General features: G+C 46.1%; 1 protein-coding gene and 1 pseudogene across 1 annotated transcript; both read right to left on the bottom strand.

Moving 5' to 3' along the window:
• Nucleotides 1-3,289: 3,289 nt before the first annotated feature.
• LOC147957835 (aspartyl protease family protein At5g10770-like) lies at nucleotides 3,290-4,760 on the bottom strand. The gene is made up of 2 exons (XM_087537839.1): nucleotides 4,610-4,760; nucleotides 3,290-4,548 (listed from the first exon to the last, which is right to left on the bottom strand). Exons 1-2 carry the CDS (start codon nucleotides 4,758-4,760, stop codon nucleotides 3,290-3,292), a joined length of 1,410 nt encoding a protein of 469 aa, XP_087393965.1.
• A 22,754-nt stretch (nucleotides 4,761-27,514) lies between these two features.
• LOC147957834 (uncharacterized) lies at nucleotides 27,515-65,717 on the bottom strand (annotated as a pseudogene).
• Nucleotides 65,718-72,089: the final 6,372 nt, after the last annotated feature.

Here is a 72,089-nt window from a genome sequence, read left to right as displayed (position 1 = left end):
CACTGTGGTCACGTCTAGGGGAATCAGCTAGAGCAGAGCTGTTTGGGAGGTCTAAGCAGAAGGGTCACATCCTACAGGGTGTTGTTGATGTAGCAGTTCCCGCTCAAGTAGTAAGTGATCACTGTCTTCCCGATACCTCTCAATCTTACGACTCAAGGAAACCTTTTTGGTTCCAGTCAAAATCAATGTTCAAAACATGGTGATGAACTTCTATTTGTCTTGCTTCCTTGCTTCTTCATTTGCATTAGCCTCAGTGCATGTTTTCGCGAAGCCTCATGTTATACCGTTGTCTGGTTGGGTATAGTGTATAAATGGTCCAGAATTTAAATGTTGCTGAAGTTTGAAGGTAGTTTAGAAAATAAAGACTCATACTGATTATCTTGTTTTGTTGTGGCAGGGCCGGCCTTGAGGGGGGGGGGGGGGGGGGGGGGGGGGGGGGGGGCGCCCCGGGCCCCCGATAGCTAGCCCAGCCTCGCGGTAACAGGCTAAGCAGCCTTGATTTTGTCTATGCAAAACAGTCTAGCTGGCAGGTACATTAGGAAGCCTACAATCCATCCCGAGAATCCCGTCTACTACTCCCGGGGCAATTGTCAATTTTGTTTTCTTCCCATCATGAGTTCCCATATCTGGTTCTTTTCTACGATCCCTAATTCCCCTAGTATACTCGTCTGAGCCCCGATCGGTAGTTCCGGCCTCGCAGGCGCTCGACGGTTTTCGCCGAGGTCTTGAGGACCTGACCGCCGACCGCCGTAGTTCACCGACAAACTCCGATCCCCTGTCCCTAGGCGCTGAAGCACACGCACATCGTTGAGGGTGTTCGGCAGACGACAGTCCACATCGCACCATTGCCGTGCCGAGCGTCCAATGAGTGGTCGCCGACGCCGATCTGAACTATTTCAGGTATATCACATAACTATTCCCTAGACGTATACTGTAAACTAAGTAGTAATTTACAAGACTGTGCAACCTTTTGATGCCAAAAAAATAATATTCCTAGCCCTTCTGTTATCATGTCGTCTACAAAGTATGCTTCTGGTAGAATTTTTTTTAAAGGGAATGGAACAGCGTGTGGATCATTGGTGCTTCGAAGAACCATAATAATGAGTTCAGTATTGTGGATACTTCCTGCGAAGGAAGAGAAACCAACTATGTAATTGAAATTCTGAATTTTAACAAGATGAAAATACTGACATCAACATTGGCAATAACAATGTATGCATCTTTTTTTTTGTTTGCGCGGGGGGAATGCATACATCAGTAATAAGAATCTTTACCGGTAACATCGTAGACATAGATTTTGCCTATAATTGTCATGTGACATTTATACTAGGGGCCCCGAGGTTTGGGTTCGCCCCGGGCCCCTGAAATCACAGGACCGGCCCTGTGTTGTGGCCACAAGGAGAGAGCACGTGGTTGATCACTTCTCTTCTCACCTAAAATTCCACGTTATTTTTATTTTCATAAAAATCATTTTGCTGCGGGCAGATGGTTCATGTTCCTTCTTCATGGTCTGACATGTCCATGGTGTTAAATTAACATCCTGTGTAAATCAAGTTAAGAACAACTGCTTCCGATCTCAGAGTGTTAGTTTGTACTAGTGTTGTGCATCTTGATTAAGAGAACGAATGATCTTGCACCCCCTTCATCTAGTTGACCAATAGAGATAATGTTGTCGCGGAGGCTTGGGATGAAGTAAACTTCTGACAGTGCCCGTTGGTTGCTGCTCTATTCTCTGAAGATGACTTATCCCCTTCCTCGGATCGTGACGTGTGGCCCGTCTCTAAACATGATAGTGCCCTGCACTGATTAATCAAGTGTACTAAACATGCGACGCTCGCCCCTCGTGGTGCCCCATTCCCTTCGCGGACAAGATGTGCTTGGCCCGCTCTTCCCGGTCCTTAATCCTGGTGCGGCAATCCTTTTTCCAATGCCCTGGTTAACCATAATAGCGGCATTTCCCTTTATCTTCTCGCTAGAGCTGCCCACACCACCATTCCCCGTTGTAGCTCTTTCAACGGCGCCCAGTTTGGGTGTGCCCTACTTTTGCTGCCGCCACTCGAAGAGGATCCACAGGTGTGTTGCTGTTGACTGTCAGCCCACTCCTCCTCCGTGAGAAGAAGACGCCTGGTGGAGTGGCTCAGCTCGTCAAGGTCATAATGGTCCTCGCACGCCGAGAGATGCCCAGCGAGCTCCTCTATCGTCCTGGTCTTCAGATCCAGGAGCGACTCGATCACCACGGCCATCTAATGATACTTGCACGACACAGCTCGAAGGAACTTTTGCACAACCATGTGGTCATTCACGGGGGTCATCGTTCAGCTCCAGGTCGGTGACGATCCTGCCAGGCGCGGCACGAAGTCCCCAATGGACTCGTCGTCTACCTACACCTTTGCTTCATGGACGTCCTCGTTGCCCATTCACAGGGACTTGATCATTTCCCAGGCGGTCTTGGTTGTGTCCTTGGCCGCCGACATGCGCAACAACTTCGGCGGCATGCTGATGAGGATGACATAGAGTGCACGGTGATCCTCACGCTCATTATGAACAAGAACCCGCCCGCCTGCACCTTGACCTGCATGAACAAGAACTGCTCTATGTAGTTGGTGCGGGTGAGCATCATGGACGCCGATGAATCTGTCTCGCACACCACCGGCTCCACCACGCAGATTTCCCCACTGTCGCCAGCAGTAAGTCGTGCAACCGGTGCCGTAGTGGTTTGACCTCCTTTCTTCTTCTCCTTCCCCGTCTCCGAGTCCAACATGACTGTAGTGGGTCAGACACCACTCGATCAACCAGGCGTACGATCGGACACCCATGACTCTGATGCCAATTGTTGTTCCCGGAATCGCCGAGATGATTAGAGAGAGAGAGAGAGAGAGAATGTTTTGCGTCGCCTAACTTCGCAACCTTTTCTGTTATTCTTTCCCCTGTATATGTTGATTACAAAGGGTCTCAAGTAACTGCTAACAAACTCCGGTCTAACTGCCCCACGATTCATGTAATGTCGCGCCATCCCATGACAGCTTCCTGTGTGCCTTGCTAGACGGAGAGTAAAAGAAAAATGCAAATGAAAAAGTACGTGCATAAAGCACTACGAAGGGTATCGTCACATTGGCATGCACTACATTATTCAAAGCATAAAGAGCGCATGAGCTTATTTCCTACAGCGACGGGACGATCGGATGGGCCATCCACTGTGTGGAGCTGTCGAGCAGTTAACACTTAACACCAAACCGATCTTATTTTTTTGTAAGCTAGCTCCCGATCCATTAAGGCATAGCTTAAGGAGTCAACAGGCACCTGCCCGGAATCCGAGTCTACCACCCCTAACGTCGTACAACATCTCCGACGTTCTCATTTGGACGTTGCCGATGGTCCCGCCGTAACCATCTGGCCCGGACTCGGCGAAGGCCAGACAGCCGTCCAACAGAACCCCGTTGGGGACATCGAGGTCGATCGTGACGCCGCCGCTGAACGTGAGAGCGACCTTCGGCACGGTGACATTGCTGTATCCGGTGAAGTTGTAGCATGTATCGCCCGGGTCGCTTGGGACGAGCGGATAAGCCGCCATGGCCGCCCGGAACGCGGACTGCAGTTTCGCGTGGGGTGTCGTTGGTAGCTGCGTGATGATATTGCCGCAGTCTACGATCATGCCCCCCTCCAACGCCTTCCGTGGGATGTGGAGCTGCTTCCCGCCGACGCTGATACCGGTGAGCTCGACCACGTAGAACGTGGCGTAATCCATTAAGGGGGTCATGGGCGTGAATGAGAAGGCCGAGGTGTTGCTGGGCGCGCCAAGGGCGAGGAACCCGGTGCCGCTGCTCACCGGCGGGAGGCAGTAGGAGAAAGAGCCGCCGTATGCTGCGGAGGTCTGAATCGGGAGCGACTCGGGCGCGCGGCCGAGTCCGAGCAGGCCGTCGAACTTGTCATTCGGGCCACCCTGCTTGTATCCGCAGCCGAAATGGAAGTCCTTGATGACGATGCCGGGCGCCAGCGTGAGCGCCTCGTTGCTGTACACGCCACTGGTCTTTGACCCTCCTCCGTACTCGACTCGATACCCGCACTGGGACTGGGTGCCATTGCCGTTCATGCTGCAGCCATTGTTCAACTTGTCGTCGGACTGGAGGATCTTGCAGACGTCGGAGCCGCAGGAGATGGGAGCGTAGGTGGAGGACTTGCGCGGGTCGAACAAGGGGTCCTTCTGAGGGTAGCAGTCGCTGGAGTTGCATGGCGCGCACTGCACCCACGACAGGTAACTACCGGTGTCCAGGAGGACGACCTGCTCCACGGGCGGCGTGCCCAGGCCCAAGGTGACCACGTACTCCTGCGAGTCGACGGAGGTGCCCAGGTACGCCGGGATGCTCACCTTGCCCTCGTCCTGCTCCTGCACCGTGGTGCCCCTAAGCGCTTTGCTCATGATGTAGTCTGCGCGGACGCGGCTTCTGTGAAGCGCCTCCCTGAAAGATGGCTTGTCGGTGGACTGCGACTTCGCGCAGGGTCCGTGCCTGTGCACCATCGGCGCAGCGGCACGGTTTGGCCACGACGTCACTGAAACATCCAAGTGTCATACTGCTGAATTATACCATCCTCAATTCATGTACAGATGTACACGTACCTGTCGATGTGGAGCAGACATCTTCTGTCTGAAATGATCTGGTAGACACCACAACGAAGCTTTGCTTACCGTCGCCTGCAGCACAAATGGAAAGGTAGCTGCCAAATATGACCAGGAGGATGCACAAGAACACGGGAGAAGCCATTGGAAGTTAGTTTACACCAGGGCTTAACCCAGTCTAAGACGCCCTAATTTATACGCCAGCTACGCAGGAATCTATGTGGGACTGAACAATCACGGGAAATGAAAATGGGAAGATTATACCAAGAATGGGGTGGTGCCGTGCATATGTTTAAGGTACACCGGTCTTATTAGCAGTGAGTAGACAAAACAAGGATAGTTTCTGTCCTCGAGTTAACCCGCACTCCTTTGTCATGTACGTTCACTGCCCGCTTCTAACCTTGTAACTGGCGTGCAATATATTCTTAGAGTAAAATCATGTCCCAGTCTCTTGACGTACCAAATTAATGAATACCATGAAAGAGAAGAGTTTCATGAATACCATGAAAGAAAAGTAGTAATACAGAGTTATACCAGTGTACTACTAGTAGGGAGGGCATTGGAGTTAGTAGGAACTAGTCATCGACCCGTGCACCAGCACGGGCTAGTTCTATGTTGTAGCGATTACATACTAAAGTATAGATTACATACTAAATTTATCTCCTATGTTTATTAAACACACGAAATATACAATTTCAAGTTGTTTGACATTATGATTACAGATGTAAAATATTACCACCAAAATATTTTATGGTTTACATTGATTTTCACAGGTAGAATATCAACGAATATTATCTATTAGTACCCCAGCGAGTTGATGGTAGCGGTTGGAGCATTTGAAACCAAAAGAGACTTCAAACATGATGGATGGTGCTCGTGCCATTCATGCTGCTTTAGTGCTACTAAACATATGTATTGAAAAGAAATGTTAGATGCAAGTGTGAATAAAAAAATTGCAGCCATCTTCTCTATTTTGGTCTTCTTATGTACTCCAAACTAAGGTGCAAATCATGTGTACTATTACTTCTTATTATCATAATGATAAAAGAATGCTAATTTATATAACTATAAGAATCCACAACATCTTACTGTATCTAACTTAAGTTAGTTGGAAATTTGCAGACATACTCTAGTGCCAACATAATTCTTTGACATAAGATACCTAGCACTGCAGAGTGATACCAATAATAAACTGCTGTCCCAGCTTCATCTATATATTTACTATGGGAGGTGACCCCATATTGGAGGCAGTGATAATGTTTTGATATTGTTTTCGTATGGAGACATCAGATATTTTTTGTCTCCGGTTAACTAATGTGAATCAGTACATCTTCAACAACAACAAAATTCATAAAGGTCACTTTATGGTGTCCGTATCTGTGGTAGAAGGTCAAACGTGTGTTGGGCTAGAAAATTCTACACCAAGCAGTGACAAACTGTGATAATGTATGTAATATCGAACAGCAGAAACGATCTATAAGCCCTGGGTCCAATTTTCAGATTAAAAAAATACAACATTTTCCTGCAGCCGATCAGGCAAATCAAAGTCTTTCACTTGTTGCATCTCTCAAACTTTCATGCCATTCAGTCTGTATTCTCAATGTTGGGCTTCTAGGGTAATTTTTATCCACAGGTACATTCATGTGCATATTTCGCAAGCCAATATAACAACGGCATAAGCATTGAAGGCATGCAATTCGTATAACTGTAGTTGTTCATCTAGCTAACTGAATCGAATAACCATAAGAAGGTATTGAAAAGGAAAAATACTCACCATATATTACCGTATATATTTTCAGGTTAGGCTCATAAACAACAGAAATAGCTTTGAAAAGGATAGAAACTGCAGAGGAAAATGGGTAAAGAATTAAGAGAATTTGAAGATAGAAACTGCAGAGGAAAAAAGGTAACTAATTCTGAGAATTTGAAGAGAAGCATGCTCCAGCAATTTGCAACCTCACGATCATATGCACATCTCTTGAAGTTAGCGACAATTCACCATGGCTGGCACTTGTTCACTTCTGGCCCAGCCACCTGTTGGGGAACGTAGTATTTCAAAAAATTTGCCTACGGACACGCAATATCTATCTAGGAGAAGCATAGCAACGAGCGGGGAGAGTGTGTCCACGTACCCTCGTAGACCGAAAGCGGAAGCGTTTAGTAACGAGGTTGATGTAGTCGAATGTCTTCGCGATCCAACCGATCCAAATACCGACACCCGACCACCGCGATCTGCACACGTTCAGCTCGGTGATGTCCCTCGAACTCTTGATCCAGTTGAGGCCAAGGGAGAGTTTCGTCAGCACGACGGCGTGGTGATGGTGATGATGAAGTTACCGGTGCAGGGCTTCGCCTAAGCACTACGACGATATGACTGAGGTGTGTTTCTGTGGAGGGGAGCACTGCACACGGCTAAATGATCAACTTGTGTATTCTAGGGTGCCCCCCTCCCCACGTATATAAAGGAGGGAGGGAGGAGGAGGCCGGCCAAGGGTGGCGCGCCCAAGGGGGGGGATTCCTACTCCAATTAATATTTGCCCTCCCTTTCCTATTCCTACAAGGAGAAGAGGGAAATAGGAGGAGGAGAGAAAGGAAAGGGGGCCTGCCCCCAACCCCTAGTCCAATTCGGTTTGGGCTTGGGGGGGGGGCCTCCGCCTGGTTGCTGCCTTCTCTCATCCACTAGGGCCCATGAAGGGCCATTAACCCCTCCTGGGGGTTCCGGGAACCCCCCAGTAATTTGGAAAATACCAGATACACTTCGGAACCATTCCGGTGTCCAGATATAAGCTTCCAATATATCAATCTTTATGTCTCGACCATTTCAAGACTACTCGTTGTGTCCGTGATCTCATCTGGGACTCCGAACAACCTTCGGTACATCAAATCACATAAACTCATAATATGAATCGTCATCAAACATTAAGCGTGCGGACCCTACGATCTCGGTCATGTCTACATAGTTCTCGAACCAGTAGGGTCCGCACGCTTAACGTTCGATGACGACCGGTATTATGAGTTTATGTGTTTTTATGTACCGAAGGTAGTTCGGAGTCCCGGATATGATCACGGACATGACGAAGAGTCTCGAAATGGTCGAGACATAAAGATCGATATATTGGAAGGCTATGTTTGGACATCGGCATGGTTCCGGATGAGTTCGGGCATTTATCGGAGTACCGGGGGGGGGGGGGGAGTTATCGGAACCCCCGGGGAGTGTATGGGCCTTATTGGGCCTTAGTGGGAGAGAGGAGGAGGCGGCCAAGGTGGAGGGCGCGCCCCTAAGCCCAATACGAATTGGGTTGGGGACCGGCCCCGCATTCCTTCCCTCTCTCTCCCCCTTCCTTTCTCTCCTACTCCAACAAGGGAAGGGGGAATCCTACTCCCACCGAGAGTAGGACTCCCCCCTTGAGACGCGCCATAGAGGGCCGGACCTCCCCCTCCTCCACTCCTTTATATACGAGGGAGGGGGGCACACCATAGACACACAAGTTGATTGTTTAGCCATGTGCGGTGCCCCTCGCCACATATTTCCACCTTGTTCATATCGTTGTAGTGCTTAGGCGAAGCCCTGCGTCAGTAACTTCATCATCACCGTCATCATGCCGTCGTGCTGACGAAACTCTCCTTCGACCTCAGCTGGATCTAGAGTTCGTGGGACGTCACCGAGCTGAACGTGTGCAGATCGCGGAGGTGCCGTACCTTCGGTCAGGATCGGTCGGATCGTGAAGACGTACGACTACATCAACCGTGTTGTCATAACGCTTCCGCTTATGGTCTACGAGGGTACATGGACAACACTCACCCCTCTCGTTGCTATGCATCACCTAGATGGATCTTGCGTGTGCGTAGGAATTTTTTTGAAATTACGGCGTTCCCCAACAGTGGCATCCGAGCCAGGTCTATGCGTAGATGTTATATGCACGAGTAGAACACAAAGGAGATGTGGGCGTGGGTATATACATATTGCTTGTCGTCACTAGTTGATTCTTGATTCAGCGGTATTGTTGGATGAAGCGGCTCAGACCAACATTACGCGTACGCTTACGCGAGACTGGTTCTACCGACGTGCTTGGCACACAGGTGGCTAGTGGGTGTCAGTTTCTCCAACTTTACTTGAATCGGATTCAATGAACAGGGTTCTTTCTGAAGATCAAAAAGCAATCACTACACAGTGTTGTGGTTTTTGATGCGTAGGTACGAACGGTTCTTGCTAGAAACCCATAGCAGCCACGTAAAACTTGTAACAACAAAGTAGATGACGTCTAACTTGTTTTTGCAGGGCATGTTGTGATGTGATATGGTCAAGACATGATGCTAAATTTTATTGTATGAGATGATCATGTTTTGTAACAGAGTTATCGGCAACTAGCAGGAGCCATATGGTTGTCACTTTATTGTATGAAATGCAATCGCCATGGAATTGCTTTACTTTATCACTAAGCGGTAGCGATAGTCGTAGAAGCAATAGTTGGCGAGACAACAACGATGCTTCGATGGAGATCAAGGTGTCAAGCCGATGACGATGGTGATCATGACTATGCTTTGAAGATGGAGATCAAAGGCACAAGATGATGATGGCCATATCATATCACTTATATTGATTGCATGTGATGTTTATCCTTTATGCATTTTATTTTGCTTAGTTTGGCAGTAACATTATAAGATGATCTCTCACTAAATTTCAAGGTACAAGTGTCTCCCTGAGTATGTACCGTTGCTACAGTTCGTCGTGCCAAGACACCACGTGATGATCGGGTGTGATAAGCTCTACGTTCACATACAACGGGTGCAAGCCAGTTTTGCACACGCATAATACTCGGGTTAAACTTGACGAGCCTAGCATATGCAGATATGGCCTCGGAACACTGAGACCGAAAGGTCGAGCATGAATCATATAGTAGATATGATCAATATAGTGATGTTCAACATTGAAAACTACTCCATCCCACGTGATGATTGGACATGGTTTAGTTGATATGGATCACGTGATCACTTAGATGATTAGAGGGATGTCTATCTAAGTGGGAGTTCTTAAGTAATATGATTAATTGAACTTTAATTTATCATGAACTTAGTACCTGATAGTATTTTGCATGTCTATGTTGTTGTAGATAGATGGCCCATGCTGTTGTTCCGTTCAATTTTAAAGTGTTCCTAGAGAAAGCTAAGTTGAAAGATGATGGTAGAAACTACACGGACTAGGTCCGTAACTTGAGGATTATCCTCATTGCTGCATAGAAGAATTACGTTCTGGAAGCACCGCTAGGTGACAAACCCGCTGCAGGCGCAACACCAGATGTTATGAACGTCTGGCAGAGCAAAGCTGATGACTACTCGATAGTTCAGTGTGCCATGCTTTATGGCTTAGAACCGGGACTTCAACGACGTTTTCAACGTCATGGAGCATATGAGATGTTCGAGGAGTTGAAGTTAATATTTCAAGCAAATGCCCAGATTGAGAGATATGAAGTCTCCAATAAGTTCTATAGCTGCAAAATGGAGGAGAATAGTTCTGTCAGTGAACATATACTTGGAATGTCTGGGTACCACAACCACTTGACTCAGCTGGGAGTTAATCTTCCTGATGATAGTGTCATTGACAGAATTCTTCAATCACTGCCACCAAACTACAAGAGCTTCGTGAAGAACTATAATATGCAAGGGATGGATAAGACAATTCCCGAGCTCTTCGCAATGCTAAAGGCCGCGGAGGTGGAAATCAAGAAGGAGAATCAAGTGTTGATGGTCAACATGACCACCAGTTTCAAGAAAAAGGGTAAAGGGAAGAAGGGGAACTTTAAGAAGAACAGCACGCAAGTTGCTGCTCAAGTGAAGAAGCCCAAGTCTGGACCTAATTAAGCCTGAGACTAAGTGCTTCTACTGCAAAGGGACGGGTCACTGGAAGCAGAACTGCCCCAAGTATTTGGCAGAGAAGAAGGATGGCGAAGTGAAAGGTATATTTGATATACATGTTATTGATGTGTACCTTACTAATGCTCGCAGTAGCGCCTGGGTATTTGATACTGGTTCTGTTGCTAATATTTGCAACTCGAAACAGGGGCTATGGATTAAGCGGAGATTGGCTAAGGAAGAGGTGACGATGCGCGTGGGAAATGATTCCAAAGTCGATGTGATCGCCGTCGACACGCTACCTCGACATCTACCTTCGTGATTAGTTTTAGACCTAAATAATTGTTATTTGGTGCCAGTGTTGAGCATGAACATTATATATGGATCTTGTTTTATGCGAGACGATTATTCATTTAAATCAAAGAATAATGGTTGTTCTATTTATGTGAGTAATATCTTTTATGGTCATGCACCCTTCATGAGTGGTCTACTTTTACTAAATCTTGATAGTAGTGATACACATGTTCATAGTATTGAAGCCAAGAGATATAAGTTTAATAATGATAGTGCAACTTATTTGTGGCACTGCCGTTTAGGTCATATTGGTTTAAAGCGCATGAAGAAACTCCATGCTGATGGGCTTTTGGAATCACTTGATGCTTGCGAGCCATGCCTCATGGGAAAGATGACTAAGACTCCGTTCTCCAGAACAATGGAGCGAGCAAAAAAAACTTGTTGGAAATAATACATACTGATGCATGCGGTCCGATGAGTGTTGATGCTCGCGACGGGTATCGTTATTTTCTTACCTTCACAGATGATTTGAGCAGATATGGGTATATTTACTTGATGAAACATAAGTCTGAAACCTTTGAAAAGTTCAAAGAATTTCAGAGTGAAGTGGAAAATCATCGTAACAAGAAAATTAAGTTTCTACAATCTGATCGTGGAGGTGAATATTTGAGTTACGAGTTTGGTATTCATTTGAAACAATGCGGAATAGTTTCGCAACTCACGTCACCTGGAACACCACAACATAATTGTGTGTCCGAACGTCATAAACGCACTTTATTAGATATGGTGCGATCTATGATGTCTCTTACTGATATACCAAACGCTTTTTGGGGTTATGCTTTAGAGACGGCTGCATTCACGTTAAATAGGGCACCATCGAAATCTGTTGAGACGACACCTTATGAACTGTGGTTTGATAAAAAAACCCAAGTTGTTGTTTCTTAAAGTTTGGGGCTGCGATGCTTATGTGAAAAAGCTTCAACCTAATAAGCTCGAACCCAAATTGGAGAAATGTGTCTTCATAGGATACCAAAGGAGACTATTGGGTACACTTTCTATCACAGACCTCAAGGCAAGATATTCGTTGCTAAGAATGGATCCTTTCTAGAAAAGGAGTTTCTCTCGTAAGAAGTGAGTGGGAGGAAAGTAGAACTTGATGAGGTAACTGAACCTGCTCCCTTATTGGAAAGTAGTTCATCACAGAAATCAGTTCCAGTGATTCCTACACCAGTAAGTGAGGAAGCTAATGATGATGATCATGAAACTTCTGATCAAGTTGCCACCGAACCTCGTAGGTCAACCAGAATAAGATCCGCACGAGAGTGGTATGGTAGTCCTGTTCTGGAGGTCATGTTACTTGACCATGATGAACCTACGAACTATGAGGAAGCGATGATGAGCCCAGATTCCGCAAAATGGCCTGAGGACATGAAATCTGAGATGGGATCCATGTATGAGAACAAAGTGTGGATTTTGGTTGACTTGCCCGATGATCGGGAAGCCACAGAGAATAAATGGATCTTCAAGAAGAAGACTGATGCTGGCAGTAATGTTACTGTCTACAAAGCTCGACTTGTTGCAAAAGATTTTCGACAAGTTCAAGGAGTTGACTACGATGAGACCTTCTCACCCGTAGCGATGCTTAAGTCCGTTCGAATCATGTTAGCAATTTCCACATTTTATGATTATGAAATTTGGCAAATGGATGTCAAAACTGCATTCCTTAATGGATATCTTAAAGAAGAGTTGTATATGATGCAACCAGAAGGTTTTGTCGATCCAAAAGGTGCTAACAAAGTATGCAAGCTCCAGCGATCCATTTATGGACTGGTGCAAGCCTCTCAGAGTTGGAATATACGATTTGATAATGTGATCAAAGCATATGGTTTTATACAGACTTTTGGAGAAGCCTGTATTTACAAGAAAGTGAGTGGGAGCTCTGCTGATATTATATGTGGATGACATATTGTTGATCGGAAATGATACTGAATTTCTGAATAGCATAAAGGATACTTGAATAAGAATTTTTCAATGAAAGACCTTGGTGAAGCTGCTCATATATTGGGCATCAAGATCTATAGAGATAGATCAAGACACTTAATTGGACTTCCACAAAGCACATACCTTGATAAAGTTTTGAAGAAGTTCAAAATGGATCAAGCAAAGAAAGGGTTCTTGCCTGTGTTACAAGGTGTGAAGTTGAGTTAGATTCAATTCCCGACCACTTCAAAAGATAGAGAGAAAATGAAAGTCATTCCCTATGCTTCAGCCATAGGTTCTTTCATGTATGCAATGCTGTGTACCAGACCTGATGTGTGCCTCGATATTAGTTTAGCAGGGAGGTACCAAAGTAATCCAGGAGTGGATCACTGGACAACGGTCAATAACATCCTGAAATACCTAAAAAGGACTAAGGATATGTTTCTCGTTTATGGAGGTGACAAAGAGCTCGTCGTAAACGGTTACGTCGATGCAAGCTTTGACACTGATCCGGATGACTCTAAGTCACAAACCGGATACGTATTTTTATTGAATGGTGGAGTTGTCAGTTGGTGCAGTTCCAAGCAGAGCGTCGTGGCGGGATCTACGTGTGAAGCAGAGTACATAGCTGCTTCGGATGCAGCAAATGAAGGAGTCTGGATGAAGGAGTTCATATCCGATCTAGGTGTCATACCTAGTGCATCGGGTCCAATGAAAATCTTTTGTGACAATACTGGTGCAATTGCCTTGGCAAAGGAATCCAGATTTCACAAGAGAACCAAGCACATCAAGAGACGCTTCAATTCCATCTGCGATAAAGTCAAGGAGGGAGACATAGAGATTTGCAAGATACATACGGATCTGAATGTTGCAGACCCATTGACTAAGCCTCTCTCACGAGCAAAACATGATCAGCACCAAGACTCCATGGGTGTTAGAATCATTACAATGTAATCTAGATTATTGACTCTAGTGCAAGTGGGAGACTGAAGGAAATATGCCCTAGAGGCAATAATAAAGTTGTTATTTATATTTCCTTATAGCATGATAAGTGTTTATTATTCATGCTAGAATTGTATTAACCGGAAACTTAGTACATATGTGAATACATAGACAAACTGAGTGTCACTAGTATGCCTCTACTTGACTAGCTCGTTCATCAAAGATGGTTAAGTTTCCGAGCCATGGACAAATAGTTGTCATTTGATGAACGGGATCACATCATTAGAGAATGATGTGATTGACTTGACCCATCCGTTAGCTTAGCATGATGATCATTTAGTTTGTTGCTATTGCTTTCTTCATAACTTATACATGTTCCTATGACTATGAGATTACGCAACTCCCGAATACCGGAGGAACAATTAGTGTGCTATGAAACATCACAACGTAACTGGGTGACTATAAAGATTCTCTACATGTGTCTCCAATGGTGTATGTTGAGTTGGCATAGATCGAGATTAGGATTTGTCACTCCGTGTATCGGAGAGGTATCTATGGGCCCTCTCGGCAATGCACATCACTATAAGCCTTGCAAGCAATGTGACTAATGAGTTAGTTACGGGATGTTGCATTACGGAACGAGTAAAGAAACTTGCCAGTAACGAGATTGAACTAGGTATTGAGATACTGACGATCAAACCTCGGGCAAGTAACATACCGATGACAAAGGGAACAACGTATGTTGTTATGCGGTTTGACCGATAAAGATCTTCGTAGAATATGTAGGACCCAATATGAGCATCCAGGTTCCGCTATTGGTTATTGACCGGAAGTGAGTCTCGGTCATGTCTACATAGTTCTCGAACCCGTAGGGTCCGCACGCTTAACGTTTGGTGACGATCGGTATTATGAGTTTATGTGTTTTGATGTACCGCAGGTAGTTCCGAGTCCCGGATATGATCATGAACATGACGAGGAGTCTCTAAATGGTTGAGACACAAAGATCGATATATTGGAAGGCTATGTTTGGACATCGGAATGGTTCCGGGTGAGTTCGGGCATTTACCGGAGAACCGGGGGGTTACCGGAACCCCTGGGGAGTGTATGGGCCTTATTGGGCGAGGGAGTCCTGGATTAGGGGGTGTTAGGGTAGCCGGACTATACCTTCAGCCGGACTCCTGGACTATGAAGATACAAGATTGAAGACTACGTCCCATGTCCGGATGGGACTTTCCTTGGCGTGGAAGGCAAGCTTGGCGATGTGGATATTCAAGATCTCCTATCATTGTAACCGACTCTATGTAACCCTAACCCTATCCGATGTCTATATAAACCGGAGGGTTTTAGTCCGTAGGACAACTTCATCAACTCCATAGACAACAATCATACCATAGGCTAGCTTCTAGGCTTTAGCCTCCTTGATCTCGTGGTAGATCTACTCTTGTACTACCCATATCATCAATATTAATCAAGCAGGACGTAGGGTTTTACCTCCATCAAGAGGGCCCGAACCAGGGTAAAACATCGTGTTCCCTGCCTCCTGTTACCATCCGGCCTAGACGCACAGTTCGGGACCCCCTACCCGAGATCCGCCGGTTTTGACACCGACATTGGTGCTTTCATTAGAGTTCCTCTGTGTCGTTGCCGTTAGGTCCGATGGCTCCTTTGATCATCAACAACGATGCGGTCCAGGGTGAGACTTTTCTCCCCGGACAGATCTTCGTCTTCGGCGGCTTCGCTCTGCGGGCCAATTCTCTTGGCCACTTGGAGCAGATCGAGAGCTACGCCCCTGGCCATCAAGTCAGGTTTGGAAGCTTAAACTACACGGCTGACATCCGCGGAGACTTGATCTTCGATGGGTTTGAGCCACGGCCAAGCGCGCCGCACTATCTCGAGGGGCATGATCTAGCTCTGCCTCCGGGTAGTGTCCTGGAGGCCGCACACGCATCGGTTCCGACCTCTAACTCGGAGCCTATTGCGCCAATGGAGAACGAGCGGTTGGACGCCACCTCGGGGGCTGCGATCTTAAAGGCGATCGAGCCGAACGCTAGCCCCGCACTCTGCATGATCCGTGACTCCGAGGATCCGGACTCCTCCCCGGACTCCGAACCCCCCGCGCCCCTGCCAATCAAATCCGATTGGGCGCCGATAATGGAGTTCACCGCCGCAGACATCTTTCAGCACTCGCCTTTTGGCGTCATCCTAAATTCTCTAAAGTCTCTCTCTTTATCAGGGAGCCGTGGCCGGATTACGGTCAGGAGGATGGGATACAGACGACCAAGAAATTCAAAGCCCACCCACCACCCACTTTGTAGCCACTGTCGACGATTTAACCGACATGCTTGACTTCGGCTCCGAAGACATCGACGGTATGGACGACGATGTAGGAGACGAACAGGAACCAACACCTATAGGGCGCTGGAAGGCCACCTCGTCATATGACATATATATGGTGGATACTCCAAAAGATGGAGATGGCGATGGAACAGTGGGGGAGGACACCCCCAAGAAACAGCTAAAGCGCCGGCGTCAGCGGCGCCACTCTAAATCCCGCCAAAGCAAAAACGGTGATTCCGGCACGGGAGATAATACTACCCCGGACAGCGCCGAAGAACACCCACCTCAGCAAGATTTGGCACAGGAAGATGGAGAAGCCAACCCTCATGAGAGAGCGGTAGACCAAGAGGTTGAGGATGATAACTATATGCCTCCCTCCGAAGACGAGGCAAGCCTCGATGACGACGAATTCGTCATACCATCAAACCCCGCCGAACAAGAGCGTTTTAGACGCAGGCTTTTAGCCACGGCAAGCAGCTTCAAGAGAAAGCAGCAGCAGCTTAGAGCTGCCCAAGATTTGCTAGCTGACAGATGGACTGAAGTCCTTGCGGCCGAAGAGTATGAACTCGAACGCCCCTCCAAGAGTTACCCAAAGTGCAGGACGCTACCCCGATCAGAGGAGGAAGCACCTACATCACCAGCGCATGACATGGCAGACCGGCCGCCTCGCGGCCGCGACAGAGAGGTCTCTCGACCCTCCACCCAAGCCATGCCCCGACGCCACTCAACTAAGGCACAGGAAAATGCGCCAGACCTGCGAGACGTACTGGAGGACAAGGCAAGACAAACAAGATGGATCTACGGATTGCGCAGGCGCCCTACGGCACGTGACGATGATCTTCACTCCGGATACAAAAAACCCGGCCGGGCCGAACACAACAGACATAGCTCTTCCGAGCTACGTCGTGATATAGCCCAGTACAGGGGCGCCGCACACCCGCTATGCTTCACGAATGAAGTAATGGAGCATAAAATCCCAGAGGGTTTCAAACCCGTAAACATCGAATCATACGATGGCACAACAGATCCGGCGGTATGGATCAAGGATTATCTCCTTCACATCCACATGGCACGCGGCGATGATCTACACGCCATCAAATACCTCCGGCTCAAACTTAAAGGACCGGCCCGGCATTGGCTTAACAGCTTGCCAGCAGACTCAACCGGTTCTTGGGAGGACCTGGAAGCCGCATTCCTCGACAACTTCCAGGGCACTTACGTGCGACCACCGGATGCCGACGACTTAAGCCACATAATTCAGAAGCCAGAGGAATCGGCCAGACAATTCTAGACACGGTTTCTAACAAAGAAAAACCAGATAGTCGACTGTCCGGATGCAGAGGCCCTAGCAGCCTTCAAGCATAACATCCGCGACGAGTGGCTTGCCCGGCACCTGGGATAGGAAAAGCCGAAATCCATGGCAGCCCTCACGACACTCATGACCCGCCTTTGCGGGTGAAGACAGCTGGCTAGCTCGCAGTAACAACTTATCAAAGAACCCTGGTAATTCGGATACCAAGGACAAAAGTGGCAAGACACGTCGGAATAAACAAAAACGTCACGTTAACAGCGACAGCAATGAAGACACGACAGTCAATGCCGGATTCAAAGGCTATAAATCCGGTCAGCGGAAAAAGCCGTTCAAAAAGAATACTCAGGGCCCGTCCAGTTTGGACCGAATACTCGATCGCTTGTGCCAGATACATGGCACCCCTGAAAAGCCAGCCAATCACACTAACAGGGATTGTTGGGTGTTCAAGCAGGCAGGCAAGTTAAGAGCCGAAAACAACAAGGGGCTGCACAGCGACGACGAGGAGCCCAAGCCGCCGAACAACAATGGACAGAAGGGCTTTCCCCCACAAGTGCGGACGGTGAACATGATATACGCAACCCACGTTCCCAAGCGGGAGCGGAAGTGTGCGCTACGGGATGTATACGCGATGGAGCCAGTCACCCCAAAGTTCAACCCATGGTCCTCCTACCCGATCATTTTTGATCGGAGGGACCATCCCACTAGCATCCGTCATGGCGGCTTCGCTGCATTGGTTCTTGACCCAATCATCAATGGATTTCACCTCACAAGAGTCCTCATGGACGGCGGCAGTAGCCTGAACCTGCTTTATCAGGACACAGTGCGGAAAATGGGCATAGACCCCTCAAGGATCAAACCCACAAGAACGGCGTTTAAAGGCGTCATACCAGGTGTAGAAGCCAATTGTACAGGCTCAGTAACACTTGACGTGGTCTTCGGATCCCCGGATAATTTCCGAAGCAAAGAGTTAATCTTCGATATAGTCCCGTTTCATAGTGGCTATCACGCCCTGCTCGGACGAACCGCATTCGCAAAATTCAATGCGGTGCCGCACTACGCATATCTCAAACTCAAGATGCCAGGCCCTCGAGGAGTAATCACGGTCAACGGAAACACCGAACGCTCCCTCCGTATGGAGGAGCATACGGCGGCTCTCGCAGCGGAGGTACAAAGTAGCCTTCTTCGGCAATTCTCCAGTCCGGCCATTAAAAAGCCAGACACTGCCAAGCGCGCCTGGAGTAACCTACAGCAAGACCACCTGGCACACTCCGAGCAAGCGTAGTAATGCGGCCCCAACCCCAGCCTTCGCGACCTAGCGAAACTAGTACCCCGCGTACATAACTACGCCCTTGAAATACCATGCCGCATTATAACGGGGGAAGGGGCACAATAACGGCATGCCCAAAATACGGCTTAAAACGTACTAGGGGATGCCGGATTCTTTTTTCAACTTTTTCTTACTTTCAGGACTCCATACTTCGGACGACCTGTTCGGCAATTCGACTGCCGCACAAACGACGCAAGATCCTGGAGGCAGACAAGCCATGCCGCATTATGGAACTCCCAGGTGGTCTCTGTTACGAGCGGTATACCTATTTTAAATACAACTCCGCGGCCTGCCCCTGGTCAGGACATACTAAATAGTCCAATATCTTTTTGCTTATCGCACCACTTGTATCGTTCGACTTTGATAAATAGCCTCTTTATAAACAATGCATAGCTTTCTGCCTACTTTTTGCATCATCATCTTTTCATATATATGTTTATGACATGTTGCACCCGTACACTGTGGTACGGCAAAATACGCCAGGGGCTTTAGTACCCATTAATATGACGTGAGAAGTCCGCACTTTCACAAGTGCGGCACCCCGAACTTATAGCACTATATGCATCGGCTCCGAATCATGATTTGGGTCAATAGTTGGGTTTGCCCGGCTCCTATGTTTTGGTGCCTTACGTTCTGCTATATCGGCTAAGGTAGCACTAGGAGAACCACTGCGATTGTGCCCCGGTTGAGCTGGGTTAAGCACCTCAGTGGAGAAAGCTAAAACTAACTGTCATGATGAGGCGAGAGACCGGTCGCTGTTCGAGAGGTTTTTCAGTCCCTAAAGGCTTATGCCGCTTCGAGCGAGGAGCTGGATAACCCCAGCCAAGGCGTGGATAGCAACCCGAACTCGGTCCTCCGAACTAGGGGCTTCGCCGAAATTTAAAATTATAAAGTTCTATGGCTAAGTGAGAGTGTTCAAGCATTATAGTCCGGTTGCCTGGTTCGTCGTGCTGAGCGCCTCCCTCGAAGGACCCAACCATGGGAAAAAGAGCGCCCAGGTTTATCACCGAACACCCCAGCACTAGTGGCATGGGGGCAGAAGCCGACGACTGGCCATCTCTCAATTTTTGATAAATGGCCGCACAGAAAATAATATTTTAAATTCAATAAGCATTGCTTAGCGCATATGAACAAGTTTTCAGCGCACAGGATAAACACGAGCGAATTCATTCAAAAATTACATCCTTGGTGCACTCATCTGCCACAAGGCGGGCACCCGCAAGAACATCCTTATAGTAGTTCTTCAGCTTGCGATGCTCCTTCCCCGGCGGCGGCCCGCCCGTCACAAGCTTCTCACCGTCCAGCTTACCCCAGTGCACCTTTATACAGGCAAGGGCCCTATGGGCACCTTCGATGCAGGCGGAGCGCTTGATGACCTCGAGCCTTGGACAGGCCTCCACCAGCCGCCGCACCAGCCCGAAGTACCTCCCAGGCAAGGCCTCTCCGGGCCACAGCCGAACTATGAAGCCCTTCATGGCCTGTTCGGCCGCCTTGTGGAGTTCAACCAGCTGTTTCAGCTGGCGCTCAAGGGCACAGGGTGTCCGGCCTCAGCATACTGAGGCCAGAATACCTTCTCCATCGAGCTGCCCTCTTCAGCTCGGTAGAATGCGGCGGCATCGAACACGCTGCGGGGAAGATCCGCGAAGGCCCCTGGAGAACTCCGGATTCGGGTAAGTAACAGGTAGTTTACTTTTATGTTTCTGCTTTGCATAAAGAATGCCTTACCCGCTGCTATCTTCTTCATATCCTCCAACTCTCGGAGAGCCTTTTGGGCTTCGGCCTTGGCAGACTTGGCAGTCTCAAGGGCCGTCGCGAGCTGGGACGCTTGGGTCTTTGACTCCAGCTCCAAACTCTCATGTTTCTTCATGAGAGCCTGAAGCTCTTGCTGCACCTCGCCGACCTGAGACCCAAGTTTCTCTCGCTCGGTGCGCTCCGCGGCCGTTTTCTTTTCGGCCTCGGACAGCGCCTACTTGAGGGTCGCCACCTCAATCCTGGCCCCTACAATAAGCAGTGCAATCCTGTTATTTTTTGCAATCACGCCTCTCTATAGGCACCTTTTTATAAGGTATTTCTTACCTTCTTTCTCCTCGAGCTGCTGCTTGGCACGGCCGAGCTCTTGCTCGGACCGCTCGAGTCCCTATTTTAGGGTATCCACCTCCGCAGTCAGTGCGGCGGTGGCTAGCAGCGAAGCCTGCATACGCATATTGACCTCTTTATTATTAGACTCCTGCGAAATTTCATAGATCCTCTATTCGGCTTTTCTTTCCGAACACCAAACAGAGCATCAGGGGCTACTGTCTATGCGGTAATATTTTTACATATTTTTACTTACCTCGAAGCCTGTTAGGAGTCCAGCGCAAGCATCATTTAGCCCGCTCTTGGCGGACTGAACCTTCCGGATCACCGTACTCATAATAGTACGGTGCTCCTCATCGATGGAGGCACCTTCAAGCACCTCCAGCAGATTGTCCGGCGCCTCCGGTTGGACGGAGGCTGCCGGCTCAGAAGGCTTGCTCCTCTTGGAAGGAGTTCGCCTGCCGCGGTCCGGAATTGTTGAAGATTCCAGCACGGTGTCCGGCTTAAGGCCGGACTTGGAGCCCTGGGAGGTCTTGTCACCTTCACTCCTGGGGTCCGGGAGGTCGCCTTGCGGCTCTTCCAGGACCACCTCCTCCTGCCCTGGAGCTCGTTGCGACGCCACTTCGGCGTCATCCGCAGTGCGGGGGAGACAGCGGGCGGAACAGAGTTCACGTCCGATGAATCCAGGGAGCCGCTCGACGACTCGTTGAGTGCGGCCCGGGGCGGGCTGCATGATTATATTCGACATTAGGGGAAGCTGTGCAACAAAAAGAATATCATGAGTTACTCTGGTATCAGAACACTTACGATTTTGCCGGACGCTTGGCCCTATCCGGCCACTCCTATTCGCCCTCTTTGGCGTCAGGGGCATAGTCCGGCGGAGGGGTCTTCCTTTTCCTAGACCCCTCGGCCTCCCCCGTTGGGGCGACCTTCCTCTTCTCTCCTCCCTCCACTGGAGAGGGCGCCTCGGACTCGTCAGATGACGAGTCCGACACCACCACGTTGCGGGCACTCTTTCGACTCCCCGTGGTCTTCTTCTTCTTGACCTTCTTCTCCGGCACCACATAAGGCGTCGGGGCCAGCAGCTTCACCAGTAAAGCTGGGGCTGGATTTTCGGGCAGCGAAGCCGGACAGTTAATCGGCTCGGCTATCACCCGCCAAGCCTGTCAGAGGAAAGGGAGTTTAGATCCCGCATAGTGTCAAACTATGAAAAAAGGCTTAACATCCTGTGAAGGGTGTAGATGGCATACCTTGCTAGCGTGACGCTGCGAGCTGTATCCGTGGTCCTCGGAAGCGGATGCGGGAGCCTCGGCGCCCTTGAATAGCATCTTCCAGGCGTCTTCATACGTCGTGTCGAAGAGCCTGTTGAGGGTTTGGTGCTGCGCCGGGTCGAACTCCCACAAATTAAAATCCCGTTGTTGGCACGGGACACTACAAGGATTCCGGTCTATTGCAACAAAATTTATTGCCACAATTATGTTTCGTTGCAATAGAACACAATATTACCACAAATTCCTGGGTTGTGGTAATAGGAACTACGTACTGCCACAACTAAGTTTTATCGTGATAAATACTCATTTTGTTGCAATAGAGGCTCCGTATTGCAACAAACTATAGTGTCATTGCAATACGGTAGCGATATTGCGACAAACAAATTTCGTTGCGTGAGCCAGTTAGTTGGTTGCAATAGAGACTAGGTATTTCAATAGAATAACTATTCGTGGTAATATTTGGAAAGATATTGCAACATCCGTATGATGTTGCATTAGTTATAAATATTGTTGCGAAAATTGGCTAAATATTGCAACAAAATATGTATTTGTCACAATAGTATATATTTATCGCCTCAATTTCGTTGCGTTGCAATAACTATTGTTTATTGCGACAAATTGTGTATCCATGGTAATATGTAGAGCATATTGCAAAAATCCCCTATTGTTATGAAAAAGAACAAGATATTAGCAACGATATTCATATAGTTAACGACGGACCTTCACTGCGGCCTTCTGGCCTGTGGCCCACTAGCAAAATTGCATTCTTTTTAGTAGCCCTAATCCTATCATGGCCTGCCGCCCATCAGTCCATGATTGGTTGCCATCTGACCACAATGCATAGCTAGAGATAACAACCTACTCTGTAAAAAAAAATAGAGAACGACCTAGATGAACGGGACAACTTCTTCTCATCTCCATGCGGCTTCGGTAGCAGATCACTAGGTGCCTAGGTCCTCTGCCACTTTCGGTTGGCCTCCATCCTCACCCAATCCCCCTCCCCGAGTTAATTTCATCGAGATACAACACTTGAGACAGTTGTAAGAATTAGTATCACTATTCAAAATTTTGCATATCAGTACCATATTTAGGTCAAGCTGTTACAAAATGATCTAAACCGCGTGGTTTAGTTACATATAAGTACCACAATTGGTGTAGTGCAAGCGGATTGGTACCACATATAAACACGTATTGACGGAAACTGACTAGCGGGATCCCCTGTCAAGGGCTGATGTGGCATGTTCTTTTGCTTGGTTTACATTTAATGACACAAATGGCCTCATTTGCAAGGAAAACTGAAAATCCGGCACCAAAAATTAAAAGACATGCTCGCCCGCCAGGATTCAAAACTTGGACGCACAGAATGCGGTAGAAGCTCGCTGACCACTACTCCTCACAATTGCATGTGATAAAGTTGAGGCTTTCTTGTTTTTATACTCTAACTTATACCCTGTTTCTTTTATGGACGACTGTTTCGTTTTTAATATGTTTTTGGGTTTCTTTTATCTTTTTAGACACAAAAAAAATGGCGCCTAAGTGATTCGAACACAGGAGCTCGCGCATATTTCTAACTCATATTTGTATATATAAAATTTGAGGCACACATATTTCTATCTCATATAAGTACTCCCTCCAGGACAGTAATTTTGGTTTTTCTTCAAACTGAAGATTAATCTACATTCTGGAACAAAAAATACGTGATTCACATAGCTATCATACCCGCGACCTAAAGCGTGTTAGGCCACCTGTAGGAAGTAGTATATTTACCTGCAGACATCTTTGTTGCCATGTATAGTAAGTAATATATTTATCTGCTTCTACTAAAAAATTGGAAAATTTGATGCATCTTTATTTTCTGGCAAATTTTAAAAATGTTGAGAACGCTTTTGGAAAATGTTGAACGTGTATTTGTTTTTAAATGTTCATCATGCATTCAGAAAATTGAAATGTGTATTCCAAATAAGGTTAGACGTGTATTAAAAAAATATTATGTAAAATCATTCTTATATTTCTTTTATCTTTTTTCAGATCTTGGGTATTCTTCGGGTTTTCCATTTTTTTATGCACACTTCTTTTTTATATAAGTTTTGTAATAAACAGTATATGTTTTTTCAATACTGTCGACATATTTTTAATTTATACTGAACTTTTTATTATGTCACATTTTTTGAAAATACACACCAAAAATTATTTTATAAATACCACTGAAGACTATTGTATAATATATGAACAATTTTGTTACATATACATTGAACATTTTCTAATAGAGTTTTAGGATCAATCTCAAAAGACAAACAAGTAGTTACAATTTAACGTGGCAATTTTAATCTGCTTGCTTCTCAAAAGACAACAGCACGTCAATACTAAAGAAACACAAGACGAAGCAACTAAATCAGATAAAAACCAAACTAACAAGTCGCGTACTCGCGCCAGTAACATTTGTAGCAAGTCTGTAAGGATTACCCTACACCAAATAGCGCACTTGTGACAATGACAGAGAGGCAGTTAGCAGGCTAAGTGGCTAACACAAACAACTACGAGAGGATCTGATGGTGCAGAGCTTAGCACGAAAGAAAAGGGTTTTCGTCTTTACGAAGTAACCTTGACGGCCGCCGGTGAGCTTCACGTGGACGCCCTTGTCGACGAACTTGGTCAGGTCAAGCGCGGTCTCCTTGCGCTGGCAGGGGCGGCTGGGCACGCCGACGCCGGCGCTGCTTCGTGGTGGTGCCGTACTGCCGAAGGCATTGCAGTAGGCAGCCCGGCAGGGACTGACGGGAGGGGCCGGTGAGGCGGCGAAAATGACTGGGCGAGGCACTGAGGCAGGTGCTGGCGGCGGATCGAATGCGTAGAGCAGAGGGGATCAGGGCAATCAGCTGGCGTCGAGAGGCACGGGACAAGCAGTCTAGACAGTAGGCTGTTCCTGGGCTTTTTTTCTCGGGCCATCCTCCTAGTAAATAACCCAGCCTATAGCTCCACCCCGCGCGCCCTGTTGCACCGGCCCTGTGTTTTTTGTTCGTTTTTACTTTTCCTTTATATTTTCTGGTTTTGTTTTATTCTATGTTAAAATAATTTGCGATTGCGAAAAGATTCTAAATTTAAAAAAATGAATTTTCAAAAAAGTTCTTGAATTAAAAACTGTTCATGATTTCAAAAGAATAAACATTTTTCAATTTAATTGAACATTTTTATTTTGAAGAACAAATTTTATGAGCATTTTAATAATGATGAATAATTTTTTTATTTGATGAACACGTTTGAGTTCGAGGAACCTTTTTTGAACTTGATGAACAAAATTTGTTCAATATTTCCTTTTTGAAAAAATGGATGAAAAAATTTAAATTCAATGAACAATTTTTGAAAACTATGAACAAAATTCATATTTTATGAACATATTTTTAGTTCAATGGCCAAAGTTAGAATTTTGAAGAACATTTTTGAAATAGGTGAACAAAAAATTAAATTCAATGAAGATTTATTGAATCGTTAAACTTTGTTTTACGTGGAAAATGGGCCGGCCAATACAACAGCCCAACGCACGAGGGGGGGGGGGGGTGCATGCCAGGTCGCTTGCGGGCGACCTGAGTGCCATATGGGATCCCCCGATCGAGAGTCAGAGGAGCAGACCTAGCGATTGGGCGAGATCGCAATGGAGGGCGGCAGACGCGTGGTCGAACTGAAAAGAAGGTGAAGAGAAGTAGGGCTATCTTTGCTGATGGGCTAATGTAGAGCGCTACTATATTCAACCTAGTATTCAGAGCCCAGACGATAGAGTTCTGGGTCAACAGAGTTTTGACCATTTTCCGAATTATTTGCATAACTGAAAGTGAAATTCCGACGTTACGAGAGACTTACCTGTTCAAACTTGGCAGATTGGAATTCCTGAGTTCAGGCATTGAATCTACAAACAAGGATATCAGAAAGTGTATTCTCTATCAGGACCTTCTGATGACTGCACAACTTCAATTCAGACATGGTTTATGTAAACAAACTAGACGTACATGCCCTCTTTCTCAAAAAACGGATCTCCGATTGGATTATATTGGGTCGGCATCGTCCTCGCACTAGAAGCCCCGATGAGTTGGTACCTTGGGAGCTCCGGTTACAATTAGCTAGGGTTTTCTAGTTGTAAAATACCGAATATATGTAGTGTCATTTGATTTTATTCCCCCGATATGTGTGGAAACCACAAGACCTCCGATGGAGATGATCTATATATGTTCTTGGTATTGGAATTTCCATGCAAGGTTCTAGTATGCCCTGACAGCGACTCTTTTCTCCCATGTGATTCTAGTATCAATCTTTCCCTGTGAGATTCTAGTTCGGCGTGGTCGTTGGATCTTCCTTGGATTGGATTATATTGGATCGAGTTTGCACTGTAAGCCCCGGTGAGTTGGTAGCCTGGGATCGCCTGTTACGGTTAGCTAGGGTTTGCTAGTTGGAAAATGCCGAATATATGTGGTGGCATTTGATATTTGGTTGTATGATTAACATGATGATTCCCTATATATGTGTATAAACTACTTGTTGATCTAGGACAGAGACGATGATGAGGAGATAGATGAGTTATGGCTCTATCCCCCCCCCCCCCCCCCAATACGTGTGGAAACCACAAGACCTTCGATGGAGATGATTTATATATGTTCTTGGTGTAGGTATTTCCATGCGTAGCTGGGTCTTCTTCAGATTTGATTCTATTGGATCTACGGACCGACCGGTAAGAAGGAAGCGGTCGATCCATTGGGGGTTTATTGCATGTGTGTGCGCACGCGTTTTCCATCACGTCCTTCGTGTTCTTTGCCATCTCCCGTCCTACCACCCCATCACAAGATCGAACTGTGAGATCGGGACCGGCATAGATCGACCGTCTCATCACCCCATATCTACTCATGTTTAAGGCAAGAGTAAAGCGAGGGTGACATACGATTTCTACCAATGAATGCAGCACACCATCTCCATTACCCTCGCCGTCTCGGCTGTTGTTCCTGTGTCGACTACATACTCTCCCCGCCAGCACACCATCATGTACGATTCGCAACGACGCGAACATCTATCTCGGCCAGTCAGCGAAAAAAAATTACAAACAAATTTTAGTAATATTATTTTCAGCAGCAGATATATTCCATATTGATTTGATTTTTTCCCAATTTATTTCATTATTCTAAATGTTTCCTTAAAACACTGCTTTCCAAACAAATAATTAAGCGTGTACTCTGCTTTAGGAAAGTAATTTTAAACCTTCCCGCTAAAGCCTTCAGTCTCCCTCCATTTTTTTTAATTTCCCACCAAATAATTTGGTCGTCTCTACCGCCACAAATTCTTAACCTCCCCGTTAAACACCCCTCACAGATTTTCCCGATTATTTGTCTTCACCAAATAGTAGATCGGATCTGAGCTCTCTCGTCCTGGTTCCTCCGTCCTTACGGCGTCATGATGGCGTCGACACTGCAGACCACACCGGAGCTGCCTCAGGTTTTTCCTTTCTCCCAAATCTCCTCCGTGCAGCGCAACGCCTAGAGTCGGGCGAAGGCTGCGTCCTCGGCGGCACTAGGAGAGGCCGGGGATGAAGCCGGCGAGGCCCTCGCGGTTGGTGAGCATGGCCCAGACGACGTCGAGCGGAGCGCCGACCCGCACCCGCGCGCACACCTGCCGCCGGTTCTTCTTCGGTTCTTCCCCGACAGTTTCCGCACCTCCATCTCGAACGCGTACTGCTCGTCCTGGCCCTCTTCCACCTCCCTGCCCCCTGCGCTCATTAGATCCTTCCCTTCGTAGGTGTTCAGTGTCCTCGCCGGTGACATCGGGGGCGCTCTCGGAGGAGGACGAGGAGGAGGCCGGGAGGGGGTTCCGTTGGGAAGGGGCGGGGAGAGAGACGAAGCGGATGCGCGCGGGGCTACAGAAATTGGTGGTGGTGGCGACGGTCAGGAGGAGGCGGAGGCGGTGGGGGTGGGGGCGGTCATGGGGAGACGAGGAGGAGGGGCAGCAGGAGGCGGTGGGTGGTATGGCTATAGCAGCGCCCCCTTTCCATCGTAGAACAACCACGCGGACGGCCGCCGTGCAACACTCCTCACCCTCGCCTCTGGCATAGCCGCCGGGATGCAATTGCCTGCCTGGCCTTCCTACTACAACAACCCCCAGGATGCAACCGCCGTGCAGCACTCCTCACTGTCAATGCCGTCCACGGCGACCATAGCCACTCCCTCACGCATTGAAGAGGATGTTCCTCTGTCGCTTCCCTTGCCATCGAAGTTATCGTTTCGTCGCCGTCCACTTCCGCATGGTCTGCATCCTCACAGCTCCCTTTCCTCTCCTGCAAGAACCTAAGATCTGAAGATGTCACTGCAACTACAAGTGAAAGGATCCAAGATCCTCACCAACATACTTGCTTGATGCTTTACAATTACTGCTACGCTTGTAGATATATAGATATACTTGGCTTGAAGTTGAATTTCTACTAGTGTTGTTGGCTTGTTCTTCCATGGGTATTGTCGAATAGTAATATTCCATGGGTAATGTTCAATAGCATTTATGGAACAGGAAAGAATGCTATTTATAAAATTAACTGACCAGGATACTGAAGATGTCTTGCTTGTGCTGCACATACACTGGTAGTTTGTTTCTTTCTGTAACTGAAACGTTGAGTTTACTGAATCTTGTGTCTTTCTGTAACTGAAACGTCGCATTTACTGAATCTTGTTTCTTTCTGTACACTGGCTAGTGATCCTCGGCTGTAATATACTGCAGTAGTTTGTGTCTTTCTATGACTGAGAGAAGTAGACAAACATCATCGGCTGCACTAAATAGTGTTATTTCGTACGAATGTATTGATGTTTCCCTGTCAAGTGGGCCTATGTGGGTGTATGCCATGGCCAGGGACTGGTGTCAACTGACACAAGTCATATCTTGCAATTTCTTCATAAATTTGTGTTAATTACTGTCCATATACGTATGTTGACCCCTTTGCAATGAAGGCTGACACTATAGTAGTTTTTGTCTAGCTTCGACCCTGGCCATGGCGGCTGCGACCACGACCACAACTCCTGTATTTTTGTATTTTGGAGTGTCCCATGTTTTGTGTAAATAGTCCCAAGTTTTCTTTTTGAATATGTAAAATATTACCAAGTTAATATCAGAACCATTGTCCTATACTGAACCATACTGCCACATTCAGCGTATTTGACCTTGGTAGTTTGCTTACCACATTCAGGCTACATTTGATTTCATTTAATCTCTAAAGCCTAGCTTATTTTTGCTTACAACAGCGTCAGTATAGACTTGAATATATGTTTTTCCGCTCACTTTTTTATGCCTGCTTTAAGTACCGCATTTCTTCTGAAATTGACTGAAATTATGATATTACTTACAGAAGGGAACAGTGATGAATTCAACGCAACATCCTGCTAATAGCAGATCGAGTACAATACACGGCAACTTGATAATAATATTTATGTTCACTTCAATAGCTAGGGACACGTCAGGTAATGTGCACGCTTCAGAGGAAAGAGATGATGCACATTACTCCTTTCTGCAAGGTACACAACATCCTTAATTCTTAATGACTTATCTGAATGGTGCATATTGATAATGCTAAGTCCCTTAATTGTTTTTGTGTTCAGTAAAGAAAGGATTTGTTCCCATAACAAGGATGGAAAGTATTTGCCAAAAAAAACAAGGATGGAAAGTATAACAGCTTACAAAAACCAACGTGGACAACACAGATCTGGTAAAAAAATTATGACATTTAAGCTATCTCTAACATTTGCTATTATGCATAAAATCCTTGATTGCTTAATCATCAAAACCGTTAATCCTTATACAGGAACTCGAGTAAATCATACTCACGAATAAGTTTTTGAGAAGGTACGAGTCTAACTAAATATGCATGCTTCGATGCTAACTGTACTTCCATGTGTCAAGCATCTCATTGTTATACTATTTGCAGAGAGACTTGGAAACCAGAGAAGAGGAGCGAAGATCAAGACTAGAATTTGAAAAAAAAACATGATGGCAAAGTTTACATAATTGAGCCAACAGATGGGAACCCAACAGGTGATTACATTCATATGCTTGCGACCTTGTAAGATTTATGTTGCTTAATTGCATTGCTAAAAGTGCACTTCTATTTTCAGGTGCTAACGAAGAGGATTAACAAAGAAAATAGTATCCAAACTTGCAAAATACTCTTTTACATAGATCTACTCCTAATAAGACTCTAGTTGCAAGGCCAACTGTTATTTCTTCAAATGCTCTCATACAAGTTGCAACGAGGAATTCTCGAATGTTTAAAGCAATGGTATGTCACAGCCTTGCTTTCTCTTCATGTTCACCTGCATTTTATACGTCATTGGCCTTCATAATTAGCTAGTTGCTGCTTCTTTTTCACCATGTGTTGTTGCTGCATCAAGGCACAACTTCAAAAAATGAATATGTGCTAGCTAGGGACATGAACTTAACTGAAACTATACATCAAATCACAACTTAAGTCACATCGGAAGCTTTTAGTACTTATGCTTTAGACATTTACACTTGTAAAATTGTTCTGATCGCTCAGTCATATGCTTGCTGAGACAGCGTTACTTCAGTTAGTCTGACGACATTTTTTTAACAATGGGGTTGGAATAATTGTACGGCATAAGTTATTTGGACTCATTAACTAGAACTATTTTTTTTGTTTTCTTGATTGCAGGATCCAAAGAACTAGCTGGACTGGACTCTAGATCATGGACAATTTAGTTTGGCACTTAATTAGGATGGCTAAATTACATCTGAGTTTCATTTGATGGATATTTGCTATGGGAATTATGAATTTATGAATGTACATATTATATGTATGGTTTGGAATATTGTAATTGAATGCCTGTATTTTTTTACGGTTGCAATGGGCTATTACCACAACCAACTTTTGGTTGAAATAGAGTATCGCCACGAAAAGTTGGCATTGTTACAGTAGCTTCTCCCTACAAGCATTTTGACCGTTGTGATAACTATTTGGTGCTACCGAACTACGTTTTGTTGAAATAGAGTATCGTCACAAAAAGTTTAAATTGTTGAAATAGTTTTTTGCCATGAATAGTTTACTTGTTGTGATACCTATTTATCACATCAAAACAATTGTGTTGCAATTTCCTGTTTCGACGACTGAAATATTTGTTGCCATAAGTTAGCGCCACAAGTGTAGCGGTTCGTGGCAAAATGCCTGCTACCACGAAAACAAGGATTGTTGCCATAGATTGTTGCGACAATTGACTATTGCCACAGAAGAGTATGCGCTACGAAACAAGCGTCGTTGGCCTAGATTGTTGCCACAAATGTCTATCGCCACGAGCTATTAGTCGCCACGATTAGTTACATGTTGCATTAAAGCTATCTCCACAAACCAAATTGTGGCATCAGGTGAGTGTTCCCGCGGAACACCATGTGGCGACTTTCCCACATGGTTGTTGCAATAGCGCACTTTATTGCCACATTTTCTTTTTTGTGGCAACAACCTATTACCATGTGTCCAGTCGCAACGGCTGCCAACGAAAGTCGTTTTGTGGCAATAGGTACTTATCACCGCAAATCGGTATGTATTGCGGCGAACGATTTTGTTGCAATAGATGCGGATCCTTGTAGTGGGAGGATCCGGCGGACGAGCATAACCTGGATTATATTAACAAACCGGACTGGCTTGTTCACCAGGGACTGGATGCATGTTTGCAATCCGGTCACCTCTTTTTCGTCACCCCACGATAGGCCCGTCTCTTTCCAGGACATAAGCCGCGTGGGGAGTCCGGATCGGAACTCAGGGGCTGCGGTCCATTCCGGATCGCGTGGCTTGGTGATATAAAACCACCTGGCTTGCCATCCCTTTAAGGTCTCCTCGAAGAGCCCTCGAACCATAGGACGTTGGCCATCTTGCCCGCCATAGCGCCTCCGCACTCCGCCAGGCTGCCGCGCACCACCTTGGGCTTGACGTTGAAGGTCTTGAGCCAGAGGCCGAAATGGGGGCGGACGCGGAGAAAGGCCTCGCACACGACGATAAACACCGAGATGTTGAGGATGAAGTTTGGAGCCAGATCGTGGAAGTCCAGGCCGTAGTAGAACATGAGCCCCCGGACAAATGGGTGGAGTGGAAAACCTAGTCCGGGGAGGAAGTGGTGGAGAAACACGACCCTCTCATGGGGCCTTGGGGTGGGGATAAGCTGCCCCTCTTCGGGAAGCGGGTGCGCGATGTCCTTGGACAGGTATCCGGCCTTCCTTAGCTTTTTCACTTTACCCTCCGTAACGGAGGAGACCATCCATTTGCCTCCCGCTCCGGACATTGCTGGAGAAGGTTGAGGTGGGATGTGCGGGCTTGGGCGCTGGAGCTCGGGTGCGCAAGAGATGGATAAGCAAGGAAGGAAGAAGGCGTAGGTAAAAAGGGTGGATCCTTATCCCCTTATATAGGCGGATGCGGTTATGCGTCCCCACCTACCTAATAAAACTCGCTTGCCTCCCGAGCGCCGTGATAAATGGCGCGGTTGGGTTACCCACGTCTGTATTAACGAGAATCCCGTAAAAAGGGTACACGATCTCTGCTTTGACAAGACGTGCCAAGGAAACCGCCTCGCAAAACATGCTGAGGAGGAAAAGTAAAAACGATTCGAGTACAGGACTTGGCCATAGTGTGATGGCGCACTGCGAAGTACGTCAGCAGATTGGATTTGTGTTAATATTATTCTCTCTATGGCAATATGTGGAAACTTATTTTGCAGAGCCGGACACTACCCTTGGTGTTAACAATCTTCTATGAAGGACTTGGAGGAGGAACCCGCCTTGCAATGCCGAAGACAATTTGCGCGCCGGACTTGTCGTCATTGAAGCCTGGTTAAGGCGCTACTGAGGGAGTCCTGGATTAGGGGGTGTTCGGGTAGCCGGACTATACCTTCAGCCGGACTCCTGGACTATGAAGATACAAGATTGAAGACTACGTCCCGTGTCCGGATGGGACTTTCCTTGGCGTGGAAGGCAAGCTTGGCGATGCGGATATTCAAGATCTCCTATCATTGTAACCGACTCTATGTAACCCTAACCCTATCCGGTGTCTATATAAACCGAAGGGTTTTAGTCCGTAGGACAACTTCATCAACTCCATAGACAACAAGCATACCATAGGCTAGCTTCTAGGGTTTAGCCTCCTTGATCTCGTGGTAGATCTACTCTTGTACTACCCATATCATCAATATTAATCAAGCAGGACGTAGGGTTTTACCTCCATCAAGAGGGCCCGAACCTGGGTAAAACATCGTGTTCCCTGCCTCCTGTTACCATCCGGCCTAGACGCACAGTTCGGGACCCCCTACCCGAGATCCGCCGGTTTTGACACCGACATTGGGCCTTAGTGGGAGAGAGCAGGAGGCGGCCAAGGTGGAGGGCGCGCCCCCAGGCCCAATCCGAATTGGGTTGGGGGCGGGCCCCCTTTCCTTCCCTCTCTCTCCCCCTTCCTTTCTCTCCTACTCCAACAAGGGAAGGGGGAATCCTACTCCCACCGGGAGTAGGACTCCCCCCTTGAGGCGCGCCATAGAGGGCCGGCCCTCCCCCTCCTCCACTCCTTTATATACGGGGGAGGGGGCACCCCATAGACACACAAGTTGATTGTTTAGCCGTGTGCGGTGCCCCCTCCACATATTTCCACGTCGGTCATATCGTTGTAGTGCTTAGGAGAAGCCCTACGTCGGTAACTTCATCATCACCGTCATCACGCCATCGTGCTAATGAAACACTCCCTTGACCTCAGCTAGATCTAGAGCTCGTGGGATGTCATCGAGCTGAATGTGTGCAGATCGCGGAGGTGTCATACCTTCGGTGCTAGAATTGGTCGGATCGTGAAGACATACGACTACATCAACTGCGTTGTCATAACGCTTCTGCTTACAGTCTACGAGGGTACATGGACAACACTATCCCCTCTCGTTGCTATGCATCACCTAGATGAATCTTGCGTGTGCGTAGGAATTTGTTGTTTGAAATTACTGCGTTCCCCAACAACACCATTATGCTGTGGTGTTCCAGGTGGTGTGAGTTGCGAAACTATTCCACATTGTTTCAAATGAAGACCAAACTGGTAACTCAAATATTCACCTCCACGATCAGATCGTAGAAACTTTATTTTCTTGTTACGATGATTTTCCACTTCACTCTGAAATTCATTGAACTTTTCAAATGTTTCAGACTTATGTTTCATTAAGTAGATATAACCATATCTGCTTAAATCATCCGTGAAGGTCAGAAAATAATGATACCCGCCGCGAGCCTCAACACTTATTGGACCGCATTGATACGTCTCCAACGTATCTACTTTTCTAGTCACTTTTCACTACAGGAATCCAGTAGTTTGCCGTCTACCACGGCGGACGGCAAAGGCACGGACGGCGGACGGCAAACAGTGAAGGCAAAGACAGGGTCGGCAAATAGGTCCTTTGCCGTCTGCTTTTTATGGCAGACGGCAAAAAGCCCTTTGCCTACAGCGGCGGACGGCGAAGAGGAGGGATGGCAAAAAACTGGACGTCCGCCAGCGTTAGTCCGTTATGCGGCTAACGGCGGCCTTTGCCGTCCGCCAGCGGACGGCAAATTTGAGCGCCTCTTTGCCGTCCGCCAGTTGATGTCAGCAATGCGTCAGCGCCCGCTGTGTTTTGCCGTCTGCCACGGCGGACGGCAAAGGCAAAGTCTTTGCCATCAGCTTAGCTTTGCCGTCCGCCACGGTAGGCAAATTTGCGAAATGTCCCATCCCTCAGGAAGCACAGGTGGGCGCCACGTGCCCCCTTTGCCGTCTGCCACCGACGGCAAAGGGGGTCTTTGCCGTCTGCCGCAGACGGCATAGAGCCTGCACTGCCTCTTTTTTATTCTGTTTTTCTTATATCCAACAATTATCACAGCACATATATATCCATCACATAAATATCCAGCACATATATATCCAACATAATAAATATCCAGCACATATATATCCATCCATACATACATAGTAGGTTGCACATAGTTCCATCGATCCATACATATTACAATATGCAAAGTTTCATCATAGCAATCTAGTTTCATCATAGCAAGCGAGCAGAATACAAGAAGTGCATCAAAGGAAAAAAACAAGCAATCCATCATAGGAAGCTGGCTTCCGTGAAGTGAATGAAACCTGCAAAATGACAAATAAGAAAGTTAGAAAAAGAAGACTAGAAGAAGAATTAGACTAGAAGAAAAAGAATATAAGAAGAAGAAGAAGACTAGAAGAAGAAGTATATGCCATTTATTAGCTAACTTAGGTGAACTGGATCATTTATGAGCTAAATTAGTTGAAATGGATCGTTTATGAGCTAACTTAGGTGAAATGGATCGTTTATTAGCTAACCTAGGTGAAATGGATCGTTTATGAGCTATCTTAGGTGAAATGGGTCGTTTATGAGCTAACCTAGGTGAAATGGGTCGTTTATGAGCTAACCTAGGTGAAATTGATCATTTTGGAGCCAACTTAGTTGAAATGGGTCGTTTATGAGCTAACTAAGGTGAAATGCCACGTTTTGAGCTAACTAAGGTGAAATGGATCGTTTTTTGAGCTAACTTAGGTGAAATGGGTCATTTTGGAGCTAACCTAGGTGAAATGGGTCAGTTTGGAGCTAACCTAGGTGAAATGGGTCATTTTAAAGCTAACGTAGGTAAAATGGATCATTTAGGAGCTAATCTACGTAAAATGGGTCATTTTAGAGCTAACTTGGATAAATTGGATCACTTGTGAGCTAACTAAGGTAAAATGAGTCATTTTAGAGCTAACTTAGGTAAAATGGATCGTTTATGAGCTAACTAAGCTAATTATGCAATTTTTGACATAAGTAAGCTAAGTACATATCGTTTTAGAGCTAACTTAGGTAAAATGGATGGTTTATAAGGTTAGTAAGCTTATTAAGTCATTTTGGAGGAAAAGAAGCTAACTCTAGGTCATTATGGTAAGCATATTGGAGGAAATAAAGCTAAGTCTAGGTCTTTATGTATTTGTTAAGCAAAACACTAGAGAAACTTACCGTGATCAGGGAGGTGTAGGAGCGGGCTGGCTCGCGTCGGTAGCTGGAGAAGGATCATGCCATGCGTTTCTGGAGTTAAGCTGCACCAAAGATCATTTCCAATGTCTCGTTAGCATTATGACACTCAAATGTTAAGACTAGCAAGTAATGTCCATTCAAATTAAACTCACCGTGCTCCCAGGAGCAATCACTGGCATCGGCAGAGCGGTCTGACCGGACTTCTCGCACACAGACTGCACATTTGGTTTTCACAACAGAGTCATACTAGTTAGTAATGAGACTCAAATGTTAAGACTAGCAAGTAATCTGCAGAAGAAACTTACCACAAGGAGCTCGTACATGGCCCTTGCCTGCATGTCATTCCGTGCCCTCTCCTCCTCCAACATCTTTGTCGTCCTCTCCTCCAACTCCCGCTGTCTCTCCGCCGCCTCTGCCAGAAGTTTCTCCGTTCTATCTCTCCCACTCTGTATAGCAGCCTGCAACACCACTCACATGACAATTTGTAATCATTGATGGAAGCGCACACAATGTAATGGAGAAAGATAGCTGAGTACGTATAACTAACCTTGAAGGCGAGTTGGACTGGCCGTTCACGAGGCCTTATCTCAGGAGCGGAGCTCGACTGGCGCGCCTTGATCTCCGGGAGAGTGCTAGGACAACGGATAAGTCCATCTCCCATGGCTATGGAGACATGGGACCTCCCGCCACCAGATATCATCACCAGCTCTGTATCAATGGGACCCTGGCTCGGGTTAAAGTCCTCCCCTTTCCTCGCCTTCCCTTGATCTCTATATTGCACGAGCTTGTCGTGGGCGGAGATGTTGGTGAAGTTCTTTGGATCATCGAGGTCAGACGCAGAGAATGCCTTGACTTTCTTGTAAGGGCCAATGTGGGCCATGGCATACAGGTCGTATACCTCTGGCACCTTATCCGCCTTATTGTAGCGTGCCTGAAAGAGAGAAACAAAGTAAATTAGTAATTAAAGGGCTAAAGCTAGCATGATGAATGAATTGCATGAATCATGAAGCAAACCACATACCCAGTTCCGCCTGTACTGAATTAAGTTGGAGTTGCCTTGGTGGTGTGGCACACCTTCCATTTGGGCACGTTTCTCCTTGCCTTGTATTGTACTCTCATACCGTCATATCTACTTTTCCAAACACTTTTGCTCTTGTTTTGGACTCTAACTTGCATGATTTGAATGGAACTAACCCGGACTAACGCTGTTTTCAGCAGAATTGCCATGGTGTTATTTTGTGCAGAAATAAAAGTTCTTGGAATGACCTGAAACTTCACGGACAATATTTTTGGAATTTATAAAAATACTGGTGAAAGAATCAACACCAGGGGGCCCACACCTTGTCCACGAGGGTGTGGGGCGCCCCCCGTCTCGTGGGCCCCTTGAGGCTCTACCGACCTCAACTCCAACTCTATATATTCACGTTCGGGGAGAAAAAATTCACGGAGAAGGATCCATCGCGTTTTACGATACGGAGCTTCCGCCAAGCCCTAATCTCTCTCGGGAGGGCTGATCTGGAGTCTATTCGAGTCTCTAGAGAGGGAAATCCATCGCCATCGTCATCATCAACCTTCCTCCATCACCAATTTCATGATGCTCACCACCGTGCGTGAGTAATTCCATCGTAGGCTTGCTGGACGGTGATGGGTTGGATGAGATTTATCATGTAATCGAGTCAGTTTTGTTAGGGTTTGATCCCTAGTATCCATTATGTTCTGAGATTGATGTTGTTATGACTTTGCTATGCTTAGTGCTTGTCACTAGGGCCCAAGTGCCATGATTTCAGATCTGAACCTACTATGTTTCCATGAATATATGTGAGTTCTTGATCCTATTTTGCAAGTCAATAGTCACCTACTATGTGTTATGATCCGGTAACCCCGAAGTGACAATAATCGGGACCACTCCCGGTGATGACTATAGTTTGAGGAGTTCATGTATTCACTAAGTGTTAATGCTTTGTTCTGGTACTCTATTAAAAGGAGGCCTTAATATCCCTTAGTTTCCAATAGGACCCCGCTGCGACGGGAGGGTAGGACAGAAGATGTCATGCAAGTTCTTTTCCATAAGCACGTATGACTATATTCGGAATACATGCCTACATTACATTGATGAACTGGAGCTAGTTCTGTGTCACCCTATGTTATAACTGTTGCATGAGGAATCACATCCGACATAATTATCCATCACTGATCCATTGCCTACGAGTGTTTCACATATTGATCTTTGCTTATTTACTTTTCCGTTGCCATTGTTACCAACATTACAAAACCAATACTCTTACTTTGCCACCGTTACCGTTACCTCCATATTACTTTGCTACTAAATACTTTGCTGCAGATATTAAGACTTTCAGGTGCGGTTGAACTGACAACTCAACTGTTAATACTTGAGAATATTCTTTGGCTCCCCTTGTGTCAAATCAATAAATTTGGGTTGAATACTCTACCCTCAAAAACTGTTGCGATCCCCTATACTTGTGCGTTATCAAGACTATTTTCTGGCGTCGTTGCTGGGGAGCATAGCTCTATTCTTTGAGTCACTTGGAATTTATATCTGTTGATCTCTATGAAGAACTTGAAAGATGAAAGAACCAAGATTTATCCCTCAACTATGAGGGGAGGTAAGGAACTGCCATCTAGCTCTTCACTTGATTCACCTTTTGTTATGAGTAAACTTGCGACACCTACTCCTGCTATTGATTCTGATATGTCTCATGTCATTGATGATGCCACTTCTGCTTTGCATGATGCTTATGCTGAAACTACTTCTATGCTTGATAATACTATGCCACTAGGTGAATTTCTTGATGAACAACTTGCTAGGGTTAGAGAGAATGAAATTATTAAAACTGATAATATTGATGAAAGTGATGATGAAGATTCTCGCCCTAGATATGAATTGCCTGTTGTGCCTGAGGGTTATGTTATGGATGAAGAAACTGCTAGAGACTTTTTAGCTTGCAATGATAGATATGATCTTAAGAAATTGTTAGCTAAGCTGAAAGAAAAATCCTTGAATGCTAGAATGAAACATGACCCTCCTTTTGCTACTTCACCTATCTGTATTTCTGATAAGGATTATGATTTCTCTGTCGATCCTGAGTTAATTACTTTGGTTGAATCTGATCATTTCCATGGTTATGAAACTGAAACTGTAGTGGCACATCTTACTAAGTTGAATGATATGGCCACCCTTTTTACTCATGATGAGAAAAAACTCTCTATTACTTTATCCTTAAATCATTTCCGTTCTCACTAAAGGGTGATGCTAAAATATGGTTTAATTCTCTTGATGCTGGTTGTGTGCGTAGTCCCCAGGATATGATTTGTTACTTCTCTGCTAAATATTTCCCCTCTCATAAGAAACAAGCTGCCTTAAGGGAAATATATAATTTTATGCAAATTGAAGAAGAGAGTCTCCCACAAGTTTGGGGGAGGCTTCTCCGATTACTTAATGCTTTTCCTAATCGTCGTCTCAAGAAAAATGAAATACTTGATATCTTTTATAATGGACTAACCGATGCTTCCATAGACCACTTGGATAGTTGTGCTGGTTGTGTTTTCAGGGAAAGAACTGTTGATCAAGCTGAATTGTTATTGAATAATATGTTGAGTAATGAAAATGATTGGACACTTTCTAAACCAATTCCTAAGCCAACTCCAAAGAAAAGGGGTATTCCATTTCTCAGTCCTGAAGATATGCAAGAGGCAAAGAAATCTATGAAAGAAAATGGTATTAAAGCTGAAGATGTTAAGAATTTTCCACCTATTGAAGAAATATATGTTCTTGATAACCCGACGTAGGTAGTAAAGGTAAATTCTCTCTATAGATATGATAAGGGTGGAATCCCATCTACTAAGTTTGCTAGCCACACTAGTAGAAAACAGGGCTTTGGTCCAGGCCGGGTCAGCCCATTAGTCCCGGTTCAGTCCAAAACCGGGACCAATGGGGGCATTGGTCCCGGTTCGTGAGCCCAGGGGCCGGCCGGGCCACGTGGGCCATTGGTCCCGGTTCATCTGGACCTTTTGGTCCCGGTTGGTGGGATGAACTGGGACCAATGGGCCTCGCTCCTGGCCCACCACCATTGGTCCCGGTTGGTAGCTTGAACTGGGACCAAAGGCTCCCCTTTAGTCCCGGTTCATGTCACCAACCGGGACCAATGAGGTGCCTATATATACCCCTCGCTCGCGAGCAGAGCACCCCAGTGCTATGTTTTTCTCTGGCCGAGGGGGAGAGGGCTTGGTGGTGCTCTAGCTCACCTCCTATGCACACAAGGTGTTCGATGGAATGCTCGAGCCACACTACTTAAGCTTTCTCCTCTCCAAGCTCGACCTCCAAGCTCCATTTTCCATAATATTTGTCTAGGTTTAGCGGTCCGTCACGCCCCGTCCCCGTCTTCACCGCCGTCGATCACCCGCGCCGAGCTCGTCACCGGCACCACCGTGGTGAGCCTCTTGTTCTTATCTTCTTTCTGAAAGGAAAAATATTCTTACTTGTATGTTTACATAGATACTTGTATTATTTTCTTACTTTTATTATTGCATCTTATATAGTGCGATGGTTTTGGTATCCGCCCCCGTCGGCCCTCGTCCTGTCTATGATTCGGATGTGGTATATATATTATCTTTATAACTATTGGTTCATTTATTGTTTATGAAAATTATGCCGACCAACGTGACATAGATTTTATTTATGTAGGATGTATGTGAATCAGAAATGCCAACCGACCCTATTGTCGAGAGGTTAAATTTAGTTGAAGAAGAAAACAATTTGTTGAAGGAAAAAATAAAAAAATTGAGGAGGAGAAGATGATATTGGAGTTGCATGTTGCAGATGTCGTCGATGATCACAAGATCAAGATGGATGCAATGCGCTTGAAGATTAGAAAGATTAGAAAATATGCAATTCATACCGAGGCTTGGTATCATTATGCCGTTGGATCAATTGTTACCTTGGTTGCGATTATGATCGCATTTGTTTTTGCATTGAAATGTTTTACATAGTTTCAATGTATGGTTTAATTAATTAGATGCTCTGGAGAGCTATATGTTGTTAGATGAGAACTATGTATGCACTTTGGTTTTAATGTGATGATGAACTTCTATTAATTTGGACATTAATTATATATAATGCACGCAGATGAACCGGCAATGGATGTACACTAGTAGAAATCGGAGCTTTAAAACCGGTTCGTAAGGGCCTTTAGTGCCGGTTCCATAACCGGCACTAATTGGTGGGCACTAAAGGCCCCCCCTTTAGTATCGGTTCGGCACGAACCGGCGCTAAAGTGCCACCACGTGGCGTGAGCTCGCGCCCTGGTATGGGGGACCTTTAGTACCGGTTGGAGTTACCAACCGGTACTAAAGGTTTTTTTTTTGAAATTTTTGGAATTTTTTTTATTTTTAATTTTTATGAATTATTTGGTGATTTAGTCTCTGATCACCTCTCTTAACTGCTCACGTGTGGATCACTCATTCCAAATCATCTAACTTCCCGACCGGTCACCCATCCCTCTCACTACTCCAGCCCGAGCACGCTTAACTTTCGGGTTCTATTCTCCTTCGTTTTCAAGTCTGCACTTGTTGTTTTCCTGACAATAGTAAGATGCCAATCCTATTAGCCCTCAGGAGTTTAGCTTGAGCATGAAGTCACACATTTCACTGTTTGAGTTTGAAACTATTATTCTAAAAAACAGTAATTATTTAGTAACACTAATATTTGTTGAATAAGTTTGACCATAGTTTGACCATAGTTTGACCACAGTTTGACCAGATTTGACCAAAATTCAAAAAATTGAAATAATTATTTAGTAACACTAATATTCTTTAATAATTATGTAGTAACATTAATACTTGATAAGTAGTTTGACCAGATTTAACAAAAAAATTAAAAAAACTTAAATTTGACCATATCTTCTTTTCCTTTTGGAATTTGAGGATTCTAAAAAATTGCAAACATGCCGTAGGCGGTCTCCATCGGATGCGGATTTTCGTGCTGAATTTTTTGATATATTATACGTTTTTTTCCGACATCGTATGCAAAAGTTATAGCCGTTTTACATTTTCCCTACACTTTTTGCAAAACATGTCCAAATTTAAGTTTTCAAATTTTCCTAACTAGTAGATGTAGTAATATAACTACCTCTCGAAGGATTTTATTTTTTGAAGTTTTTATCATTTTCTTTTGATTTTTTCAGAACTGAAATGGCGACACACGGGGGGGGGGGGGGGGGGGGGGGTAGAGTTTGAAAATTGCCCTATATTGCCGGTTTGTGTCACAAACCGGTACTATAGGTCAGACCCCTTTAGTACCGGTTCGTGGCACAAACCGGTACTAAAGGTTAGCCCTTTAGTACCGGTTTGTGCCACGAACCGGTACTAAAGGTGATCATGGGGCCCCATCCTGACGCCAGCCTGCCATCACCCCTTTAGTACCGGTTCGTGGCACGAACCGGTACTAAAGGTTCAACACAAACCGGCATTAATGCATAGTCGTTCGAACCGGCACTAATGGTACCATTAGTGCTGGCTCAAATTCAAACCGGCACTAATGTGCTTCACGTTTGACCCTTTTTCTACTAGTGGTACGGTGACAGACACACCTGCGAGTACATTAAGGGCGTGCATGAGTTTCTCGATCCGGCTAAGGCAACCAAGCAGAATGGTTTTATTTGTTGTCCATGCACTGAATGTGGGAATACGAGGTCTTACTCTAACCGGAAAATCCTTCACTCCCACCTGCTTTACAAGGGTTTCATGCCACACTATAATGTTTGGACGAGGCACGGAGAAATAGGGGTTATGATGGAAGACGGCAAAGAAGAAGAGTACGATGACAACTACGTGCCCCCTGAATACGGTGATGCTGCAATGGGGGGAGCTGGTGAAGATCAAGAGGAACCAGACGATGTGCACAATGATGCTGCAACGGGTGAAGCTGCTGAAGATCAAGAGGAGCCAGACGATGTGCCCGATGATGATGATCTCCGCCGGGTCATTGTCGATGCAAGCACGCAATGCGAAAGTCAAAAGGAGAAGCTGAAGTTCGATCGCATGTTAGAGGATCACAAAAAAGGGTTATACCCCAATTGCGAAGATGGCAACACAAAGCTCGGTACCGTACTGGAATTGCTGCAGTGGAAGGCAGAGAATGCTGTGGCTGACAAAGGATTTGAGAAGCTACTGAAAATATTGAAGAAGAATCTTCCAAAGGATAACGAATTGCCCGACAGTACATACGCAGCAAAGAAGGTCGTATGCCCTCTAGGATTGGAGGTGGAGAAGATACATGCATGCCCTAATGACTGCATCCTCTACCGTGGTGCATACAAGATTCTAAACGCATGCCCGGTATGCGGTGCATTGCGGTATAAAATCAGACGAGATGACCCTGGTGATGTTGACGGTGAGCCCCCCAGGAAGAGGGTTCCTGCGAAGGTGATGTGGTATGCTCCTATAATACCATGGTTGAAACGTCTGTTCAGAAACGAAGAGCATGCCAAGTTGATGCGATGGCACAGTGAGAACCGAAATAAAGATGGGAAGTTGAGAGCACCCGCTGACGGGTCGCAGTGGAGAAAAATCGAGAGAAAGTACTGGGATGAGTTTGCAAAGGACCCAAGGAATGTATGGTTTGCTTTAAGCGCAGATGGCATTAATCCTTTCGGGGAGCAGAGCAGCAATCACAGCACCTGGCCTGTGACTCTATGTATGTATAACCTTCCTCCTTGGATGTGCATGAAGCGGAAGTTCATTATGATGCCAGTTCTCATCCAAGGCCCTAAGCAACCCGGCAACGACATTGATGTGTACCTAAGGCCATTAGTTGAAGAACTTTTACAGCTGTGGAATGCAAACGGTGTACGTACGTGGGATGAGCACAGACAGGAGGAATTTAACCTTAAGGCGTTGCTGCTCGTGACCATCAACGATTGGCCCGCTCTCAGTAACCTTTCAGGACAGACAAACAAAGGATACCACGCATGCACGCACTGTTTAGATGACACTGAAAGTATATACCTGGACAAATGCAGGAAGAATGTGTACCTGGGCCATCGTCGATTACTTTCGACCAACCATCAATGTCGAAAGAAAGGCAAGCATTTCAAAGGCGAGGCAGATCACCGGAAGAAGCCCGCCATGCGTACCGGTGATCACGTACTTGCTATGGCCAATGATTTACACTACGTAATCTTTGGAAAGGGTCCCGGTGGACTAGCTGTTCCGAATGACGCAGAGGGACACGCACCCACGCGGAAGAAGAAATCTATATTTTGGGACCTACCCTACTGGGAAGACCTAGAGGTCTGCTCTTCAATCGACGTGATGCACGTGACGAAGAACCTTTGCGTCAACCTGCTAGGCTTCTTGGGCGTGTATGGGAAGAGAAAAGATACACCTGAGGCACGGGAGGACCTGCAACATTTGCACAAAAAAGACGGCATGCCTCCGAAGCAGTATAAAGGTCCTGCCAGCTACGCTCTTACGAAAGAAGAGAAAGAAATCTTCTTTGAATGCCTGCTCAGTATGAAGGTCACGACTGGCTTCTCGTCGAATATAAAGGGAGTAATAAATATGCCAGAGAAAAAGTTTCAGAACCTAAAGTCTCATGACTGCCACGTGATTATGACGCAACTGCTTTCGGTTGCATTGAGGGGGCTTCTACCGGAAAACGTCCGATTAGCCATTGTGAAGCTATGTGCATTCCTCAATCTAATCTCTTAGAAGGTGATCGATCCAGAAATCGTACCAAGGCTAAGGAGTGATGTGGCGCAATGTCTTGTCAGTTTCGAGCTGGTGTTCCCACCATCCTTCTTCAATATCATGACGCACGTCCTAGTTCATCTAGTCGACGAGATTGTCATCCTGGGGCCCGTATTTCTACACAATATGTTCCCGTTTGAGAGGTTCATGGGAGTCCTAAAGAAATATGTCCGTAACTGCGCTAGGCCAGAAGGAAGCATCTCCATGGGCAATCAAACAGAGGATGTTATTGGGTTTTGTGTTGACTTCATTCCTGGCCTTAAGAAGATAGGTCTCCCTAAATCGCGGTATGAGGGGAGACTGACTGGAAAAGGCATCTTGGAAGAGACTCAATACTATGCAGGGACGGATATTCTTGGTCTCAAGCACACTACACAGTTCTACAGAACTCTACCTTGGTGACCCCGTATGTTGATGAACACAAGAACAGTCTGCGCTCCAAACACCCGTAGCAGTGCGACGACTGGATTACATGTGAACACATCAGGACTTTCAGCAGTTGGTTGGAAACACGTCTCAGAGGTGACAACACTGTTTGTGATGAGTTGTACTTGTTGTCCAGGGGACCATCTTTGACTGTATTGACTTACAAAGGATATGAGATAAATGGGAATACATTTTACACGATCGCCTAATATCAAAAGAGCACAAACCAAAACAGCGGTGTCCGCTTTGATGCAGCAACCGAGAGCAGAAAGGACACATATTATGGTTACATAGTGGACATATGGGAACTTGACTACGGACCTGATTTTAAGGTCCCCTTGTTTAAGTGCAAATGGGTCAATCTGTCAGGCGGCGGGGTACAAGTAGACCCACAGTACGGAATGACAACAGTGGATCTGAAAAATCTTGGGTACACTGACGAACCGTTCGTTCTAGCCAATGATGTGGCACAGGTTATCTATGTGAAGGACAAGTCTACCAAACCGAGAAAAAGAAAAGATAAGGAAGTGAATACATCATACGATGAGCCAAAGCGCCACATAGTTCTTTCAGGAAAAAGGGACATCTTGGGAGTGGACGGCAAGACAGACATGTCTGAAGATTATGAAAAGTTTCATCAAATTCCTCCCTTCAATGTCAAGGCTGACCCAAGCATCCTGATAAACAATGAAGATTATACATGGTTACGGCGCAATAAGCAAATGACACAAGCGAAGAAAAAGTGAAGACTTTCTCCCGCAACTATTATGATGATACCATGCCAACTTTGTAACACACGAACATGCTACCATTGTCCGTTTTGTACATGCACATGCTATGTGGGTGAAATTATGATACCATGCCAACTTTCAACTTTTTCAGAGTTCATTTGAAATGCTTTCATGTCTTAAGGTTCGGCCGTCCTAATACCATTATTCAAATTTTAACTATTCAAATTTGAAAACTAATGGCACTAACAGAAAGTTTATATTTTTTTTCTAAAACTGATGGCACTAACAGAAAGTTTATAATTTTTCTAACCTAAAAGCAAAAAGAATTAAAAAATGCAAAAAACAAAAGAAAATAAATAATGCAAAAAACAAAAAAAACTAGAAAAGGTAAAGTTAATCACAAACTTGTGATTCAAACAAATATCAAAGAATTCAAATTTGAAAACTAATGGCACTAACAGAAAGTTTATAATTTTTCTAAAACTAATGGCACTAACAGAAAGTTTATAATTTTGCTCCTCGCCGCTAGCCCATGACCATTAGTCCCGGTTTGCGCCACAAACCGGGACTAAAGGGTTGGTCCTCGTTGCCGGCAGAGTTTAGTCCCACCTCGCCAACCGAAGGGGCCTCACACCGGTTTATAAGCCCTTCCCTCTCTGCCTTGTTGAGCTCCTCTCAAAGTGAAAATAGATGCCCTAATAGAGAAAAGTTTAACCTAAATTCATAGTAAATTTCTCTGAAATTCATAGAAATTTAGTATGAATTTAGGTTGAATTTTCTCTATAAGCGCATCTATTCTCATTTTTTTAGTAAGTTAATCACAAACTTGTGATTCACACAAATTTCAAAGAATTCAAACAGAATTAAAAAACTGGATTAAAAATAAATAATGCAAAAATAGGACAATAAGTATTTTGTTGTAATTAGAAACAAAATACAATAAATAAAGCAACAAAGAAAACAAAAAAAAGTGTTTTCAAATTTGAAAACTAATGGCACAAACAGAAAGTTTATAATTTTTCTAAAACTAAAACCAAAAAGAATAAAAAAAGAAAAAAAAGAAAATAAATAATGCAGAAAACAAAACAAAAAAACTGGAAAAAATAGCAACAATAAGTATTTTGTTGTAAGTAGAAACAAAATAAAATAAATAAAGCAACAAAGGAAACAAAAAAACAAAAAAAGTGTTTTCAAATTTGAAAACTAATGGCATTAACAAAAAGTTTATAATTTTTCTAAAACTAAAAGCATAAAGAATTAAAAAATAAAGCAAAAAACAAAAGAAAACAAAATAAAGCAACAAAAAAATGCCACCTACTGGGCCCCCACGGCCTGAATACGACTAGAAACCCATCCAAGGGCCAGGATTCAGGCCCGCAGGAGGCCCAATAGGCCCACAGGCATAGCATTGACAATTAGGCCCGTAAGCCTGCAATGGAGAGAAGCTCGAGAGGGGTGCGACAGTGGGGCTTATAAACCACTTCGCACCCCTCTCAACTAGCGAGGTGGGACTAAACTTTCGACGCCGCAGTAGCACAAAGCCTTTGGTCCCGGTTGGTGGCACCAACCGGGACTAAAGGGGGCATTGGTCCCGGTTGGTGCCACGAACCGTGACCAATGCCCCCCTTTAGTCCCGGTTGGTGCTACCAACCGGGACCAAAGGCCGCCGCTTCCCGCCCTTTGGGCTGCTGAAAATTGGCATTTGGTCCCGGTTGGTGGCACCAACCGGGGCTAATGCCCACCTTTAGTCCCGGTTGCTGCCACGAACCGGGACTAAAGGCTCTGCTATATAAGTCCACACTTAGGAAATTTTCACTCTCATCTTGCAGTTGCCGCCCCCGACGACACCGACGCCGCCCGCCCCGGACCGCCCCCGTCGTCGCCGTCGCCCGCCCCGGCCCGCCCCCGTCGTCGCCGTCGCCCACGCCCCTGCCCCGACGCGCGCTGCCCCGGCCCGCCCCCGTCGCCGTCGCCCGCGTCCCTGCCCGACATGCGCCGCCCCGGCCCGCCCTCGCCGTCGCCCGCGCCGGCCCCTTCCCCGACGCGCGCCGCCCCGGCCCGCCGCCGCCGTCGTCCGCGCCCCCTACCCCGAGCGCGCGCCCACTGCCCCGTCGCCATCCTCGCCGCCGACCCCGCGGTCCTCCTGGTCCGGCCGGCGCCCTCCCTAGCTAGCATTTTTTTCATATATATGCCATTTTTTTCTTATATATGTTTGTTTTTTATATATATGTATATATGTTCTCTGTGTATATATATGTTCATGTATATATGCAATAGTTTTTTAGAAAAATTAGGATTTTTTTCTGTTCATAGATTTTTTTGGTGATATTAATTATTGTAAATATGCAAATGTTTGTATATTCATATGAACAATGAATTAGGCAATACTACATCATGTATTTTTAAGAAAGAAGAAGAAGAAAAAGAATGAGAGGAAAAAGGAAATAAGAAGAGGAAGAAAGGAAAAGAAGAGGGGAAAGGAAGACGAGGAGAAATAAATAAGAAGAAGAAAAAAGAAGAGGAGAAGAAGAAAGGAATAGAGGAGAAGAAGAGAAAAATAGAATATATATTCTATTTTCTCTTTTCTCCTCTATTCCCTTCTTCTTCTCCTCTTTTCTTCTTCTTTTTTCTCTTCGACACGTGGGGGGGGGGTCGAGAACGTCGGACATTCATGAGAGAGGCGAGGAAGAAGGGGAAGAAGAGGGAGAAGAAGAGGAGAGGAAGAAGAGGAAGTCTTATCCTCTATTCTTTCTTCTCTTCTTTTTTCTTCTTCTTCCTATATGTATTTTTTTATTTAGGTTGTTAATTAGTAGATATTAATTTTGTTCATATATGTATGGATGCATGTGATATGTATGTATGTATGTATCGGGTATGCCGTTGTCGATATACCCCCTACCCGATAACTTCGACATGAGGGGGTCGAGAGGGGGTCTAGGGTCGCGGAGGGGTCGAGGGTCGTCGAACATGAGAGGAAGAAGAGGATAAAAAAAGAAGAGGAAGAAGAAAAAAAAGAGGAGAAAAAAGAATAGAGGAGTTCTTCTCCTCTATTCTTTCTTCTCCTCTTTTTTTTCTTCTTCTTCCTCTTTTTTTATCGGGAACGAGGGTTGTCGAGGGTAAAGAGGAAGAAGAAGAAAAAAAAAGAGAAGAAGAGAACTTCTTCTCTCTTTTTCTTCTTCTTCCTCTTCTTCTCTTTTTTTTCTTCTACTTTCTCTTTATTTTATCGGGAACGAGGGTCGTCGAGGGTCAGGGTCGCCGAGCGGTAGAGGAAACCCTAAATAGAAAGTATCGTCGGTGTGAGATACATGTGGCCGTCGGTGTCGGACACTACATCCATGTCACGTCACTTGTGGGACGTGGATGTAGTGTCCGACACTCTTCTTCTCTTTTTTGTCTTCTTCTTCCTCTTTATTTTATCGGAAACGAGGGTCGTCGAGGGTCAGGGTCGTCGAACGGTAGAGGAAACCCTAAATAGCAAGTATCGTGGGTGTGAGATACATGTGGCCGTCGGTGTCGGACACTACATCCACGTCCCACAAGTGACGTGGGCATCGAAGCCCGCGCCACTTGTGGGACGTGGATGTAGTGTCCGACACCGACGGCCACATGTATCTCACACCCACTATACTTGCTAGTTAGGGTTTCCTCTACCGCTCGGTGACCCTCGACGACCCCCGTTCCCGATAAAAAAAAGAGGTAGAAGAAGAAAAAAAGAGGAGAAGAAAGAATAGAGGAGTCCTCTATTCTTTCTTCTCCTCTTTTTTTCTTCTTCCTCTTCTTTTTTTATCCTTGAAGCGTTGTCGAGGCCACCCCAAACCCTAGAGAAGCAGCGTCGAGGCCACTAATTAATATTAGTTCTACGTTTGCCACTAATATATCCATCTGTCATGTTTGAATAATAATTGCCATGTTGTCAATATTTGTAGAAACTATGGACACCGCCCGAGACGAAGTACAAGAAGAGTTGTTGGGAGACATAATCGCACGAGGAAGTGATGCCGTCGTCTCGTTGTTTCTCAATGACACCGATGGTCTGGAAGCAACTAGCTATGATTATGATGGCTCTGGTGACCTAATGCCGGTGCAAGAAGGAGACCGTGAGGACGGCTCCGGTGACCCAATGCCGGTGCAAGAAGGAGACCGTGAGGACGGCTCCGGTGACCCAATGCCGGTGCAAGAAGGAGACCGTGATGACGTCTCCGGTGACCGAACTGAGTCCGCCCAGGTATATATATTAGTTAAGCTTCTGCTAACTAGCTAATTGATGCATTCATTGTTTTGGTATGTACACATATTAATTAAGTCTTTGTTCTTTTTTCTAGCCCTTCGGATCGAGCACAACTTCGGTAAAGAGATGAGGCCCAAAGAAAAAGTTGAGCTCGGATGAAAAGTTTGAGATCATAACAATCGCGCCCGACGGCCAACCGATTGAACCCCTCCGGACAAAGAGCGCATTTGTTGCTCAGTGCGGGGTTTTGGTTAGGGACAAGATCCCGATCAGCATCCAGCAATGGTTAAAGCCGGCTACAGAAGACCCTGAGGTGTCTTATGTCAATGATATGTAGAAAAATGATCTTTGGATTGAGCTAAAGTCAAATTTCACCCTACCACCAGAGGATGATCCAGAGAAGCCAGTTAAAGAGCAATTAATCAAGTCTTTTGCTCTTAAGAGGATGGCAGAACTATTCAGGAGGTGGAAGAAAGAGCTGAATAAGTTTGTCGAAAATAAAGAGACACCAGAATTCAAGGGCAGATATGAGAAGATCAGAGATCACTGGCCCGCATTTGTGGCCCACAAGACATCGGAAAAGAGTAAGAAGATGTCGGCGACAAACAAGCAAAATGCTGCGATGAAGAAGCATCACCATCGCACGGGGTCAGGTGGCTACCTCGTAGCCCGGCCTAAGTGGGCCAAGACTGAGAATGATCTGGTTGATAAAGGGATCGAACCAGAGACAATTAACTGGCCAGACCGTTGCCGGACTTGGTTCTTCGGGGCTGGCGGAACCTTGGACCCTATAACAGGGAAGTGCATTTGGACGAACGATCAAATGGACATACCAGTCAGGAAGCTTCAGCAGTATATCGAAGCAGCGCAGCAAGGGACGTTCTATCCAGATAGAGAGAACGACGAGCTCACAATGGCCCTCGGGAATCCTGAGCACCCTGGACGGACACGAGGCACGCCAGGCTCGATTCCGTGGAAGGTTGGGTTTCCGGACGCAGGCGGTTACAAATCCCAGGAGAGGAGGAAAAAATTGCAGCAGACCCAAATGCAGGCGCTGCAAGCAAGGGTACAAGCGATAGAGGAACGAGAAGCAAATCGCAGCAAACGTACTGCCGAAGCTTCCCCCGAAGCTACCCCGCCATCTCAGTGGAGAAGGAGCGTGGCTTCCACCGAGCTGCTTCAGCCGGAGCATGCCTTGACGGCTCCTGCCAGCTATCCCGTGGATGCTATCACGGAATCTCAAAATTGCCACCTTATGACGCAATGGATGAATTTGAAGGTCAAGGCGGCTATTGGCTCTGTTTATCCTACTGAACCCGGCGCAACTTTTCACTGCCGGCCGATTCCAAAAGGATATGCTAGGGTGATGGTGGATGAAATAACGGAGGGATTTGAGGACCTCCAGCTTGACCACCCTATCGGTGAAGGGGAGACTAGGCTGGGGTCTGCTCTAAAGACTCCATGCCTATGGCGGAAGGAGCTCATCAACCTTCCGAACTGGACGCCTCCGCCTCCTCCTCCTCCTCCGGCAAGTCAGGGCACTCCGCCTCCTCCACCGCCTCCTCCTCCGGCGATTCAGGGCACCCCGCCTCCTCCACCGCCTCCTTCTCCGGCGAGTGACGATCAGGGCACTCGACCGGCTCCTTCTCCGGCGTGTGGCAGCACTCCGCCTCCTTCTCCGCCTGCGCCGACGCGCCCGAGCAGCCAGCCTCCTCCTTCTCCGCCTCGTCAGCAAGGGCGGAAGAGACCTGCCGCCGCTCCGGCTGCTCCGGCGCGTCATAGTCTTCTCCTCCGCCTCGTAAGCAAGTAAAGAAGACAACTGCTCCATCTGCTCTGCCAGCGTCTAGCAGTACAGCCAGAGGCGGGAGGAAATACAGATTCGGTCCTTCTCTGAAGACTCCAGAGAAGTTACCATATGAGAGGACCCCGGAGGAGAATGCCGAGATCGCACGAGAAGAAGTGAGGAAGTACTTTGAAGGGGTGAAAGCAAAGAAACATCCACCGCCGGAGGAGAAGGTAGATCCGGTGAAAGCGAAGCGCACTCTGGCTGCCCTGACAAAACCACCCAAGTCTCCGCCGAAATGAAACTATGAGCGCATTATTGGAAAGGAATTTGCCGAAGCGGAGCGGTCGGGAAGTACTGCCAGTGATCAAAGGCTGAAAGAACGACGAGCTGGGAAACAAATTGCCCAGCTCGGCGAACAAGTGAAGCAATCGTGCCCCCCGCTCAAGGTGCCTAGCGACAACGTCGCTAATGATCCGAGGATGGTGCCCGGTTATAGCAATCTTGGCGATTACCTGCCCGACGATGTACATTATGATTTCATGGAGGTGCAGATACAATGATATGAGTACGGGAAGCCTCTCGTCAAAGATGAAAGATCTCTATCAACGATGATGCGAAGATTGCATGATTGGTAGTTGAAAATCTGCAGAGACTCTGGGGGGAGGAGTACTTTGCATGTGAAAGTTAAAAAGGAGCATGGCCTCGTTGGAATTGAACTGTTGCCTGTTCCATTTGAGGAGTTCTTTCAGTTTTTCAATCAATTGGCCCTCGATGAAACAACGGTCACCTGCTACTCTCTGTAAGTAGTACTACTTCTGTCATTAAGTCTCTCTATATAGCTCAGCTCTTTCATTGCATGTATTTATAATCATCCTCACTATATTATGCAGATTGAAGATCGCCGAATTGAAGAAAAGACAAGTCGGTGATATTGGGTTCATTAACACATATCTCATAGATGCAACTCAGGTTAAATTTCATGCCGCAGCTACCGAGGCCAACTTGCTACGATTGTTGGTAATAAATGAAAACAAAGATATAATACTCTTTCCTTACAACTTCAAGTGAGTGTTACTGTCTTGTGCGTATTCGGTTTCCCTTATATATTAGTCAAGGTTATAGTAATGTAATTGATGAGTTATGCATGCGTGTGCAGTTATCACTATATTCTCCTAGAGATTAAGCTTGAGCAGGGACTAGTAACCGTCTTAGACTCAAGACGAAAAGATCCCCAGGACTATGCGGACATGACTCAAATGCTCGAGAAGTAAGTTAAATCGGTCATTATCCACCATATCAGCAACTTTGTTCATTTCCTGATATATCAAGTAATTGTTTTCTTTGTCTGGCAGGGTTTGGAAAAAATTCTCCAAAAAAGCTCCAGGACTCCCGAAGAAGCTGCAATTTAGACACCCGAAAGTAAGTACTATAGTAGCATGTTCCGCGCATCTCCTATTGATTTGAAATTCTTGCTTATCAGTTTGATTGACCTCTATTTCTTGTAAAGTGGTTGTGGCAGGAACAAGGGAATGATTTCTGTGGATACTACGTTTGCGAGTCCATCCGCCACACGACCTGTGAGCGGGGCTACACTGACGAACAATATGAAGTACGTAAATAACAAAATTCACAATTTTATTTTATTACCATCATTTGTGTTGAGTTTCATTCATTCATATATATATATGTATTGACCCACTTCTTCAAATTAGATGTTTCGGAAGCGGGATGAACTCCTAGCACCAGCTCGCATGCGAGCAATTCAAGAGGAATTGGCGGCATTCTTTCTTGACCACGTGATCGCTGAAGACGGAGAATACTATGTGGACCATGAGTCCGTATGATTATATTTGTAAGAGATAATTATTGTATATATGTAGCCGGTAGTGTCGGATAGATATACGAGAACTTGTTGTTCGACCAATCTCTCGGAGAAGGAGAGGTGGTCGATATCACTTCTCTCTATAGGCATATATGTTCATGACGATCTTCTGTTTCCTTCGTTTGCTTACTAGCTAGCTAGCGTGTCTAGTCCTCTCTATACGTATGTATAGTACGTAGCGTCGACCAAGCACGGACATAAGAGAGGACACTTCTCTCTATTAATTATAGCTAGCTAACACAATATATGAAACACCTAAATTCACCCCCCAAAACCCCCAACCCCCCCCCCCCTTAAAAAAACAAAAACCCCAGCCACAGAAATGCTGACGTGTGGATGCCTATTGGTCCCGGTTGGTGCCACCAACCGGGACCAAAGGGTCTCCTGCCTGGGCTCCGCGCACAGGCCACGTGGTGGCCCATCTGTCCCGGTTCTGGATTGAACCAGGACTAAAGGGACAGGGCATTAGTACCGACCCTTTAGTCCCGGTTCAGGAACCGGGACAAAAAGGCCCTTACGAACCGGGACAACAGGCCCTTTTTCTACCAGTGCCAATGCTTGGATGAGTTTGATAATTTTATGATTAAACAAGAAGACTTCAATGCTTATGTTGGTAGACAATTGAAACGTAATGCTTATATGATTGAATACTTGAGTCATTATAGGTCTAGAGTAAAGGTGAACTTAAACTTATTTGTAAACATGCTTCTATGGTTACCACTCAAGTAGAACAAGTACTTAAAGCTCAGAATGATTTGCTCAATGAATTAAATAATAAGAAAAATGATAATGCTGTTAGAGTTGTGACTAGAGGGGGTAAAATGACTCAGGAACCTTTGTATCCCGAGGGCCACCCTAAGAGAATTGAGCAAGATTCTCAGAGAATTAATGTTGATGCACCTAGTTCTTCTAAGAAGAAGAAAAAGAAAAATGGTAGGACTTTGCATGCTTCTAGTGAACCTGTTGTTGACACACCTGAGAATCCCAATGATATTTCTGTTTCTGATGCTGAAACACAATCTGGTAATGAACATGAACCTAGTGATAATGTTAATGATGATGTTCATGTTGATGCTCAACCTAACAATAACAATGATGCAGAAATTGAACCTGCTGTTGATCTTGATAACCCAGAATCAAAGAATCAACGTTATGATAAAAGAGACTTTGTTGCTAGGAAGCACGGTAAAGAAAGAGAACCATGGGTTCAGAAAACCATCCCTTTTCCTCCTAAACCATCCAAGAAAAAGGATGATGAGGATATTGAGCGCTTTGCTGAAATGATTGGACCTATCTTTTTGCGTATGCATTTGACTGATATGCTTAAAATGAATCCTTATGCTAAGTATATGAAAGATATTGTTACAAATAAAAGAAAGATACCGGAAGCTGAAATATCCACCATGCTTGCAAATTATACTTTTAAGGGTGGAATGCCAAAGAAACTTGGAGATCCAGGAGTACCAACTATACCATGCTCCGTTAAAAGAAACTATGTTAAAACTGCTTTATTTGATCTTGGAGCCGATGTTAGTGTTATGCCTCTCTCTTTATATCGTAGAACTGATTTGAATAAGTTGACACCTACTGAAATATCTTTGTAAATGGCTAATAAATCAACTGCTATACCTGTCGGTATTTGTGAGGATGTGCGTGTTGTGGTTGCAAACGTTACTATTTTAACGGACTTTGTTCTTCTTGATATTCCCGAGGACGATAATATATCTATTATTCTTGGTAGACCATTTTTGAATACTGCAGGGGCTGTTATTGATTGCAACAAAGGAAATGTCACTTTTCATGTTAATGGTAATGAGCATATGGTACACTTTCCGAGGAAACAGCCTCAAGTCCACAGTATCAATTCTATTGGAAAAATTCCAATGATTACTATTGGAGGTTTTGAATTCCCTCTTCCTACTGTCAAGAAGAAATATGATATTCTTATTGTTGGGGATGTGCATATCCCGAGGTAACTTAGTGTTATTTGAAAATTCTCCGGTTTCATGTTATTTGAAAAGAGTTTGTTAACAAGACTTGATCAACCTTGTTAGTGGATTCCTTTTGATGAGCATGAGATGGATGAAGTTAGAAAGCACAACTCTCTGTACCCTCGTTTTACTTTCTGCTATTTAGATTAAATAAAGCAAAAATAGTATTTTCTGTCTGTTTTCTGAATTATCCTTGCAATAAAAAATACCCCGAAAATAAAATTTCTCCAAATGCCCTGAAAATTTTATATGATTTTTTCTAGAATATTTAAGAATTATTGGCACTGAGAACACACCAGGGGGCCTCATCACCTGGCCACGAGGGTCCAGGGCGCGCCACCTGCCTCGTGGACCCCACGTGGCCCCCTCCGCTTATTCTTGCACCCACACACTTCGTCTTTCTCCAAAAAAATCATCCACCAGCTCAAACCCGAGTTCTAGCTCATCTTGCTGCCATTTTCGATCTCCTAGCTCAAAGCTCCATTCACAAAACTGCTTTGGGGGATTGATCTTTGGTAAGTGACTCCTCCAATGGTCCAATTAGTTTCTGTTCTAGTGATTTATTTATTGTAAATTTTTGCTGCTTAGGTGACCCTGTTCTTGAGCTTGCATGTCAAATTTATGTGGTCAAAAGTAGTTTTAATGCATGATATGGCCTGTAGGCACTTGTAGGAGTAGTTGCTATCAATCTTGTTAAGTTTGGTTCACTTTTATTTTGAGTCACTAAAAATTTCAGAAATTTTTTTTAGAGGAAGAAAAATGTTTAGGAAAATGTACCAAGGTGGTTCCTCAAGGAAGCAAGGACCGAGGCTCGCGATACGTGAGCCGGAAAATGAAATACCAAGGGAAGCTCAAGTGCGGCCTTGTGAATGGCCATCAGGGGAGTTCATGGTCCAGGCAGGCATCAAGGATGAATTTGACGCATATGTGCGTAATGCTGATCTTGAGAGCTTCATGTCAGATAAGTGCCGACAATACCTCTATCTAACTGATTGATTTGTGAGAACGTTTAAATTTACATCCTCGCGCAATTCTCACACAGTTTTATTTGATCTTTATGATAAATCATATGCCATGGACCTAGAAGATTTTAATACTACTTGTAAACTCCCGCACTAGGGCAATGTTAGTGAACATCGCAAATCTGAATATAAAGACTTTCTTGCTAGTATTATTGTGGGGGACTCTAGGGAAATCACACAAGCTACCATAGGGAGCATTCATTTCCCTTCCATACATTATTTTGCTCTCTTCATTGGTAGATGCATTAACGGGAAAGATGAGGCTTGTCACATGTGCGTTCCAGATCTTAGTGTCCTCAGGAGTGCTGTATTAGGTGATAAACAATATAACTTGGGGGCTATTGTTGCACGTAGGTTGCATCAGAACAGTATAAGTGGAGATTTGTTTGGTGGAATTTATGCAACTCATGTAGCTAACTATCTTGATATACCCATACGTGGAAATGATATTGAGTTGCCTCCTGCTTATCTAGATTATGATGCTATGGTTCGCCACCAGTTTCTTGAGAGGAACGATCAGTTCCTCCAGTACCGACTAATCTTTGACAGACGGCGCACCGTCCATGTTGCTCTCCCTGCTCCTACTTTCTTTGACTTTCAGGAAAAAAGGAGATATGTTATAACCAGGGAGGAGTTGAACGAGTATGAGAGTAGGACGGAGGCAGCTCGCCTTCAAGCTGTAGCTCGTCAGGCAGTAGCTGTTGCATCTTGCTACCTCTTGAGCACTGCATTGGGTTTCCCTTGAAGAGAAAAGGGTGATGCAGCAAAGTAGCGTAAGTATTTTCCTCAGTTTGTGAGAACCAAGGTATCAATCTAGTAGGAGACTACACGCAAGTCACCTCGCACCTACACAAACAAGTAAGAACCTTGCAACCAACACGATAAAGGGGTTGTCAATCCCTTCACGACCACTTGCAAAAGTGAGATCTGATAGAGATAATAAGATAAATATTTTTTGGTATTTTTATGATATGGATTGAAAATAAAGATTGCAAAGTAAAATAGATTGGAAACTTATATGATGGAAAATAGACCCAGGGGCCATAGGTTTCACTACTGGCTTCTCTCAAGATAGCATACGTATTACGGTGGGTAAACAAATTACTATCGAGCAATTGATAGAAAAGTGCATAACTATGAGAATGTCTAGGCATGATCATGTATAAAGGCACCACGTCCACGACAAGTAGACCGAAACGATTCTGCATCTACTACTATTACTCCACACATCGACCGCTATCCAACATGCATCTAGAGTATTAAGTTCATAAGAACAGAGTAAGGCATTAGGCAAGATGACATGATGTAGAGGGATAAACTCAAGCAATATGATATAAACCCCATATTTTTATCCTCGATGGCAACAATTCATTACGTGCCTTGCTGCCCCTGCTGTCACTGGGAAAGGACACCACAAGATTGAACCCAAAGCTAAGCACTTCTCCCATTGCAAGAAAGATCAATCTAGTAGGCCAAACCAAACTAATAATTCGAAGCGACTTGCAAAGATAACAAATCATACATAAAAGATTTCAGAGAAGAATCAAATATTGTTCCTAGATAATCTTGGTCATAAACCCACAATTCATCGGATCTCGACAAACACACCTCAGAAAGAATTACATCGAATAGATATCCGAGAAGATCGAGGAGAACTTTGTATTGAGATCCAAAGACAGAGAAGAAGCCATCTAGCTAATATGGACCCGAAGGTCTGTGGTAAACTACTCACAGATCATCAGAGAGGCTATGGTGTTGATGTAGAAGCCCTCCGTGATCCATTCCCCCTCTGGCGGAGCTCTGGAAAAGGCCCCAAGATGGGTTCTCTTGGGTACAGAAGGTTGCGGCAGTGGAAATAGGGTTTCGTGGTGCTCTCGGATGTTTTCAGGGTATATGAGTATATATAGGCGAAACAAGTCGGCCAGGGGAGCCACGAGGGGCCCACGAGGGTGGCGGCGCGCCTCCCTGCCTTGAGTCCTCCTTGATGCTTCCTTGACGTCCACTCCAAGTCTCCTAGATTGTGTTTGTTCCAAAAAATCGCTCTCCCGAAGGTTTCATTCCGTTTGATATTCTTTTTCTGCGAAACACTGAAATAGGCACAAAAACAGCAATTTGCACTGGGCCTTTGGTTAGTAGGTTAGTCCCACAATAATATAAAAATGTATATTAAAGCTCATTAAACATCCAAAACAGATAATATAATAGCATGGAACAATCAAAAATTATAGATTCGTTGCAGACGTATCAAGCATCCCAAGCTTAATTCCTGCTCGTCCTCGATTAGGTAAATGATAAAAATAGAATTTTTTATGTGGAATGCTACCTAGCATAATTCTCAATGTAATTTTCTTTATTGTCGCATGAATGTTCAGATCCGAAAGATTCAAGACAAAAGTTGAATATTGACATAAAAATAATAATACTTCAAGCATAGTAACAAAGCAATCATGTCTTCTCAAAATAACATGGCCAAAGAGAGTTATCCCTACAAAATCATATAGTCTGGCTATGCTCCATCTTCACCACACAAAATATTTAAATCATGCACAACCCCGATGACAAGCCACGCAATTGTTTCATAGTTTTGATGTGCTCAAACTTTTTCAATCTTCACGCAATACATGAGCGTGAGCCATGGGCATAGCACTATACGTGGAATAGAACGGTGGTTGTGGAGAAGACAAAAAGGAGAAGATAGTTTCACATCAACTAGGCGTATCAATGGGCTATGGAGATGCCCATCAATAGATATCAATGTGAGTGATTAGGGATTGCCATGCAACGGATGCACTAGAGCTAAAAGTGTATGAAAGCTCAACAAAAGAAACTAAGTGGGTGTGCATCCAACATGCTTGCTCACGAAGACCTAGGGCATTTTGAGGAAGCCCATCATTGGAATATACAAGCCAAGTTATATATTGTAAAATTCCCACTAGTGTATGAAAGTGACAACATAAGAGACTCTCTATCGTGAAGATCATGGTGCTACTTTGAAGCACAAGTGTGGTAAAAGGATAGTAACATTGTCCCTTCTCCCTTTTTCTCTCAATTTTTTTTCTTCTTTAGGCCTTCTCTTTTTTTATGGCCTTTCTCCCCTCTTTTTTATTTTCGTCCGGAGTCTCATCCCGACTTGTGGGGGAATCATAGTCTCCATCATCCTTTCCTCACATGGGACAATGATCTAATAATGATGATCATCACACTTTTATTTACTTACACTACTAGGAAAAAGCTTATAGGCAGTAGCTTACTAGTAGCGCGGTATATTGACCCCATGCTACTATTAATTACTAGTAGCGAGCTATATTGATCCACGCTACTAGTAAATATTACTAGTAGCGTGTGGTCTAAAAAACACGCTACTAGTAAATATCTCTAACCATACCCTACGGACAGGCCGTAGTAGTAGCGTGGGTTGTATAACACGCGCTACTACTAATAAAATAGTAGTAGCGTATGAGGTACAACCCGCGCTACTACTATCGGTCGACAAAATCCGTTGGCTGACCCTACTTAGTAATAGCGGGTGTTTACGGGCATGCGCTACAACTAAGGGCACCATCTTCCTCTATCACGCACCGCTCAGAGAAAATCCCTCTCCCTCTCTATGATGTGACTCGTTGCCACCGCAACCACATACGCCGGCCACCTCGCCTTGCTCCGGCGACTCCTGCCACCGCCAGGCACCCTCCTGAGCTTGCCACCCTATGATGCGTCCTCCCCTCCTGCTGGATTCAACGCTCGTGCCCACCAGCAGCCCTCCCCGTGGCGAGGGATTCGGGCGCGGCGGGGCCTCCTTCCTCTTCCTATCCCTCTCCTACCCTGTGTCCAATCTCTGGTCGAGTCTTCTCTTCTAGATGTGTAGAGAAGAGGGTGATCCAGCACGCCTCCATGCCATGGACCCTTGACGAACGAAGGTCGAGGCGGCCAGGAGCACAAAACAAACCGGGAGCGGCAATGGTTGCAGCGGAGCAGAGTGGCGGCGGCGTGATGAACCAACCCCTCTGTTGATTCTTGCACCTTCCCGCCTCTGCCACCCCTTTGGTGAGCCATTGTTATAGCTGCTCAGGTTCCGCCCAGTAGGTGCTCGACGAATTGCCCGCCTGGACTCGCCGCCACCGCCGGCGGCGACACCTGGATTTGACCGGCGACTATCCTCTCCAGCACGAAAAGCAACAATCTCTCCTCGCAGCCGCAGATAACCCAGCAGCCTCTCCTCATGCTTGCTGGCTTGCTATTGTTTGCTTGTGATGTGTAGTCTGTTATTATTGCAGGGATGACTGTTATTATTGATGGACTTGCTATGGCGATGTTAGTAGCTCGTTGCATGTTTTTACTGTCATGGTTCTCAATTTAGCTGCTACTACTCTCGAGCTAAGGTAAACACACACTCAGCATTAAAAATAGTAAATCAAATACCATTTTCTGGATTCTTTTAAAAGAATAGTTGTTGGTTCTGTATAAAGCTTTGTATCTAGTAATACTTGTTTGTTCCGTATCAATTTGATTTTATAGGAACTAGTCGTCAACCTGTGCAGCTGCATGAGCTAAAAATAGAAAAAAATGATAGTGAAAATTATTGACACGCATCTGTTGTATGTAAGAATATGAATTATAGAGGAAACTTCATATCCAAGTAGAAAATGAGTGGGTTCCTCTTTCTAATATTCCTTTTACATCAGAATATGTGGCAACTCGATCAATCGGAAAAACAGAAAAGTTGTCATATTACACTCTTTTTGTAATCCAACAACTCTTGTAGAATATCAAGTGTTCCTAAAATGGCCATCAATCAATGTATCGAAAATTGTCACGCACTAATGTTGTTGGAATTCTGCTATATGACAATAATCAAGACAAATATGTTTGCGATTTTTTAGGTGTTAAAAGCACAAAAAGCATATCCTTATTTAATTTGTAGGTTCTGAAGGTGTTACCAAATGTACGAACAGAAATATAACCTGTAGGGAAGTAAAATAATGAAGTTTCACTTGATAATATAATCAAACAACCTATATTTCTGTATGCAAACTTCATTTTCCAAATATGTCAATAAATACATAAATAATTGTTAGAAAACATGTAGGATTACCCATTGATTATACTTATAGGCATCCTACAAAAAATATATCTAGCTAGAGCCCGTGGAACCTGATACTAAACACCTTATCTTTTGGGTCCATGAAAAGAGAGTAACAAACATTCTAAAACAATTCTATATTTGACGCTAAATTTATTTGGGACTATACATGCTAAATGCTATGTTGGCCCACATTCTCTATACCATTTAACTGCTACCTAAACTACTTCTCAACCCATCAATTCGATGCCCTAATATCAACCGATGATATCCCTTTTTTAAAGCTTATAAGATAGAAAAGACATAGTGTGTTTTCAGGGCAAGCATACCAATTTCCCAAGATGGTGCATATTCTTGTGGATTATTTATATCGAGCAAATCACTATGAAATGACTACGTCGAGGATGAACCTATCTCAGAAATGCAGGTAATGCCGAAATGACTAATTACCTCAGCAACAATGCAGGATATTTCATCAACATCCTGTTTCCTTGACCTGCATCTGAAATTTCCCACTGTACAACAGCAATAGCTAAAAGAATATGCAATGAGCAGAGAGCTACTAAATAATTGAACTGAAACAGATGATTAGCTACACATTGAAATATCCAATTCCAGCAAGACCCATGATAATCTCTGTGCGCGGGGAGACCAAGTTCTCGAATCAGCAATGCTCCTCTGCAGCCTGTTCCCTTTCGCAAGGCAAGTTTGGCACCTCATCTGCTACAAATCCCAGGTCTGACGCTCAAGATTTCAGATCTTCTGAGTTTGATGGCATATTGATAGAAGTTTTTTTTGCGTCTTGTCCTAGGAAATATGAAGTGATGGTGATGCAAAGCATCCCCAGGTCATCCCCATGGACCCAACTACATCTCCTACGACACCACTCGGACCCATGACACGAGAACGCGCAAGAGCTCTTGAAACCGAGGTGACATCTCTCCTCTCACAATTCCACTTCGATGCACATGAGACATGGCTACTACCTCATATGGACACATTGTGCATACTCAAGTATCAAGGAGAAGCTAAGGAGCGAGGAGAAGAAGGAGAGGAAGATGGATGTGAAGACGGAGACGAAGAAGAAGGGTTGCAGGAAAAGTCCCAGCCACCGGACGACCGGCTGGGACCGGACGTCCGGCGCCTGAAACATCAGCCGAGCCCCAGCGAGCGGACGTCTGGTCTAGACCGGACGACCGGTGCCCCTGCACCCGAGGCAATGGGGCGGACGTCCGGCCCCGACCGGACGACCGGCGCGACCGCACCTGAGCCAACATCAGCGGAAGTCTGGAGCTACCGGACGTCTGGCACCCCCATCATAGAACGAATCCAGCGGACGTCCGGAGGAGACCGAACGACCGAACGCTCATGAGACACCGGACGACCGGTCCCCAGCGGACATCCGGTACCTGGCTGTGTCCAGTCTCGGGCCCGAGGCCCATGTACCCCTCCTTTCGCCCCATTTGCATTTAGACTATATATAGCCCTCCTATTCCTTCTAGCTAGGGTTAACAAAGGATGTGCTCATATTTTTTGTGAGATCTTTGCTCATCCACTTGGACACCTTCTCCTCGAAGATTCGAGCCTCCAACGGAGAAGATCCCCCAAGCGTATTCAAGATCCCTTTTAGGGAAGAACTCAAGACCTCCTCACGGAGAAGACCGGCTACCCTTGTATCATCCTTAGTTGTCCGTGGATCATGTATCTTTCCTTATGTACTCAAGGATCTAGCACATGCATGTGTGACTTATTCGTGTTGGTTTAGTGCTTCCTCTTGTGTTTCCCCTTGTGTTTTCCCTCGTTTCCCTCCTCGTGTTCTTCGTGTTCATCACGGGATCCGCTCCTTTCGTGAAAGATCGGCCGATTAGGGTTCCACCCTACATCATCTTGGTATCAAGATCCTCGTTGATCATGATTTCGGACCCTCCCTGTTGTGTTGCTAGCCTAGTTTTTGTTGTTTTTGAACCAAATTCAAAAATTCCCCACAAAAATAGCCCCAATTTTTTTTGTGATTTGTTGGTGTGTTGAAATTTTGTTGGATTTGATCAGTGGATTTGCTTTGTTTTGAGTGGATCTAGATTTTCCCCCTTGTCTCCACCCTTTCCATCCACAAAATCCTCCGGATTCGACGAATTTCCACATCTCCACCATGAACCCTAGTTGTTCATCCCGTGCCCAAATTTCGCCCAGGCACCGGATGTCCGACCCCTACCGGACGTCCGACGAACCCTAATGAAACTGAATTTTTTCAGTTTTGCACCACCACCACCCCACATTTCCGCATACGCACTCCTACCACCTATACACCATCACCACTTCCGCATACCACCACCATTTCTTACCCGTTTCATACTCCGATACGTGTTGCCACTTCGAGCTTTGAGAATTTGAGTTGCGGTTCCGTATCCTTTTGTGTTTCAGCTATCTAGGTACGGTTCGACATCAACATCACCGCCGACCATCTTCGCCACGGACGCGTCATTAACAATGACCACCTCGACTACATCTTGGTATTCGGTCCACCATTTTGGCACCATACCGTAAGCAAGAACGGTAACCTCGCCTTGGTATTGGACATATCACTCTTGCCATTACATTGATAGCCATCATAGCCTTACTCCTTTGTGTTGCTTACCCATCGAGACTAGCCTTTGAGTATTGTCAGCAACGAGACTTGTGTACATTAGTGATCATACTTCCCATAGCATACATACATCATTGTTGCATATCTTGGTATTCATCTCTTGTGTCACAAGGTTGTCATCGCATACACAATTGCTATCTTGGTTCGTCAAGCATTGCATGAGAAAAGAGCTCAAACATCAAAGAGCCAAACAAGCTTTTAAGCAAAAAGGAAAGATAAGCAAAGAGCTTCTAAGCAAGAACCATAGCATCATACAACATTAAGATTGTCATACTAGATCATCTTGGATCATATCATAAAAACACCTTGCATAGAGCATACTTGGGGTAGAAGTCGTTGCATTTTTACTAAATAGGTTGTGCACAAGTTCTTGTATCCGCCTATTGTGACGCCCGGTTAATCAAGCTACAGTAACCCTCTGGTAATGATGCCACGTCACCACGATTACTGTTGATAATCTCGTGTTAGTTCAGATCCGAGCCAAATTCAAATTTCAATTGAAGTCAAACATTAAAAGTTTCCAATAGTCAAATCAAAAATGTTCAAATTGTTGCAACTAAATCATAATCAATTATGGTGGAGGAACCACACTTTTATGAAATGATTAAATACTCTAAAGTGAATAAAACCATAGCAAAACAATTATTCAAATGATTTTAAATAATAAACAAATGTTAAACTAGTTTAATTGACCACCAAACTTTTTATGGTAGAGGGATGTTCTGAAACCTTATTTTAGGAGCTATGGTCATGTTTTATAAAAAAAAAACTAAAATAAAGTATGACTAAACTAGAACAGGAAAGAATAAATAGAAAGAAAAGACAAAAGGTAAAACAAAAAAAATAAAAGAGAGGGAGAGAACCCCCTGGCCATCTAGGCCTCGGCCCAGGAAGCCGACGGGCCGCCAGGCCAGCCCACCCCGCCCCTGCCTTATCCCCCCACCCCCAGGCAAACCCTAACCCTCACCCGATCCCCACTCTCCCCCACTCGCCCCCCCTCGCTCCCTCCCCCGATCTGGATCGGGGCGAGCCCCCCCTCCCTCACTTCCCTCGCTCCCGCACGGCGCCCCAACCCCGCCGCCGCTGCCGTCCTCTTCATCACCGCACCCCGCCATCGCCCGTCGCCCCGTCGTCCTCCGTTCCTCCTCACCGGACGCGACTTCGACTCCTCCTCGAGCCGCTGCCGCGACCCTACGCCCCCCCCCCCCCCGTGAGCATGCCTCGCGCCCCCCCTCTCTCCCCTGTTCCTCCTCATCGCGCCCGAGCTCGCGCATGCCTCTCCGCGCCCGTGCGCATCCCGCACCCGCGCTCGCGGCGCCCCATCGGCGCGTCCCCTGCCATCGCTCGAGCCGCCCACGCCCATGGCCGCCGTCGCCCGGGCGCTCCCCTGCGACCCCCGTGCAGCCTCACCGACCGCGCCTCCCCGCTCACGCATGCCGCTGCACGCGCCCGGCGCCGCGTCTCGGTTCTGCTCGCGCCGCCAACCACGGTGGCCTCGCCCACCGGCCGCCCTCTTCTCCTCCCGCGGCCGTGCCAGCCCGCGCACCGCTAGCCGCCCGCGGCCCCTTCCGATGCGTGCGGCTGCACTTGTGCCGCCGCGCCGCGTCCCCCCCCCCCCGCTGCTGCTCCCCTGCCACCACAGCGCCCACCTGCTGCCGCGCCGTCCCGCCTCCGCCCTGCCGCCCTATTCCGGCCAGCGCCATCGCGGCCCTTGGCCACCGGAGCCCGTACCCGGCTCCCCCCCCCATCGCCCGGGCAGGCTACGGCCTCGGGCACGGGCACCACACCCGCTACCCGCTAGCGCCGGCGCCCGCTAAGGCCCCCTGGGGCCACTGACATGGGGGGCCCCAGCCCCAGAACGTTAAAAAAAAAGAGAGAGTGCAAAAAAAAAAGGAATTAAAAAAATAATTATTATTAATTAATTAATTAATTCGTGAATTAATCAACTTAATTAATCTTGTTTAGTTAACCTAATTAAGTATTGTGAGTTAATTAAACTGTGATTAGATTAGTTAGATCCTAATTAAGAGTAAACAGTGTATGACATGCGGGACCCACACGTCAGATTGACCTAGTCAACTCCCTGTTGACTGCTGACGTCATGCTGACGTCATGATGACGTCAGCAGACACTATTCTGGATAATGTTGATTAAATTAAATAAATAAATCCTAAAAATGATTTAAATCTTTTAAAATTAATATAAAATAAACCGTAGCTCGGATGGAAAAACTTTGTACATGAAAGTTGCTCAGAACGACGAGACGAATTCGGATACGCAGCCCGTTCGTCCGCCACGCATCCCTAACCTATCAAACTCGCAACCTTCCCCCTCCGGTTCACCGGTCCGAAAATGCGAAACACCGGGGATACTTTCCCGGATGTTATCCCCCTTCACCGGTATCACCTACTACCGCGTTAGGGCACCTCTAACGCCGTAACTTGTCATGTCATGCATCACTATGCATATGCTTGCATTATATTTATTGTTTCTTCCCCCTCTTCTCTCTCTAGACACCGAGACCGACGCCGCTGCTACCCCGTACGACTACGGTGTTGACGACCCCTCTCACTTGCCGGAGCAACCAGGCAAGCCCCCCTTTGATCACCAGATATCGCCTACTCTTCTCTATACTGCTTGCATTAGAGTAGTGTAGCATGTTACTGCTTCCCGTTAATCCTATACTGATGCATAGCCTGTCCTTGCTACTACTGTTGTTACCTTTACCTGCAATCCTAATACTTAGTATAGGATGCTAGATTATCATCAGTGGCCCTACATCCTTGTCCGTCTGCCATGCTATACTATCGGGCCGTGATCACTCGGGAGTTGATCACGGGTAAATACTATATACTTTATACATGATACATGTGGTGACTAAAGACGGGTCGGCTTGAGGAGCACCCGCGAGTGGAGTTTTGAGGCGGAGCGGCAGGGTAGGTTCCGACCACCTAGGAGAGAGGTGGGCCTGGCCCTGGTTGACGTTCGCGGATACTTAACACGCTTAACGAGATCTGGGTATTTGATCTGAGTCTAGCCATTTGGTCTATACGCACTAACCATCTACGCGGGAGTAGTTATGGGTATCCCGGCGTCGTGGTATCAGCCGAAGCCTTCTTGACGTCAGCGACGGAGCGGCGCACGCTGGATTGGACTGGAACGCCACTAGGCTAGGTCTGCTTCCGGCCGCCCTCGCAACGTGCAGGTGTGCTAAGGGCGATGGGCCCAGACCCCTGGGCGCTTAGGTTTAGACCGGCGTGCTGACCTCTCTGTTGGTCTAGGTGGGGCTGCGACGTGTTGATCTTCCGAGGCCGGGCATGACCCAGGAAAGTGTGTCCGGCCAAATGGGATCGAGCGTGTTGGGGTATGTGGTGCACCCCTGCAGGGAAGTTAATCTATTCGAATAGCCGTGATCTTCGGTAACAGGACGACTTGGAGTTGTACCTTGACCTTATGACAACTAGAACCGGATACTTAATAAAACACACCCTTCCAAGTGCCAGATACAACCGGTGGTCGCTCTCTCACAGGGCGACGAGGGGAGGATCATCGGTTAGGATTATGCTATACGATGCTGCTTGGAGGACTTCAGTCTACTCTCCTCTACATGCTGCAAGACGGAGGCGGCCAGAAGCGTAATCTTCGAAAGGACTAGCTATCCCCCTCTTATTCCGGCTTTCTGCAGTCCAGCCCACATATAATAGCCTTATTCCAGTTGATACCAATGCATACATATGTAGTGTAGCTCCTTGCTTGCGAGTACTTTGGATGAGTACTCACGGTTGCTTTCTCCCCCCTTTTCCCCCTTTTCCTTTCTTCCTGGTTGTCGCAACCAGATGTTGGAGCCCAGGAGCCAGACGCCACCGTCGACGACGACTCCTACTACACCGGAGGTGCCTACTACTACGTGATGCCCGCTGACGACGACCAGGAGTAGTTAGGAGGATCCCAGGCAGGAGGCCTGCGCCTCTTTCGATCTGTATCCCAGTTTGTGCTAGCCTTCTTAAGGCAACCTTGTTTAACTTATGTCTGTACTCAGATATTGTTGCTTCCGCTGACTCGTCTATGATCGAGCTATTGTATTCGAGCCCTCGAGGCCCCTGGCTTGTAATATGATGCTTGTATGACTTATTTTAATTGTAGAGTTGTGTTGTGATATCTTCCCGTGAGTCCTTGAACTTGATCGTACACATTTGCGTGCATGATTAGTGTACGGTCAAATCGGGGGCGTCACAAGTTGGTATCAGAGCCGACTGCCTGTAGGAACCCCCCCTTCCACACTCCTTGGCCGAAGTCGAGTCTAGACATTGCAAAAAAATTTTTTACTAACTAGGCTGTGTGCCTTACGGGCCCACGTCGCCATCAGGTGATATTAGGATCTTTTACTCCTCGATCCTTACTCTGGGACTCTGATCTCTCTTCTACTCGGGTTAAACGAATTTATTAACTCTGACACTAGGATCCCGTTACGACATTCACCCCAAAGATGGATAAGCCCTAGTTATTCTTTAGAGTAGTATTTGAACATTGTCCACCTTGTCATTTGACTCCTGTGAAAACATCTTTGTTTTCAGATGGAACCCACGAGGCAGGTCGTGCGCCACACGACGGCCATTGGTGCCTCAGGATCACCTGCTGTGTTGGTTGAGATGATGACCTATCTGGGTTATCGCTGGCACCCTGAGTACACCGTCTATGAGGAGTACCAGGACTTCAACCAGGAGCAGTACCGTGCCATCGTCCACCTCTACTCTCGAGAGTATGACTCCACTACCGTGCTGCACACTGCTCATGGTGTTGGAGTGACTATCGATATGGCGGTCCACGATGCTGCTTATGCTGCTCTGACACGTCTCCGTGGCGAGTATCAGGAGTTGGACACCTCCCCCTTCAGGCACATTGCTATCGCATCCGATGATGGTGCGGAGGGATACTACACTGCTGCCTACTCCACTGTCACCCGAGAGCCCTTCTACCATCAGAACTTGGTTCTGCATGCTGATGGGCTGGATCGAGCTAACCGAGCTCTTCGCCACGAGTTGTACACCACTCGTCAGCACCTCTACCGTGCTCTGAAACTGTTGCACCCCTCTGTCCGCTCTGGTGATCTGTCGCGTTCTGCGATCTACCCTGCCCGGACCGTGATGCCCCAGGGCGTCGGCTGGCCAGATGTGGGAGGCTACTCTCCTGCATTGGGCCCTCTCCTGCCACCTGCGCGTCGGGTTCCGCACCAGAGTACCCGTGGACCCCAGGCTACTCGCGTGGAGGTCTTCCCTTCGCGTCACTACCAGCTGTCGGGCTACACCTACCTCCGTAGTACCGCATGGGACTGACGTAGACTTGCTTATTAGTGTTAGATGCATTCGCCGCGAGCCTGCGTGCCGCCTATGATGTCTTAGTCTATGTACTGAACACTGTGTAACGAACTCTATGCATGATCTCTTTTGTAAGATATGCCGACTACTATGTGGTATCTATCGTGCTGCTTTCGTTGTGCATGTTTCATCATGAATGATTCTTGTTTTTACAATTCCTCAATGCTGAACTACCCCTGTTAAATATTAGCAGGATGGTTAGACCAGGTGGTCGTGGTCGTGGTGGCAACGCCCCACCACCGCCTGAGTACATGGCTGGTATGATCCAACAGCTTGAGATGAATCGCCAGTTCATGGAGAATATGATGGCTCAGTTTCCTCGCCCCAATATGAACCAGCAGCCAACCCCAGTAACTCTGCAGGATTTCATGCGCCTGAACCCAACTGTGTACCGCAGCTCAACTCAGCCTCTGGATGCTGATGACTGGCTCCGTGACATCACCTATGAGATGGAGTCTGCTGATGTAGCCCCTGCCAGCTATGTCACCTTTGCTTCCTTCTTCCTGAAGGGACCCGCAGCTCAATGGTGGGACAGCCACAGGCGTAAACTGCCAGCTGGAACAATCATCACCTGGCCAGACTTCCAAGCTGCCTTCCGTGCTCGCTTCATTCCTCAGGGAGTTATGGACCGGAAGAAGCGTGAGTTCCGCAACCTCACCCAAGGCAACAAGACTGTGGAAGCTTATCAGCGGGAGTTTCTGGACCTGTCCCGCTATGCTGAAGAGGACATTGCAACTGATGCACGCAGACAGGAGAAGTTCCGGGATGGCCTTCAAGCTGACATCAAACTCGCACTTCTAGTGCATGATTTTGCTGATTTCGCCACTCTGGTGAACAAAGCCATCAATGTCGAAACTGGTCTGCAGGAATACCAGAGCTCTCACAGGCGCAACCGTGACACGGGCTCATCTTCGGGCCCGTCCTCGCAGAAGCGCAAGATATGGATTCCCAATAGCTTGTACCAGCCGGATGCACCTACCCTAAGGCAGACCTATGCTGCACCTCGTCTGCCTACTCCTCCGACTAGGCGGCCAAGACTCCCAGCTCCACCACCACAAGCTCCTGTTCCCACTCCCAATAATGGATTGTGCTTCAGGTGTGGGCAACCAGGGCATCGTGCTAGGGAATGCAACCAGAACCCGAAACAACTGGCCCTTCCAGCAACTGGCCGTGGAAGCAACCAGCTCCGCAGCAACAATGCCAAGTCTTATGGTCGTGTTCATGCCAACCACGTTGATCTGAGCAAAGCTCAAGACCAGCCTGCTACTGTGATGGGTACCCTCCTTGTAAATTCAGTACCAGCATCCGTTTTATTTGATACAGGTGCATCGCATTCATTCATGTCAGAAGGTTTTGCATGCTTGCACGACATTAAATGTGAGAACATGGATGCTTCGCTATTAGTACACACCCCTGCGGGCCAATGTCGAACCTCCATGATTTGCAACGACGTCCCTGTAGAAATCGAAGGACTGGAATTCCTTGTCTCTCCCATCGTACTGAAGTCCTGTAGCATTGATCTCATTCTGGGAATGAATTGGTTAAAAGCGCATACTGCTTCTATAGTTTGCGCCACTAAGGTCGTCCATTTGCTACACCCTTCTGATGAAATAATAGCTTATCAAGCTCATCTAGTTCAGAACGCCGAGGCACGACTTTATGCCTTGAACGCGTTGAACGCTGCACCACTCGAGGGCATTGAAAACGTTCCCGTCGTTCGTGAATTCCAAGATGTATTCCCTGAAGAACTTCCAGGGATTCCCCCTGCTAGAGCTGTCGAATTCATCATCGACTTGAAACCCGGCACTACCCCTATAGCTAAGCGACCCTACAAGATGCCGCCGCATGAACTCCTTGAGCTTAAGGAGGAAATCGACAAATCTCTTGTCAAAGGTTTCATTCGCCCAAGTTGCTCTCCTTGGGGAGCACCTTCTCTCTTTGTTAGGAAGAAGGATGGAACAAACCGATTGGTCCAAGACTACCGTCCTATAAACCAAGCTACCATTCAGAATAAATACCCTCTTCCTCGGATCAATGATCTTTATGATCAACTGGCTGGTTCATCAGTGTTCTCCAAACTCGACTTGAGGTTGGGTTACCACCAGATCCGTG

This window comes from Triticum urartu, chromosome 7A (assembly GCF_056163025.1).
Source record: "Triticum urartu cultivar PI428250 chromosome 7A, HENAU_Tu73, whole genome shotgun sequence".
NCBI lineage: Eukaryota > Viridiplantae > Streptophyta > Magnoliopsida > Poales > Poaceae > Triticum > Triticum urartu.
Note: the sequence above shows the minus strand (reverse complement) of the source record. Positions and strands in the feature narration are given on the sequence as shown.

What these genes read in the sequence shown, in the direction of transcription:
- LOC147957835 (XM_087537839.1), bottom strand. Translation starts at nt 4,760, where the DNA reads ATGGCTTCTCCCGTGTTCTTGTGCATCCTCCTGGTCATATTTGGCAGC. An exon ending in CTCCACATCGACAGGTACGT is followed by an intron (nt 4,549 to 4,609) that starts GTACATCTGTAC and finishes TGGATGTTTCAG; the next exon opens with TGACGTCGTGGCCAAACCGT.